Raw genomic sequence first — 51,196 nt, 5'->3', positions numbered from 1 at the left:
CGAGAGCCAAATGGAGCCCAGGGCCAGCATGGCAAGGGCCTTGCCAGTCAGGGCCAATCCCACAATATCCAAGCAGAACAGACCCAGAGATGGTAGCTAGGCACTACCAAGACTCCAGATCACAAAGCAACATCACAGTGATGAGGCAGGGTCAGGGTCAACGTCACGGTCAAGTCAGTCCATGGGTTGAGGTCCTCAGAGTTAGCCTTCAGAGGCACATTTACTCTACAGTTGTGTTTTACAGTACAATGTCTTGGCTCTCTGGGATTGCAGCCCAGACTGACTTTGCCTTGTCATAGCTGAAGAGAGAAGCACAATTTTTCCCAGAACTAATTTTTAAATGTTTCCACATCAAGAAGCACAAAATTCTTATAGGACTTCAACACTGTAAGGAGAGACAACTGATTTTGCATGTCTCAGTTCAGAGGTGCACAACCTCGGAATGGTGCAGCATTCAAAACTCACTAAAACCTCCTGAAAACACCCTCCTTTGAGGAAATGAAAGTCAGAACAAAAAAAAAAATGCTGTGCAAATGAAGCATTAGGTCAATATTGCCTTAAAGAACCTGATTTAAGCCATCCCAGCATATCTTCAGTTTCAAGAATGCTTGGATATTATATTTCAACCACTGAAACACTTCCCAGGAACTTATGTTTTTTTACAATAATTATGACATGGTGGATGCTATGTTAATTCTCTTCTTCCTTAGAGGACTATAATTAGCTTTGGTTTTTATTTAAAGATATATTATCACCCATATCCCAGGACGTACTTTTGATTCATTTTTTATGTCTCTCTAATTTATCCAAAACTGTATGTAAGCATTTCGTAATTGTTTTTAATTTCATTTTAAGCTCTGACAGTTCAAATTGTCTCCAAGCACTTAATTAAATTTCATTCTCAGGAGACAGTTATTCCATCTAGATTTTGTAATAGTTTATCATAAAGTTTATAATAGATTTGATAATAGTTATTTAAATGCATGGAGCTGTGCAATTTCCCCTAGAAATATGACTCACATACTTTTATCCGCCATAGTTCTCAAAATAAGTTGTTTCTAGCTGTCATAAAAATAGGTTGACTATATTTTAAATACATGGGGGGGGGGGGGCGTGAAGTTAAGCGGGGAGTACCAAAACCAGACTTAAGCTCAATTTCTTTTCAAAACCCACCAAGAACCTTGCTCAGAAGAGGCAAACAATGGCAAACTGCATTTTTCTGATGTTCCATGCTCATGCAAGATGCTTTGTTGGAGTGTTTCTCTCATCCTGGGGTGGGGATAAGCTAAGCACCATGCTACAGCCCACGTCGGGTTGGGCTTTCTCCTCTCCCTGCGGGTGGGATGTCCCACTGCCAGGGCAGTCACTTAGCAGGACGGAGGGCTGTACATCTCACGTGGTTTCCCAAGGGACAGGTAAGTGTGTTTATAGCATTGAAGTGCTTTGATGGTGGTGATTAGAAAGACCTGTTCTTTCATATCCTGTGATTTATGGATGAGGATACATTTCTTTGGTACAGGATCCAGTTGTTTCAGGGAAGGAATAGGGTTCTACCCAAGTGTCTAGAAAACCTACGGGACACTCTAATGATCAGTTTACTGGCTAAAGGACACTTTTCTTTCAGATTAAGTTCTGTGGAGAGGAAACATGGAAGAGGTGTTGTGATCAGCTTGGGTACTGGGATCAGAGAGCCCAGGGTTGGGTATTTGTTAGCTGGAAGCCATTCGGTGTTCATAGATAACAGCGAGAACTAAATTCCTTCCATGGGCTTGAAAACTGAACTAAATAGAAAAGCAATTGGATGCAATTTCATGCTGCAATTGAACAGATAATCCCATCTCAGCTCCCTTTTGGACCAGATTATTTTTGGAGGTCCCTTCCAACTTGGTCTGTTCTATGGTTCTACGAAGGTTCAACTTAGCCTTCTTTGTAAGAATAACATACAATCTTTGACCTCAGGAGACTAATTAAAAATGCTTAATTACAGAGGTACTTATCTCCTCATATTGTATGACTTGTTTTATTAAAAAAAAAAACAACTTAATCATATGCTAGAAATAAAAGTCAAAATAACGGATCAAGGAAAAATATATTTTAGCTCATCTGCAATGTTATGAAAACTAGAAAATTTCTTCCTCTAGCAATAGTTTTTGTAATGTAGAAAGAAAAGGGCGCTGTGTTAGAGTTTTTCAGTTGTAGTATAAATTTTATGTCCTATTTGAAATAACATCTTTTTTTCAGCTCTGCTTGGGTCATTTATGCTTTCTCAGAAACCGATTCTCCACGCAAATTCTGGTTTATGGAAAAAAAAAAAAAAGACCTAAGACCTGACACAAAAAAATTACGTTATGGAATTCAAAGGTTCCCTGATGCCCAAGTGAGTGGTATAAATCCATCTTGTTGACTTGCTTATATTGGCATTGCATCTTGTGTCTGGAAGCGAATGTCCTTAACCCGGAATCACAATGCCAAGGGCAGAAATTGCCCTTCTGTTAACCTCTCCTTCACAGTCAGGTTTCTCTGCCCTCTTCTTTGCTTTCAGCTACTATAAGACAGAATAAAATCAGTAACAGTTTGAAGAATTTTTTTTAAGAACTAAAAAGTTATATTTCTCTAAACTCCCCAGTTTTGTTTGGGGCAGAAGGAAGGAAACACCAATAAATTAGGTAAAATGTTATAGAAAGAATCTCTCACTTCACTAAATGAAGAAAAGTTAGGGATGATTTCCAGAAGGCATTTCATTTCAGCTATGTAATTTCCAAGTGTATTAGCCCTAGGCGATAATTAGTTAAATTGCTACTTTAGTAAGAAATATTAACCATTTTCCTTCTTACCATTTGCCTTTATTTCAGTTTTGCTTTTAGCTACTCAGCTCCAAACACTGTTTATTAATAGTGTTTGCAGTGGAGGTACGTGCAACAGGTAACACTTCTACAGCTTTTCTCTTTTTTTCCTCTGAGTGCTTTAGCAAAAAGCACTATTTGATGCACGCCTCTAGTAGCATCCTGAAAGCCAGAAGATGGCTTCTGCTAATAGTGATTTACTCTTATGTGTAAATAAGAAAATTTTGACAACTGAAAGCATGTTTTAACAACTTACATTTGAATATTGCAAGATTCTCTACAAGTTACTGACAAAAAAAAGAAAAAAAGTAAGTACTGGGCCTACCTTGGAGTGGCACATTGCTATACATCTCCTGCTTGCTTTCTTTCTTTCCTCTGGAGAGCAACTGCTACAAAATCCATCTACTTTATTCTGTACTTTAAATAAGTGAGATCAAACACAAATGTGTTAGCTAATTATTAAAACCAACTTTAAAAATCCTCTCCAATTACTACACATTTCTAGCATTTTGTCCAGAAAAAAAATAATTGATTTTTGATGAGAAAGGTAAGACCACATCAATAGCACTCACCATGGACAGTGAGAAGCAATACAACCACAAGGATACTAGAGGATACTAAGGAAACAGCATTTATCTCACTGAATGTTAACTGATATAGAACATAACCTGTGAGCTAACTTTTCCAGAACTTCTGGCATCCTTTGAGACAGTCGTCCATCTAGTTACACATTTCTGGGACAGGGCAGCACTGGATAAAATCATACCAAGTAGGTTCCCCTTCATTTCTGCAGAACCACTGTGTTCTGAAAGTATTTCAACAACTGTGCAGTGAGTTCTGAATGCAGAGCAGTAGTTAATAAAAGATGATACTTCTGCTGCATTCTGTTACATTGGTGCATGCGGCTTGGTTGAAATTCAGGAGTCTTGTACCCAGTTTCACAACACACAGACTAGCCAAGGAGAGCCTGGTCACCCCCGAGACAGACATACAATCTCTGACCATCCAGAAAATTCACAGACACCAGAGGAAACATATGGGGCTGCAGGACACCAGCAGGATGTCTCTATGGTTGTCCACGGTCTTTTAGAAATATGGACACCTTCAAGATTTAATTCTGAGAAGCACTTAGCCCAAGTTTGAAGCCGCAAGCGCCATCTAATCTACTAAGGGATGGTGTTGTTTTTTTTTTCCTTCAGCAGTGATGAAGATTAAGGAAAACGTCTGGAGAATTATTTCTTTATTCATGTCATTTGAGAAGAAAAAATATAAAGTCATGTGGCATCACTGTACATATCATGGATATATAGGCGTCTGCACTGATTAAATAACATCAATGGTGTTTATAGCTTCACTAACTTTCAGTGCATTTGTGATAGCCAGCCTCATTGAAATAGCAATGACACATCACAGGGTAAAGCTGGGCCATACGCAGTAGTTTATTCAAATAGTACTCTAATCCATGACCGTACTCCATACGTTCTGTAAGAATAACAATAATGTTAATGATAATGTATTTGACTTGTATTATTTTCTTAAGTAAATCATAAAACTAAGTTGGATTTGTAGGGGCTTTCCATTTAGGTAAAATTACACTCATTGAACCAAATCAAGACTGAATGCATATTTTAAAATGAAAAATTAGTAAACTAAAATTTACCACAAATTAACAACAAGATTTCTGAATGTTTACATTATTTCAATTGTAAATACTGATTAGTGCAATTCAAATATGCAGTGGTGTATAATACAGTATTTTCTTGGCAATAGCCAAGTTCTTCTGCTCAGGTACAGCTGGCAGCTGTTCAGCAGTCTCAGGAACATTAAAGAGAATAAAACATCCCTAGCACAAGCTACTTAATTTATTTAAACACAGAAGACCCTTCACATGCAAAACACAAAAGTTATTACTTTCTTTATAATTAATATGAGGATATGAACAGTGATAAATTTACTATTATCATAGAATACCATGGAATTGTCTAGGTTGGAAGGGACCTTTCAGATCATCAAGTCCAATCATCAACCTAACACTGACAAAAACCATCACTAAACCATGTTGCTAAGCACCACGTCTACACGTCTTTTAAATACCTCCAGGGACGGTGACTCAACCACTTCCCTGGGAAGCCTGTACCAATGCTTAATAACCCTTTTGGTGAAGAAATTTTTCCTAATATCCAACATAAACCTCCCCTAGCACAACTCGAGGACATCTCTTCTTGTCCTATTATTGCTTACTTGGGAGAAGAGACTGACACCCACCTCTCTACACCCTCCTTTCAGGTAGTTGTAGGGAGCGATAAGGTCTCCCATCAGCCTCCTTTTCTCCAGACTAAACAGCCCCAGCTCCCTCAGCCGCTCCTCATAAGACTTGTGCTCTAGACCCCTCACCAGCTTTGTTGCCCTTCTGTGGACTCACTCCAGAATCCCTTCCAACCTAGACAATTCTATGATTCTATAACAGGTTGGAAGGGACCTCAAGGATCATCTGGTCCGACCTTTAAACCATTAGCATGAATCTTCACATCTTTCTAGAACCACAGCTACATATTCAGCTCATTCTGGCCAAGTATAATAGTCACAACACCAGGTTTTCAGCTGGATCAGCTGACATAATTCCACTGAGATAAACACTGCTTCTCCAGCTGGCATCAGGTAAGGATGAACAGTGGCTTCTCCTTAGTGCACAGGTAGAGAGGCAATGGTAACTCACAGTGCAGCTTTTGTGTGAAAACCACGGTGAGGCAGTTAGTAATTGATAAAAAGTTAGTATCTGTTGAAGATGATCCCATGTGGGTGTCAAAACAGTCAGCAGTGCTTGCTCTGCAAGACAGTCCCAAGGGAGGGCAGATGTGAAGACTGATATTAAGGTCCTTACAGGATGGCAAAGAGCACCCAGCTTCTGCATGTGGGAGCTCTCTGCTGTAACTGGAGCACCTCTGTCTTAGGGTGGTCTGAGCTAGTAAGGAGCCAGTAACAAACTGTGAAGAAGCTGTGATTGCTAGGTTCTCCTAAGCTTTAGCTTGCACGTAGCTTTAGTAGCTTTATGATAGCTTTATCCTAATCTTATGATTAGGACACTCATAACCATCCTTTGTCCGCCACCCCAGGAACACGAGCAGGACATGGGGCTAGGGCCATCCAAAATAGGGAGCACACAGCAGGCTGGTGGGGTCTGTGAGGGCAAGGGGGAGCATGGCCAGGCAGAAAGTTTGGAGCCCTGTGCAGGGAGCACCATGGATGAGGCGGTGGAGCTGGGCATGTGACCGCCTCGCGGTCACAGGGCGAGGAAGGAGCAGACACAGTGCTCAAGCACCTGGCTCAGGATAAGGACCCTTTCAGCCATAGGAAACAGAGCTGGGCTGTTTGCAGGCTCCTGGGGAGTCTTTGAAACTACAGATTCGTGCTGGCAGCAGAGTCCCTTTCCTGTGTGCACACAAGAATGAATTGTCCCCAGCAAGGGCTCATTACAGCTGTACCTGTGTGCTCTGAAAGCTGCCTTGAAAGAGAGTCCTCTACAATCACAAAAACATATGCAGCTACTGTTATTATTAGTAATAGAGGAGGGAAATTCTGGCAATGTTTATGGAAGAAAGCCCATTGACTTTAGCAGGTTTTCCAGTCTGGCCAAAAACTGTTTTTCCAATCAGTACTGATATTCCTGTAAAAGAGGAGAGGGTTCAGATCAGGCCCAAGGGAACTGGGGAGTGGATCCTCATATTAATCAGTATAAACAACTAGTCCTTTTTTTTGGTGGAATGAAGATGTCAGTGAACATGAGAGCAGAGATGAGATGTCTTTATGAAAATAGGGTCCCCATTTTGAAAAGTGCTAGGGACTTTGGCTTTAATAAAATTTTTTTGTATTTCGGATTACAGTTGCATGCAAAGGATGCTACAGTCCAACAGGAAAATCCTACTTCTGATCTTCTTAGTACACCTAATAGAATATTAATATAGTTTATCTGTGTATTAGGATCAAATTGGTTATTCATATTCATTCACTAGGGCATGTATCTTTAACAACTTTATCATACTGTGAGGCAACGACAGTGAGTCAGACTGATGGATCCAGTTTGTGAGAAATGACCTTTTTGTGCATTTTGCAAAAAAAATTCCCTCCCTCTCTCATTCTAACAACAGTTTTCATACTTCCCTTATGTATAGGTATATTGATTTTCCAATCATAATAAAAGTCATGTTTTTCAAAATACAAGAGGTACAAAAAATAATTAAAAAAATAACTGATTTATCAAAGAAATAACTGGGATACGTGGTTTTTTTAATTGACTTGTCAATACTTTAAAGACAGCTCTAATCGCAAGTATCTACGGTATAATAATAATTGTTTTCTTGTAAAACACAGTGTATGACTATTTAATATTTAACACTGATATTTTATCTTCAATGATACTAGTCTGCATATTGGTAGATACAAATATTACTTCATTCCTTAAAATGTAAAAATAATATTAGAAAGAATTTGTCGTTGTACTCCCTTAAATCCAATTGAATTACAAGTTGGAATACTTTGCATATGTTTTGGGATAAACATGGAAAGATTTTACAATGTTATGTACAATAACTTACAGTAATAATTAGCTCTTGTATAGGTTTTAATTTAGGAATTTTGCATGAGTTTTTCTGTTGATATGGCTATTGTCTTCAAAAAGGATTTAAATATTCCTCCTTCTATTATGTTAACCTTTTAAATTATTTAATTTGCTATACCATAGTATAGCCATATAGAAAATTGTGAGCATTTTGTCTGCATACCTTTAATGAATTGTATCTTTTTGTAATTTTTAACTCTGATTAAACATTCACATGCTTATTTGGTCTCTGAAGACTGTTATCCTTTTCTAGGAGTCTGCAAAAGAAAAATCGCTTTTCCCATCATCCTAAAAGTTTTCACTGCTGTATTATTTCTATTTATCACCAAACCAATGAAGTATCACAAATACATATATAGACAGATTTTGAATTAGAGCAAAACTCAGCGTGAATATCTTTCTCAGTGCAGCACCTGGCTTTTATTTTCAGGTATTTATTCCCAAAATGGAAACATTTCTACTCTTTCTTTTTTTTTAAGGTGAAATAGTATTTCTTATAAAAATATTTGTAGCTGAAAGCCTTTAACCATTCTTTCTTTGTTATATGTTCTTTTTTGTGCTGACAGTCTTTAAACTCTTGGTTAAAGCTATGCTGGGCCACATAAAAAAAAGTATTCAGGTACATAAAGTAGATTCCAGTAGCAAAACTGTGATCCGTAAAACCAGACGTTAAATATATGCCACACTGTTGAGGTGCCTAAAATCAATACGTGCACATGAAAGGCTTCCCAGGCCATAAAACACAGGGAGCAAAATGCCTTCCTGAAACACGGATTAGTGCTCAACTTCTGGAGACCAACAGGGTTTCAGATGTTCCCCTGTAGTCAGCGTTTCCGACCAGCTGCTCCCTGCTCGGCACACGGGCTGCTGAAATGCTCGTCTGTCCCCAGGCAGCGGGGTGCCCACCAGGGAGGCAAAATCACTGTGTTTCAGCCAGATCCTTCTGCCAGCCCCGGCAGCTGTGCTGACAGAAAGCAGGCGGCAGCATGGGAAAAGGGAGGGAGATCTTAGAGTGAGGGCTGCCACAAATCTCTTGAAATCCCGGAATATTTTATATATGTATCTATACTCTTATAGAGGTATCTATATTTTATAGATACCTAAAATTTAATTGCCTGATAGGATCTTTATGCGACTCTGCCACAAAAAAGCGCTGTAAAGCAGGTACCAATTATTTTCTCCTTTTTTGTTTTTTTTTTTTTCCCCAATATAAGGGATTTGCTTATGAAAGAACTTCATTCACATTACTATAATAAAAAAGTATGCCAAGGGTGGCTGAAGCAAGTTTTGGTAGAGCACTCCTTCCATAGAAATACCTAGAGCTATAAGGCATCTCAAAGCAGCAAGAGGGGTTTGGGTTCACTGAAAGGCAGGGGACAATAAAGCAATAAGAAATACTAAGCCAACGGACAGAAAGTATGGTGGGAAATCACAGAAATCTCTCCTTAATAAAATAGATGAAAATCTGATCTACCTAAAGGACAAATGTGGTGTTTCAGGCAGTCCTTACACTGGGTTTGTTAGAAATACTCAAATCAAAAGTAAACCTCAGGGCATCTAACCTGGGCAGACCAAGAGGAAGCAACAAGGTTCATACAGTCCCTTGGGGGACAAACAACCGACCCATGCACAAAATCCATGTGGAAAATCAAGCCATTTTTTCTTACTCATCAGGTTTTTATCTCAAGACTAGGCTGCCTGTGTGAAATTGCATGAGTTGCAGGTTTAAAGCAATAAAGCTTAGGTCAAGCTGTATTAATATTTCAGAAGGTCACCTGGCAACATTCACTAGGCTGCTCTTTATGCCTCATTTTAATTTAATTCTGGACCTTATGGTGGACCAATTTTATAACATGGCTGAGGAGCTGGAATAGCTGAACTATAATTTCTGCCAGCTAAAAGCAGTGTCAAAGCCATTCCATTTTTAATAACAGTGGTATATTTAATAAATCATCAACCAGTATAGGAACAAGGATATTGTAAAACGTAGAGCTACATGTATTGTCTATCCATGTAGGCACTGCTTTGCTTAATGTATTCTATTTAGGACTTCCTTGTACATTTTAAAAGAACAGAATGATGGTTTTTATCCAAGTACAAGAATGTTTTATTGGAGGTACCAAACAACCTTGACTCTGCCCTGTAGTGACATCTAGATGAAATAAAGATGAACAAAATATAATTTCTCCTTTAAAATCCATGTCAGAAGGGAAACCTTCTTTTAGGTCCTTGCCCCAGGGACTGCTAATGCATATTGCATGAAACAACCAGAGAATAAAAAAAAAAAATATATCAAGAAGTGGAATTCTAGGCAGCCCCATTCCTCTTCTAAAAGGAAATATATATCACCAGCTCCAGAACCGTGCTTCTTCCCACCAGCTTCAAAATGCTGAATGTGGATGCTGCCCAGCTCCATGACCCCCAGTTTCTGCTTTACCCAAATGATGAAGTTGTTACGTCAGACAAGAAAAACCCTTTGAAGCAGAGAGGAATCCATCTTTTCAACTTTGTAAGGACACTCATACTTTCTGAGAAAAAGATAGATATCATCACAACAATATTTGTTTCTTCTTTGCAGTTACTGGTTTTGGAAACCAGAATTGGTTTAGAGTTAACTGAAGTGGTTGTCAGTTTTGAGCCTTGAAAGGCTTAGAAAGAGCCCAAGGGCTGGAAGGGAGATGTCCTGGAACAGGGACAGAGCGGGGAAGGGTGCGCTGTAGCTATAGATATTCTCTGAACACCCCCTTACACCTCCTCCTCTTTACTGGCTGTTATTACAGCTTAGAGTGCAACAGAACACAGCCAAGAGACAGTCAAATGCCTATTCCCAAATGATGACTTTTTTCTCCCCAGACACACCGCTCAGCCTAGAGAGCAGCCGTGGGTTCCTCTATCTTCATCCACAGCAATGAGAACTGCAGAAGACGCCTGTGTCCTCTCCATCACAGACTCTGGGGGCTGTGAACCTCATTTCAGTTGCCTAATTCTTTGCTTTCACTGTATGGAAGTGCCTAAATTGTGTTTCTGAATCGCAGTCCCCATCCCAGCTTATCAAAGAAGGCAAGCTCAGTCTTTCAGAGTGTGAGAAGACTGAAGTTTGGGGAGAGATTGATTAATCTAAAGGTGGTCGAAAGTCTGTGTTTTCCATTCCTTGGGAAATTCTAGAAAAAAGTTTTCCTGGTTTAGAATGAAAAAATACCCTGCATTTTATAAGCAACCATGAAGGAAAAATCCCCTCCCAATCAGACCCAGATTTGCATCTCTCATCCTGAGGAGCATGTAAAACAAAATACAGATTCTGCATCCATCAATTGCAGTGGCGCATTGTTTTTTTTTTTGCAAGACTAATATATCATTGGACTAGAGAAGGATGCAAGACACAGGAGTTAAACCCAGTGATTATGACTCTTAAAGGTGATAGTGAAGCAATGAAAAGCTGCTTACTGTAGAGATTGCAGGAAAAAGTTGTTTTGTTTTGGGGTTTTTTTTTCCCTGTACTCTATTTAGCCTCCTTCCATTTTGCTTGAAATCTTGGTTAAGAAAGTGGTTTAGCAAGGCTGGCTCAGTATCTTGTTCATAGTATCTTTTTGGAGACCTTCTCTTCTCTTCTCTTCTCTTCTCTTCTCTTCTCTTCTCTTCTCTTCTCTTCTCTTCTCTTCTCTTCTCTTCTCTTCTCTTCTCTTCTCTTCTCTTCTCTTCTCTTCTCTTCTCTTCTCTTCTCTTCTCTTCCTCTCCTCTCCTCTTCCTCTCCTCTCCTCTTCCTCTCCTCTCCTCCCCTCTTCTTCCTCTCCTCTCCTCTCCTCTCCTCTCCTCTCCTCTCCTCTCCTCTCCTCTCCTCTCCTCTCCTCTCCTCTCCTCTCCTCTCCTCTCCTCTCCTCTCCTCTCCTCTCCTCTCCTCTCCTCTCCCCTCCTCTCCTCTCCTCTCCTCTCCTCTCCTCTCCCCTCCCCTCCCCTTCCCTTCCCTTCCCTTCCCTTCCCTTCTCTTCTCTTCTCTTCTCTTCTCTTCTCTTCTCTTCTCTTCTCTTCTCTTCTCTTCTCTTCTCTTCTCTTCTCTTCTCTTCTCTTCTCTTCTCTTCTGCCCTGCCCTTTGCCTCTTGTTTCTATGTCCCATCAAAAGAACCACATGTAAGCATTTAACTTTAAATTTCCCTACAGAATCATAGATTTGAAGAGAACTTCTTGTGAAATCTTTTTTGCAGTAGAAGTGTAAGCTTTTTAAAGGTTTGGGGTTTTTTTTTGTTATTCTGTACATGCTGAGTCACATCTGTTGCTTTACATGTTTGCCTTAAAGGGAAAACAGCTGCTCTTTCCAATTGGATTACTCTGCTGACACTTAAATCCAGTTTTGCATATTCACAAGACCATTCATCCCATATTTCATCTCTCCAATGTTAAAAAATACATTGTGTATTAGTGTACCATGTCATATTTTATAATTGAAAAGTAATCAAATATTATTAAAATAAATATTATTAAAATATAATTATTAAAATATAATATTATTATTATATTTTAAATATTATTAAAATATAATTATTAAATATTATTAAAAGCAAACAAATTATTTTCAGGCTATGGTATGTATGTTCTCTCTAATAGCACTGTTCTGAAACCTCCCACTTTGCAATTGTGAAAATGGAAATTCAGATCAGAAAAGTGCCAATTTATGAGCTATTAGATTCAACTCCAAAAGGACAGTGTTGGGGGAGGTGCTTCCTTCAGAAATGGCATTTCAGAGCTCTTCAACCTCATACCAGAGCAGGTCACATCTAGGAATTTTATTATTAATACATTCATACTTTTTAAAAAATGCTGTATGTTTTATGCTGCTTTTGACCTTTGGTGTTTTGCTAAAAGCATAACAGAAATAGTATCAGCAGATAAATTTTCTGCAATGTGACCGGCCTCTTCATATCAAAGAAAGGTTTGGAGTTCTGACTAAAGGATTCCTTAGCTGATGACAGATCTGAAGGGCTTTTCTCATAAAGTCCTGTACCGGCTATAGTGAAAAAGCAATGGATGTCCCTAAATTAGATTTGAATAGTAAAAAGTGTTGGTAAACATAGGAATAACTATCTTGTGATAGAGGAAAAAACATCTTGGCTGTTTCCTATTTCCTTCAGAGGCAAGAGGGAGAACTTTTATGCAATAATATCTAATTTCCTGTTAAAGAACCAGGCCTAATTTTGTAATTGAGTGATCCAGAGCAGCACTCTGGAGCTATATGAGATTAGTTCTGTAATAGGACTATATCTATCTATTTAATTGCACAGCAGTAAGGGAAGGGTTAATTTTTAAATCCCCAGATTTGCTTGGTTGAATAGGTACACTGGTGGAAACGTCTAAAATTTATACTAGAGATTACAAGTTGCAATGAAGGTTAGGGCTACTGTAACTATAGCTGCTTCATCACAGACAGACCTTTTCTCATCTTAAAATCTGAACACAAGAGCGGTTTATGCTACTAAACTTGATAGATAACTGAGAGGTAATTTGATTAAACTAGAACCATGCTTTCACGGAGAGAGAACACCAGTGGGCTCTCTAAGTATGGAAAGACAATGAATGAGCCAGGAGATTGATGACAAAGTGATGGGAATTCAGATGAAACATGAATGTGTAGATGTCCACTGGAACGCACCGGCAAGGAAAACAGCAAACCTCCAAGTTAGCATTAGAAGCCCTCCTACCGGTTACAGTTAAGTGAAAGGCAACGTATAAGTTACTACCCTGAGCGATCTACAGTTTTGTGGCCTGAGATAAGCAATTCAAATCTCTTCTTTTTTAGAGGCTGCCAGTCCCACCCCGCAATAACCTCTGGAGGGAACCAGCACCAGTGAAAGTCTGCATGCTGAAGGAACTGATGCGCTGAGGTGGTCCCTGGGCACCTCCTTTGGGCAGCATGCCAGCCCCCATCATGCCATTTCCTTGGGGACCATTCTTTGCTAAACCAGATTAAATAGCCTGGCATTTCTAGGTCATGCCATTTTGCAGCTGAGTTTAGTCAGAGACGAGGGGTCAATTCATCTCAAAGTTTCATCTCTCTTAAATGTCTCTTTCAATACAAATCAAAACTCCTACATCTTTTTATTTCACCAGCATGAAAGTTCAGGTGTGACTCAAAAGTGTACATTCCACTAACTTTCCCATCTTTACCTTGTAATCTGTGGTTCTAAAATAGGCTTAAAATTAAAAGTTAACTTCAAACATAAACATAAGTCCTTCCATGATTACAGCTGTTTCAATCTTTTTGTTGCATTAATATTTCATAGTTAGTATGGCGTCCTTTGAATATCCACTTGGTTGCTTCATTTAGCAAGTTTATTTTAAAATTCAAATTTACAAACATTGTTCAGAAGGAAAAAAATATTTTTGTGCCTCCAAAATGTAATTTAGTGCATTTTACTTGCCCACTAGCTTATGAGAATTATTAGCTATTACCAACAAAATCAGCTTTCAGTAACTTGCATCTCAAATTAATTTCTGCAGAAGCTCATAATTTAATAAGTGTATGTGTCCTGCTGCTGACAAGAATACATTATTCATTTATCAAGTGTTTATCAACATAGGGTTCTTCAAAAGTAATTTGTTGTTCTGAAGAGAATTGCCAAAGGATTTCTGGTTAGCAACATAAACTGGTGTCTGAAAAAATCAAATATGAAATTTCTTCTCGTTTTCATACATATTATCTACTCTGTTGTGCATACACTTGTGTATGGGTGTGTGTTTGTATACATACTAATGTATATTAACTTCTTCTCCATCAGTGACAGTCATTTTACCATTTCTGTTATGCTATTGGATATTTATATCTGAAGATATTTATAGGAGCATAACTATGTGAAGCACATAGAGACTTCATATCCATCTGTCTTCCTCGCCAAAAACAGGACAAAAAAACTGATTTATACCCACAAAATTATTACAAATGCAGAAGAAACCACCCTATCTGATTCAACTCTTTATCAAGAACTGTCTGGATATTTTTTTCAAAGACTTAAGAGCAAAACTGTGACTGTTCAAAAATATTTCCCTCAATTTTTTTATAGCCTCTGAAAGGGTTTAAGATGAACTTTAGTATATTGAGCTTCAGAGCTTTCTCCTAGGTTAAGCGAGTAATGGTATTTAACATATATTTGGTTTAGGGACTGGTACGGCCAGTGTGTCAGCTCTTGGATGATTCACTCCTAGACTTGAGCAGAACTGTACGTGTGAGGCTCATGTACGTGCGAGGCTCTGGTCCCAAACCTTTAAACTTGAAGCCTGGAGTTAGAAGTGGAGGCACTAGCACTTCGCAAGAGGCCAGATAGCAGATAACGCTGGGGACCTGTCACTCTGTGTCACTTGTTCATCGGCCCTGTCTTTGAAACTAGACACTTTAAGGTCCAATTGTTACCAAATATAGAATCATAGAATCATAGAATCATAGAATCATAGAATCATAGGGTTGGAAGGGACCTCTGGAGATCATCTAGTCCAACCCCCCTGCCAGAGCAGGGTCACCTAGAGCAGGTTACACAGGAACATGTCCAGGTGGGTTTTGAATGTCTCCAGAGTTGGAGACTCCACCACCTCTCTGGGCAGCCTGTTCCAGTGCTCTGCCACCCTCAGGGTAAAGAAGTTCCTCCTCATGTTTAGGTGGAACTTCCTATGTTCAAGTTTGTGCCCATTGCCTCTTGTCCTGTCCCCGGGCACCACTGAAAAGAGCCTGGCCCCATCCTCCTGACACCCACCCTTTAAGTATTTATAAGTGTTGATAAGGTCACCCCTCAGACGTCTTTTTTCCAGACTGAAGAGACCCAAATCCCTCAGCCTTTCCTCATAAGAGAGGTGTTCCAGTCCCCTAATCATCTTGGTAGCCCTCTGCTGCACCCTTTCCAGCAGTTCCCTGTCCTTCTTGAGCCGGGGAGCCCAGAACTGGACACAGTACTCCAGGTGCAGCCTCACCAAGGCAGAGTAGAGGGGGAGGATGACCTCCCTTGACCTGCTGGCCACGCTCTTCTTGATGCACCCCAGGATGCCATTGGCCTTCTTGGCCACAAGGGCACATTGCTGGCTCATGGTCATCCTGTTGTCCACCAGGACTCCCAGGTCTTATAGTCATATAGTTTCAGATCCCAGGTCATATAGTTTCAGATCACAAACTTTCAGCCCCAAATCCTCTCTTTAAGACCTTTGTGTCGGTTGCGTGGGAAATAATTGTCAAGAAAAATGAGACTGAAATCCACCCTCTACGTGGCTGCTTGCAAAAGGCTGCAGCTTTCATTGAATCCAAAATGCAGGGGCTTCAGAGCTCTGGGCACTTGCACTGTGACTACAGGGAAAGTACGGTTTTCACATACACGGATAAAATTCTCTACAACAAGCCCAGAAGACCTAACAGGTTGTATTCAGTTCTGTGTGGCACCAGCCTACCCACCACTTGTGCCGTGTTTGAGGGCTTGACTGGAATACATGAATTGCATAGATCTTGTAGCGATCCTGTGGTCACCAGCAAAAACTAAAGTTTCTCATCATTGTGGATGCTCTTTAATACTCCCTTGTTTGGTCAGACTCTGCAGGCAGTGGTTTCATCACTTTGTGTCAGGACACTCGTCACAGACAGAAGAGGCTGAAAGGGGAACTGATCTATTAACAAAAAAAAAAAAAAAGAAAAAAGAAATTGAAATAAAGAAATGGATGAACCTGCCAATTGCAGGATGTCTTCACTAGGGAGAAAAGGAGACGCAAGACGAAAAGCTACAAATGGGGAATGTGCACATTTGCACTGAGCAGCTTGTGCCTCTAGCAGGTACCAAGCCATGTCTGCTTCTTGTTTATTCTTCCTGTGCATATGCACATCTGTATTAACCTCTTTATTTTCTTCTGATTGAAAGATGAATTATGAGCCTTTGTGAGCACTTCAGATTTTATATTCCAGCTGGTTTTCCATGTCCTAGTTGTAGTTTTCCTATAACCAGATGTCAGTGGTTCAGCTGATTAATCTCACTGGCGTCCAGTCATGGGCACAGCTGCAGCCACTTTTCTAATGATGGCCAGATAGAACAACCTTCCCCTGCTCTAAAATTTTGTCTGTACAGTCCTTCATTTAGCAACATGAAGAACACTGTCATACAAATACAGTAAAGTTCTTACTATTGTGCCAAAGAAACCAAATTTTATGTCCTACGCTGAGCCACTAGTACTCATTTGGGTATAGTCTTGTATTTGATTTTTTCTGAAGACTTTGGCAGGCAGAACTCTCAAATTCTGTCACTTGGATGAAGATCTCAGATATAAGATAGAGATACGACCCTGTCTTTTTTTCCAGATAGTAGTTGTCATCTGAAAAAAGGCCAGTTGGATGTTTTCCAATGGAAAGCTTTTCTGATAGGCAAATGTTGATTTGTCTAAAGCATAATATCCTGTGGAAATATATTGATTTCAAAGAACCTGTGTTGGAAATGTTCCTTACTGCCCTGACACTGGAGAGTCAGGTAGCCTGAGCAGCCAGCTGGCCCAGAAACAGGACAGGTCCAGCTCAGCCAGGGACGAGTGGCTTCCAGGTCCTCAGACCCATCTGGGAGAACTTTTGAGTCAAAACTAATTTACTCAAAGTCTTTCAAAAAAAGATTTTGCTTGTTTCCTCTTTTCTGAGGTTGATTTTAATTTGGTTTATTTTAAACGTAAGGGCTTTACTACAAACTGGAACAAAGAACATCTTAAAATCTTAGGCTACTCTGTGAAATCAAGTTACTCAAAAGTTTTTTAATTTTAACTCTTTTACAGCCATTCTACTCCAGCAATGCTGGAAAACACCTTACTGACTTAAACTATCCAGAATAAAGTTCTTAGTTTGTAATAAGTCACTATTACTGATTTCAAACAAGAGAAAGTGTATTTTTTACTTTGACATTATTGCATATTTCCCTGATAAAATACAAACTATAGCATCTTACAGATAAAAATATCTATTTACTTCTCATAGGCCTTGTGAGATGATTAAGGAAAACTTTTAGAGCTCCCTTTGGAGTCATTGGCTAAAAAGTCTAGTGCTGGGCCTTCCTCCCACTGCACTACAGATATGAGTAATCAAGATAAATTGACCTCAGGCACATATGTAGTTAATCAAGCAGAGGGAGCTTAGAAGACCTGAGAGAACGTAGGAGCTGAGGATACAGAGAATCAAAATATCAATCAGAAAGCTGAAGAGAAATCAAAACGTTGAAGAGAAAAGGCAAGCAGTCTTGCTTGGTTGTGCAGAGGTGGGTGACAAGAGTGTCAGTGTCTTAGGCTAGGACAGACGTGTGATGCTCAGGTTGCACTCCATGTGATGTGTGTGTGACTGTGGAAGGAAGTGTCAGTCAAACACTGGCTTATTTTCATATGAGTTTTTTAAGAACTTTTCAAACCCAATCACATCTACAGGCAGATGGATTTTATTTTCCTCTTAAAATTAATACACTTCGTTTAACTATCCATGTGTATTGTATGTTCTTAGACACACTGCACAAAACGTGGGATTTGTACCCCAGAATTGTCATGCCTACAACGTTTACAACAGAATGACTAAGGAGTTTTTCACAGACAAGAAATATCTCTCGAATTGTCTGATCTTGTAGTTTTATTTTCTAAAAGTCAATTCAATTCCCTGCTAGGTACCCAGGTATTGGAATAGATTAGTGGATTGCAGTTGAATACTATTGATTGCTTGTTTCTATTATTAGGTGATCCCTATGATAATTTTTATAGCAAACTAAAAAGCATTAGGATCTATGACTCTACCAGTTACATTTCAGAGTCATATTTGACCATTCAAGGCAAGAGAAACAGTTCTTTCCTTAATTGTTTGTATACGGTCTATCAAAGAAATAGAACACTTAAAGAACTAATGCTTATGAATAAGTTTTGTAAAATTACTCTAATATTTGCAGGAATACCAGGAACTTTAAACTTCAAAATTAACAGCTTTCATTAGAATATTTCATCAGAAAATTAATTCAGGAAGTAATTTATCCCCCTGTCCTGCCAGGGCATATAATCTTTTTAATACCTTTAATAAAAAAACAATCTAAACACACTGCGAGTCTGATTTTTGACACTTTCAGTCTCCTTAACTGTCATTTGGCATAAATTGTGCTCAAAGCGATTGTGATAATCTACTGATTATTTTCAAGATTGGATACTAAACAATAACAGCATATTGCAGCAGCAGTATATTAAAATAGTTTTTTGTATTAGATTTTTATCAGCTTTCATTGTGACGTACAATCTGTTAAAGTGGTAATTTTGATAACACCACTTCTATACTTGCTTTAGAGAGGAGGAAAATTAATTGGTCTCCTAATCTTTATAGAGCTGATAGCTTTGGGATGCTTGTCTGTGTCGCATACAAATACTGATTCTTTGTTGTAGTGCTAAAAACAAGTAGCAATTAAAAGAGAGCTAATTTAGGAGATAGTTTGCAGTCTTTGGATAATTTCCCCTAAGTGTATTTCTTTCAGCACTGCACCATATTTCTTGTGTTAGTCTTTTTTCCCCCTTTGTGTCAGTGACAAAGCTCGGGCTGATCCTGGACTCTGCAGGATTTCTCCAGTTGCACAGCACCAACGGAGAAACTGACCTCCGTGACTTCTGGCCAGTTCAGTCCATAAACACAGTGCTGCATGCAGACACACACGGGGTGGGTAGCTTCGGACATCCACACTGTAGGTTTCAAAAGCTGATTTTGATTCATTAAATTCTTTTCATGAGCAGGAAAAGAGTAGGCCCTTGGGCACAGCTCAGTTCTCCTCAGGCAAAAAACTAAAGCAGGCAAAATGCAACGCATGCTAGACGTGAAAGGGTGTCTCTAACATGCATGAAATAAGTATTTGTCCTTAAAGATGTCTATAACTGCAAATTTTTTATAATAGTACCTAAAATGAGATTCCGCCTCAGGCTATAGGCACCTGAATGTGTTTGACTTCGGTAGTATCTAAACTGTGTGTTAGTCATTAAAGACAATACGTTCCAATTCAATTGCCTAAATGTAGACATCTGAGGCACCCTGGCCTGCCTAGCACATCCTAGGTCAGGCAGATACAACACAGGACAAGAGGGAGACCTGTGATCTTCCAAAGGAGGAGGTGGGGGCCAGAGAGAATGCCCTGTCACATGACAGATATTAGATGCATTTATTTGGACAAATTAACTGCACCCTCAGCCCATACAGTCAGTAGAGCTTGCAAGACTATTTAGTCGCATATAGGTGTCTGTTTTAGGGTGAGCTGACTAGTTCTGTTGACTCTACTGAACATGCTGCTTAGAGCTCCTTTTACTGTAACAGGAGTTTAGACACAGACCTAATGTGAAGAGAGACATGTTTCACTGCCTACAGTCCATCAAGGAAAGGCAAAGACAGGTTTGCACATAGAAATCTCTCAGAAAGTCTTCATCCTCCATATGGTTAACTTCATACGTAAGAGGTGTCCCCATGGGACTGACCAGCCTGGGCATAGGACCAGCACAATGATGAAGTGAAGACCATGTGCATTTCAGGATTAGAAATGCTCTTCTTCATTCTGTGTAATTCTGTTGAGGTACTGCTCCAATAGGGTCAGAGATGAGAACCAAACTTCTCCATCTCACATGTAGATTTCTCTCCCCATTGTCCCAAGGCAAAGTACATAGCTTTACACGTTATTTTATCTCATAACTCCGACGCTTCTGAGTTCCAGGTAGCAAATATAAATCCTTTATCCTTTAGAATTGATACTTCTTTAAGTACTTCTTTTAGTTTGATTTCATCAGAACTTGCTGCCTTTGAAGAGCCCCTTCATGGGCAGGGGCTCACAGTATTGACTGCTTGGTTACTTGTGTATGAGCAATTATTTATATGGATGAGCATAAAGCCAATGGAAATATATTATTAAAGCAGATGTGTTTTCTAAAGATAGTAAACCAGTAAGCTCTCAGGAAAATTCACATCAAAAGCTTTTCCTCCTATTGGATTTTATTATGCAAATTTTAAGTTTCCTTCAAAACAAGTTACAAAAAATATAGTTATCATAAGACTAATTTTAATTAAATTTTACAGAACATGTCTGCTGAATATAACAATGTTAGTTCATTGCATCGATCTGCTATATGGTATTTTGTAGTATTGTATAGTAGCTGTTTATTCTAAATGAGCTACTGTACGTAGCTGTGACACTAAGTCAAGTACAAGTTATACAAAGCATCCCTTCAGCACTTGTTCACCTGGATTTTACCGTTTATTAACATGATCACAAATGGTATGTTACATATACCTTTGTAATGTTATTCTTGTGTAAATAGGAACCTAACACAGTATTTGTGTTTGGATGTGTTACCAACAATCCCCTCCTCAGCCTTGTGTGAGAAATGTCCACAAACAATGATTTGATTATATTTTTTTTTAATTCATAATGACCTGTAAAAGCAATTCTCACACTGCTTTTCAGTCCCAGGTTGAAATGTGTATTGCAGCAGCACCTGCAGTGGAATGTTCTGCTTTGAAATCTGTCTTACGGACATTGCTTAGTTTCCTGAAAGCTGTTTCCTGAAAAAGTCCTGTCTGACCCTTTTTTTCAAGAGTATCTGCACATAATAGAACATGATTAACACTTTTTGACATTTTTCCAGCATGAATTCAGCGCTTGGGAGTTTGAACAGCCACGCACTCTAACCACAGTGAAATACCGCACGTTTGATGTATCCAAGAGCTCAAGCTTACAGCGCATGGTGAAACACCTTTCTCCAATAAGGCACAAGCATAGAGACCAGGTGCACAAGCTCTGCGAGGTACTTGCTGTCTCCCACACCTCTGCACCATGCCTCCGGAGCAGGGAGCACGGTGGAGTACAGTGCAGAGACACCTGCAAGGCTCAGGCAAACCCAGAGGGTTGTGCCAGTCCTATCAGCCCTGGACCAGAGCCATGGCTGAGGTGGACGTGGGAAGGAGTAGGGTCCAAAACAGCATCAGCTCTGCCAGCTTCTGCAGGCAAGGTAGGCTGTGCTCAGGGAACCACTGCTGAACAGTGCTGGGGTCAAGTGCCAGGCAGTGTGACAGCAAGGGAAGCAGGCAGAATCAAATGAGTAGCTTTGCTGCTTTGCTGTGCGGAGAGGTTAAAACATAGAGTTCTGTTCAATGGGTTGTTTTTAAGTTACTGTCATAGTTAGGGATGATTCCTGTGGTATAAGACTTACAGCTTTCTTGACTCTCAAAACTTTGTAGCGAGACTCTAGTTACAGAATCAAGAGAGAAGATTTTTTAGTTTTCCAAGAGATTCCTTCTAAAGAAGAAAGAAGGAAGATGTCTCAGGCTAGGAAATTGTACAGAGTGCACAAGCCACAGCAATCATGCCTCCTCTGACATTTTGAGCACGTCGTCTCCCTCCTACCTTCTTGAATTCATAGACCATCAGGTAAAGAGCCATTCAAATGCCAGTTGAAGGAAGTTCAGACTATACTAACCAAAGGAATTTTTTTTTCTAATTATTCACCCAAAAGAAGTGTAATGAAAGGCTTGATGCTGTTCAAAATTGTGTACTGATCCAATCAGATATTTCTGTACCCCAGCAGTAGAGGCTTCACAAAACAGCTCTCACCTCATTTTTTCCCATCCCGGGAGCATGTCAAAATGGAGCTGCCCTCATCTGTGGAACTGAGAAATAAAGTAGCTGTTTTGAATCAGGACATTTTGGTGTGATCTTCCATGGCCAAATAGAGGAGAAAACCCAACAGTTTGACAGCTTTCATTAACGTTTTGCCTTCATTGTTTTTTCTTCATGTTTTTCTAAATGTTTCAGAAAGTCCAAATATGGCCACTTTAACATCCTTTTTCCACAAGATGTCTGTGCCAATTCAGCTCATAGTTATACTGACCTCTGAACCTAACAGCATTCATTTCAAATCACTCTAATTTGAACAGAATCAGTAAGCATTAACTCTGATCCTACCATGGGGAAAAAAAAATATCCCTTCAGGATTCCACTTAAAATTGCTCTAGACTGATAGCAGCAAATCCCCATGGCCACCAGCAGGACAGAACTTACTTGGGAGTAACAAAAAGAACCATTTTAATCCACTGTGTCTACCTCAGCCTCCTCACAGAAGTTGATCAGCGGTGACCCAAAGCAGCCCTCCGAGTGAGGAGGTTGGCTCAATCACTTACTTTCTCTCTAAAGCATACAACTTGCTATCTGCAATAGAGTGGTATTGCTATTAAAAGAAAATATTGTTTGGCTCAATAAAGCTTCACCATCTGTGGGAGTTTAGAAAGGAGGCTCCTGGTTTCATTTAAAATGAAGGCTTGGATACCAGAATAATTTCCATTCAGGTACACAGCCATCAGACCAACAATTAAATTAAATGTATGCTTTTCTATATTTCTTCTTTACTACTTGTTATTCTTTACTACTGCTGTTTTGTACTCCTACTTGGAAAGAGGTCAATAAACTGAGATGGAAGCGGGGATAGTTTTATTACAGCACAGTAGGCATTAAGGTTGACATTGTTTTGCTGAGACCAGAAAGCACACTTTACTAGATCTTGAGTTTCTGTAAGACGTGACAGATTGATATCTGTCAGAGATGGTGTAAAAAAATAATTTTAAGACTCTTTAGTGTTTAAAAAAAGTGCCCGACACACTGGCAAGTGCTCCAGACATTGACAGCATACCACCATTTATCCATGTGAACTGAAAGTGTAGGCTCCAATGGCAAAGAATAAGACTCTGCAAATTCAGTGGAAGGATTAGCCATTTTGCTGTGAGACAGTAAGCTTATTCATATCCTTGTAGATAGAAAGGAAAACATGACCATATGCACTCAGCTGGTGTGAATAGTGGTTTACTTCTCACAGAAGCAGTTAATTCCATGTACCTAAACATTAACGCCTGTGAGGTTATAAAGCAGTGAAACTGGACACTAGCATGCAATCTTAGACAGGGATTGAGGCTGGACTGTGAGAACCATAAGTACAAATATGAGATAAAAAATGAACAGTTATACCTATGAAGTCAAATATAGATATGCCAATAGCCTATCAATATAGTCTATATACTAACAGTCAAATATAGGTAGACTAGCCCAGCCAAGGGTTCAATACTAAGTGTCAGTAAAATAGATTTTTAGATTACTAGAAGGGCTTCATAATGTATTTAGAAACACCGTGGTCACAGGATGCCACTGGAATCTATGGGAATTAGTTGCTGGAAATTCTCTGCGGGTGCCTTTCTGTGGCTTTGGCCATCTCAATACCTGAGATACCTTTAGTGATAGATTCTCAGCAATGTTCAGACACTTAAAGACAGAATAGGGAAAAATACACCAGTTTAGGAAACTGCTGATGAAATACCAGAGACCCACAAGGAAAGACGTTTAGAGCAGCCCTGATGCTTCACAATAAAAAAGTTATTGCTCTCTGATGTTTTATTGAAAAGAAATGATCCCAAAAAAGCTGAAAGGAAGGAAGTATATACAGACTGAAAGAAGAAAAACATGAGGAAGGGGAAAAAAGAAACAACTTCAATTCCCAAGCTTTCCAGAAACCACAGAAGTCAAAGACAGGGCGCAGATGAAGGTGGAATTGCCATGTGCCTCTTGGTATAGCTCCAAAGGATTTTAGTAACCAAACAGGCCAGCATTTGGAAGCATACAGGATGTTTACTCTGTAACTATGCAGTGTCTCAGGCTATCAGAGGAGAATTATATTTTTATTTAAGCCATAAAAAGCAAGTGATGATTTCTCATGGCAAAACTGTCACTTAATGCAGTCATGGTTGGCAAAATGAGTAATATTTTATCTCTGAAGCAGTAGGAAGAGCAGGTGCACATGTCCCTATTTTCTTGCTTCCATCAGCAGTGTTGCTTGTTATTTTGTTGCCATCTGGCAAAGACAGCAGGATCTACTAAAAAATACAGCTATTAGTTTTTCTTTAATAAAACATGGTTACCCAGTTACCATTGGCCCACAACCTCACATGAAATGCATGAAGTGCGATTTTTGGTTAGGTTTTTCTAACTTATTGATTTTGCATCCTGTCAGTTTTCTCCTCTGATAAACCTTTTCTCCAAGAAAAGTGGTTGACTGACTTACTCTCACGCTATTGTCTGCCTTACAACTCATAGAATCACTGAGGTTGGGAAATACCTTTAAAATCATCGAGTCCAATCATAACACTTTCAAGTCTACCACAAGTCAAACTGGTTTGGCTTTTTTTTTTTTCCTAAACCTAGGAAGAAAATACTACCCTGCTACAGGAATTTTCTAAATTGCAATCACTTTCTCTGAATGACAACAAAATCTGTCTGCGGACTTTACAGCATGGAAATTTCCAGGATAGACACCTCTAAGATGTAGTTTCACTATTCATGGCAGGACTAATAGTCGCTGTAAGAGGATATAACAGTAGAAGAGTTTGCCTTGCCTTAGGTCTAAATACTCCCTTGTAAGGAAAGACAGTGGGCAGTGCTTGATGTTGCTCCACATGAATGCTCCTTTGTTGTCCTGTCCCTGTCCAAAGTGACCACAGGTGTCCCACTGTCCCATCAGTTACCCCATGAGTTCTTGCCATCTTCCTCCTCTCACCACGATATTCCAGATCCTGGTGTCAGTGTCTTTCGGTGTGTTTGCCCTGAAAGAGCCTTTTCCTCTCCCAGTAGCCAGAGGTCCTCCATTTTCCACAGCTACACCAAAATGGAAATTTCCTTACAGGTTTTAAGCCTGGAAATCTGGTCTTATTGTTGCTTTTTGGTGCATTTGATCTCCATTACTGCCACATAGAATCATAGAATAGAATCATAGAATCTTCATGGTTGGAAAGGACCTTTGAGATCATCGAGTCCAACTATACACACAAAAAAAACGCACAAAACCCCATAAACAAACAACCTACAATCTCTGCCACTAGAGCATGCCCTGAAGGGCCACATCTAGGCATTTCTTAAATACCTCTAGGGATGGTGACTTGACCACCTTCCTGGGCAGGCTGTTCCAGTGCCTGACCACTCTTTCAGTAAAGTAATTCTTCCTAATGTCTAATCTAAACCTCCCCTGCCGCAACTTCAGACCATTTCCTCTGGTCCTGTCGTTATTCACCTGGGAGAAGAGGCCAACACCCACCTTTCTACAGCCTCCTTTCAGGTAGTTGTAGAGGGCAATGAGGTCTCCCCTCAGCCTCCTCTTCTCCAAGCTAAACATGCCCAGCTCCCTCAGCCTCTCCTCATGTGACCTGGTCTCCAGACCCCTCACCAGCTTGGTGGCTCTCCTCTAGACACGCTCCAGCACTTCCACGTCCCTCTTGTACAGAGGGGCCCAGAACTGAACACAGCACTCGAGGTGCGGCCTCACCAGTGCCGAGTACAGAGGCACGATCACTTCCCTGCTCCTGCTGGCCACGCTATTCCTGATACAAGCCAGAATGCTGTTGGCCTTCTTGGCCACCTGGGCACACTGCTGGCTCATGTTAAGCTGGCCGTCCACCAGCACCCCCAGGTCCTTTTCTGCTGGGCAGCTTTCCAGCCACTCTTCCCCAAGCCTGTAGCGTTGCTTGAGGTTGTTGTGACCAAAATGCAGGACCCGGCACTTGGCCTTATTAAACCTCATACAGTTGGCCTTGGCCCATCGATCCAGCCTGTCCAGGGCCCTCTGTAGAGCCTTCCTACCCTCAAGCAGATCAACACTCCCACCTAGCTTTGTGTCATCTGCAAACTTACTGAGGGTGCACTCAATCCCCTCATCTAGATCATCGATAAAGATATTAAACAAAACTGGCTCCAAAACTGAGCCCTGAGGGACACCACTGGTGACCGGCCGCCAAGAGGATTTCACCCCATTAATCATAACTCTCTGGGCATGGCCATCCAGCCAGTTTTTAACCCAGTGAATAGTACACTTGTCTATGCCATGATTTGCCAGGTTCTCCAGGAGAATGCTATGGGGGACGGTGTCAAAGGCCCTACCAAAGTCCAGATAGACAACGTCCACAGCCTTCATAAAATCATAGAATCATTTAGGTTGGAAAAGACCCTTGGGATCATCAAGTCCAACCATCAACCCCGCTCTACGAAGTTCTCCCTTACACCATATCCCTTAACACCACATCTAAACAACTCTTAAACACATTCAGGGATGGTGACTCCACCACCTCCCTGGGCAGCCTATTCCAGTGTCTGACCACTCTTTCTGTGAAGAATTTTTTCCTAATGTCCACCCTAACCTTACACTGCTGCAGCTTGAACCCATTCCCTCTTGTTCTATCGCTAATTACCTGTGAGAAGAGACCAGCACCAACCTCTCTACAATGGCCTTTCAAGTAGTTGTAGAGAGTGATGAGGTCTGCCCTCAGCCTCCTCTTCCTCAAACTAAACAGTCCCAGCTCCTTCAATCGCTCCTCATAAGATTTATTCTCCAGGCCCTTCACCAGCTTCGTTGCCCTCCTCTGCACTCGCTCCAGCACCTCGATATCTCTCTCAGATTGGGGTGCCCAGAACTGGACACAATACTCAAGGTGTGGCCTCACCAGTGCTGAGTACAGGGGGACAATCACCTCCCTCCTTCTGCTGGTCACACTATTTCTAATACAAGCCAGGGTGCCATTGGCCCTCTTGGCCACCTGGGCACACTGCTGGCTCATGTTCAGCCGCTTGTCAATTAGAACCCCCAGGTCCTTTTCTGCCAGGCAGCTCTCCAGCCACACTTCCCCAAGCCTGGAGCGATGCATGGGGTTGTTGTGGCCCAAGTGCAGGACCCGGCACTTGGCCTTGTTGAAGCTCATTCCATTAGCATTGGCCCATCGGTCCAATCTATCCAAGTCTCTCTGTAGAGCCTCCTTATCCTCATCTAGATCAACACTCCCACTTAACTTGGTGTCATCTGCAAACTTGCTGATGATATACGCTATGTCCTTATCAAGGTCACCAATAAAGATGTTAAACAGAAATGGTCCCAACACCAAGCCCTGAGGAACACCACTTGTGACCGGCCGCCAGCTGGATTTAACTCCATTGACCACCACTCTTTGGGACCGCCCATCCAGCCAGTGCTTGATCCAGCAGATCGTATGCTCATCCAGGCCATGAGCCACTAGTTTTTTCCATGAGAATTCTATGGGGGACAGTGTCAAATGCTTTTCGAAAGTCTAGGTAGACAATGTGCACAGCCTTTCCCTTATCCAATAATCGGGTCATCTTGTCATAGAAGGAGATCAGGTTCGTCAGGCAGGACCTGCCTTTCATAAGCCCATGCTGACTAAGCCTGGTCCCCTGCTTGTCCATTATATGAGTTGCAATGGCACTCAAGATGATCAGCTCCATGACCTTCCCTGCTACCAAGGTCAGACTGACAGGCCCATAGTTTCCCGGATCCTCCTTTCTGCCGTTCGTGTAGATGGGCACTACATTTGCTACCCTCCAGTCCATTGGGACCTCCCCAGTTAGCCATGACTTCAGGTAAATAATGGAAAGTGGCTTGGCGAGCACATCTGCCAACTCTTTCAGTACTCTTGGATGTAACCCATCTGGTCCCATAGACTTGTGCGCATCCAAGCGGCGTAGCAGGTCACTGATCACTTCCTCTTTAATTGTGATGACCTCGTTTAGCTTGCCTTCCCTGTCTCCCAGCTCATGAGGCTGGGTGCCCTGGGAACAGCTAGTTCCACTGCTAAAGACTGAGGCAAAGTAGGCGTTGAGCACCTCAGCCTTTTCCTCATCCTTTGTGACTGTGTTTCCTTCTGCATCCAGTGAGGGAGGGAGATTTTCCCTAATCCTCCTTTTGTTGTTAATGAATTTATAGAAACATTTTTTGTTACCCTTAACAGCTGTAGCTAGGTTGAGCTCTAGCTGCACTTTGGCTCTCCTAATTTTATCCCTGCATAGCTTCGCTATATCCTTATAGTCTTCATGAGAGACCTGCCCCCTCTTCCAGAGGTCATAGACTCTCCTTTTGTTCTTGAGGTCCAGCCAAAGGTCCCTATTTAGCCAGGCTGGTCTTCTTCCCCGCCTACTTTTTTTATGGCACATGGGGACAGCCTCCTCCTGTGCCTTTAAGACTTCTCTCTTGAAGTATGTCCAGCCTTCCTGGGCTCCTATATCCTTCAGGGCAGCCTCCCAAGGGATTTTGTCCAGCAGTCTTCTGAATAAGTCAAAATTTGGCCTCCGTAAGTCTAAGATGGCAGTTTTACTAACCCCTCTCCTTGTTTCCCCAAGAATCAGAAATTTGATCCTCTCATGATCACCGTGCCCTAGATGGCCACCAACCTTTACTTCCCCCACAAGTTCTTCCCTGTTCACAAGAAGCAGGTCCAGGAGGGCACCTTCCCTGGTCGGCTCACTTACCAGCTGTGTGAGGAAGTTATGTTCCACACATTCCAAGAACCTCCTGGATTGTTCCCTCTCTGCTGTGTTGTATTCCCAGCAGATATCCGGGAGGTTAAAGTCCCCCACAAGAACAACGGCAAGTGACCGTGAGATTTCCCCCAGCTGCTTATAGAAAGCTTCATCCACCTCACTGCTTTGGTTGGGAGGTCTATAGCAGACTCCCACAGCGATATCAGCTTTATTGGCCTTTAACCTAATCCAAACACTCTCCACCCCTTCATCAGTATACTTGATTTCGGAGCTCTCATAGCATTCTCTAACATACAGGGCCACTCCACCACCTCTTCTTTCCTGTCTATCCTTCCTGAAGAGCTTGTAGCCATCGATTGTGGCACTCCAGTCGTGTGAGGCATCCCACCACGTTTCTGTGATAGCCACTATGTCATAGTTTTCCTGGTGCATCATGGCTTCAAGCACCCCGTTTGTTGCGCATACTGCGTGCATTGGTATAGATGCACTTCAAATGTGCTAATGATTCCAACACCTTTCCCACCAGACCCCTCTCAGGTGCTTCCATGATTTCTAAATGTCTGTCCCTTCTCTCAAATGAAATGGCAGAGTGAGAGTCCTCGCTAGTCCACCATCCTTCAAGCCCTGGCATGCCTCCCTTGGGTTTATTCCTGACAGGCCCAGTTATCTCCCCTTCCCCCTCATATCTAGTTTAAAGCCACTCTTCCTCAAGCCTGTCGTGTTGCTTGGGGTTGTTGTGACCAAAATACAGGACCCAGTACTTGGCCTTATTAAACTGCATCCAGAAGGCAGGTCACATGGTCGTAGAAAGAGATCAGGTTGGTTAAGCAGGACTTCCCTTTCCTAAACCCAGGCTGTCTGGCCCCGAAAAAAATAAATTTTTCAATATCTTTAAAATAGGTTTTCAGAGTATCACTGAAACTTTTGGAGTATTTTACAAACTCTTTCTTTTGGTGCTCAAGCACCCGCCTGTTCTGGTATTGGTATTTCTTGAAGACATTATTTATTGTGTCAAGAAGTTCCTTTATTGCACTCGCGATGTCCTTGATTGTCTGAAGAAACCTCACTCTGTCATTGATCTCATCAGGAATCTTACTAAGAATTTGTTTAAATGCTCATGCCTTTTCATTAAGATCTTGGAATTCTGGTTCTGTTCTTTCAATCATATACTCTTCTACATTATCAGCTGCCATGTGCAGAAGAGACTCCATGAAGTTCACATCCACACTTTTTTTCTCCAGAATTTTCATAATGATGTCCTGTGTAAGACCTGGATTTTCTTTTTCAGCCTTAATAAAAGCTGCTCTCAGTGTCTGAGCTGCAGATAGATTTACTCTTTCTAGCTCATTAAAAACAGCGTACATGACAGCATAGAGAGGCATGGAAACCATAGAAGTGGTCTCCGCTTCATTCTTCATCTCTTCCATTGTCATCCTCATTCAAAGACCCACTTCTCAAGGAAAACACTATAGAACCAAAAAACTCTTCATTCACTGAAATGTTTCTTCTTTTTCCTCGTTGTGCAAGAATACTTGAAGAGCTTGGAAAATATATTGTCCTCCCCCCCAACCCGCGGAGCTCTCGAGTGGGCTTCACCGCCCCACTGGAAGCGCCCGCGAGGAGGAAGCATCCGCCGCTGCTACCACACACCAGGCATTGTCCGGACTTGTTGAGTTGTTGAGGCGTTGTCTCATTCTTGTGGTATGAGAAATAAAAACAGGCATCAAAAAGTGCGAAAACAGAGTCCCCATCAGACTGGAAGGAAGAGGAGCTCCTCCCCTGAGCATGCAAAGACCCCTTCCACAGCAAGACCCCTTCCACAGCATTCAGGCGTCTGGGCTCAGGTAGCTGCCCAGAGAGCATGTAATGCCCAACGAAAGGGATGGACACCTCTGGGTCATATTAGGGAGGATGTGTGCCACCCTTTTTAAAGAGACAGATAAAACCCACTTTCATTAAATTTACACTGCTGAGAAGTTAGATGATACTTTTGCATTGCACAGTATATATTTGCCTGAGAGAACTGAAATTAAACTATCATATAAAACAGAAAAGAGCCATTCATAGTTTCTCGGAATACACAAAGTATTATGAGCTCTAAAAGTTCTTTTCCAGAGTAACCCTTAATACCATCTTAAAAAAAAGCACTCAAATCAGAATGTCATTTATTTGATATGCATAGATTGATTGCCCAAAAACAAATGAACACACAGAACACTAAATAATATATTGTGGCTTAAATAATTGAAATAGGGCAGGAATTCACGTGGCTTTCTAAAATACATTTGGTTCAGCTGACTCAATAAAATATGATTTTATAAAGACTATCTTGAAAGTTACTCTAGGAAGAAAAGGAAAAGGAGTTTGAGAAACAGAGCACAACAGACTTGCACGTGGGTGTACAATAGACGATGTCCTTGGCACCAGCCCTGGTCTTACTGTACCACTGCCTCCCCTTCTGTTTCCTACTAGTCTTATTTCTAGTTTCACCTGGTTTTGCCCTTCTCCTTTACTGTTGCCTGGTAGTTTTCATATTACCAATAGATCTCTTACCTTTCTAAGGTAAAATTATTCTGTTACCAAGGGAAATCTAGAGTTTAATTTTCCCCAGGAGTCATATTTATCTTTTATTTCCAGACATACATCTTCTTTCACAGATGGTAAAAGCCGTATGAACTGAGCTTATGACTGGCAGTGTTTCTGGATAAGGAGTTTTTACCACACGTTAATTCAGATGAGACATACTGGACAAACTTTTGTAATAAGTGATAAACGCAAATGTTTAAGTAAGATAATTATTTTATCTTGCAGTGAGTGGGAGTGTAAATAGCGTTTAGGGAAACATTAGAAGCTAAGAAATTAACTTGTTGGCTGTTATTTTATCCAGACTGTCTTGATCTCCAGGGTCTGAAAAAGGGTGGTTAGAAATATACTACTTCAGCTTTCCTAAGAGCTTTCAGATAAAAGACTATGTTTCTGACTAGTATATCAACATCTTTGTGTCTGCACCAACCAAAACTAGTAAGAAAGCATCTAAGTACACAACAAACTATTCTGGATGAAAGTTTTTCCCAGTGAAAAGTGGTTCTATTTTGGAAAAGAGTCTGTGGCATCATTTTCTGTTGAAGAACCTTCTTTTGTCCCACAAAAATTTGGATTTAAATAGAACATGAGCATGGAAAAGACCACACAGGTAACTGGATCCAGACCCCTTAGTCACCAGTTGCCACACCACCACATAGGTTTTCTCTCACCTCCCTTATTGTAATTCCAGCAGTCCACTTTGGTCCCACACATATATTTCAGTAGCATCTTGTCACTGGCTCTTTCTAAACTGCTGCTTTTATTAGTGCAAGGAGCACTTCTAGGTGCTCAAACACAATCCTCTACATTGCTAAATTGTTACAAAGATCCTTGGCAGACATTTAGTGCAGCCCGACTAGCACTCTCCCTTAAAGTTTCTTCATGTGTGTAGGGATTAATGACAATCATCAGTTCTTTTAGCATTTGGCAGCATTTTAGACTGAAAATAAATTCAATAGTAAGAATACCAACCACTTTACACCAGCTGACCTCAGTGTCAGAGAACATCCTTGGTACTTTTAATGTACTGGTACTGAGAAATCCTTGTGCTAGACTGAAATTTCATCTGGTGACAGTGGCTGACTAGCACTGAACTACTTACTTAAGGTCCCACTGCAGCCAAAGAAGAGAGGTAGGCATCTGTAAAGGCTAACCCACTCCATCTTTCCTACCCACTCACTTTAGGAAATGATGAATTTAGCTTTAGAATTGTCTAATCTTTTTCCATTGACAAATGAATAGGTGACTAATTGCATATATCTAATGAACAAATCCTGCCTTTCAGTGGTACACAGAATATCTACTCTATATGCCTTGTAATATTGACTTGCAGACTTGATTTTCAAAATCCCAGACTTCCAGAGACATTTACAGTTTACTTTTTAATTTGTGCTTGAATGCATGCCTGATATATATATTAAAGAAGGCAAATGCTTAGTTACGAAACTGAATCACCTAGCTACTTTGGCATATGTCTAGTTTTGGGCACAGAAATACTTCCTTAGATTTCCTCATGAAGGTTAACTCATCAAAACACATGTGAAAATGACTAAACTTAAACTTGCAGAAGTTTAAAATAAGACACAAGCCAAAAGAGTTATTCAAATATTTGAAGTGAAATGCCAGAAGCTGGACCCACAGACATCTGATTTAACTCCTGCCTAGGTACCAAACTCTCCACAGCATGTCTGAAAATGTTCTGCCAGGCAAAGTGTGTGCAAGTGAAAGCCATCACAGAACTGGGTAACTGGGTGATGGCAGAAGGACTATTGCATTCTCCAGTGAACGGTCACATGCAAAGCAATCACTGGATAACACAGAAATATGATGGCTTTAAAACCGTAAATTTAGTAGTTCATTAATCATTCTGAGGGCTCAATGAGATATTCAAAGTTATTCCATTCATATTTCTTGCCCAGGTGGCCAAGAAGGCCAACAGCATCCTAGCCTGTATCAGGAATAGTGTGGTGAGCCGGACTAGGGAAGTGATCATCCCCCTGTACTTGGCACTGGTGAGGCCCCACCTCAAGTACTGCATTCAGTTTTGGGCCCCTCACTACAAGAGGGACATTGAGGTGTTGGAGCGTGTCCAGAGAAGGGCTACAAAGCTGGTGAGGGGTCTGGAGGACAAACCTTATGAAGAACGACTGAGGGAGCTGGGGTTGTTTAGCCTGGAGAAGAGGAGGCTGAGGGGAAACCTTATCACCCTCTACAACTACCTGAAAGGAGGTTGTAGAGAGATGGGGGCTGACCTTTTCTCCCTGGTGACAAGTGATAGGACGAGGGGAAACGGGTTCAAGTTATGTCAGGGGAGGTTTAGATTGGATATTAGGAAACATTTTTTCACTGAAAGGGTTATTAAACATTGGAATAGGCTGCCCAGGGAGGTGGTGGATTCACCATCCCTGGAGGTGTTTAAAAAAAGGGTAGATGGGGCACTTAGGGACATGGTTTAGAAGTGGCTTTTGTCAGGGTAGGTTAAAGGTTGGACTTGATGATCTTAAAGGTCCCTTCCAACCTCAGCAATTCTATGATTCTATGATTCTATGATTCTAGGCTTTTTCCCCAGAATAGCAGCAACTAGATTCAATGAAAGTAGACCTTTTCAGGTACTCACCTCTCTTTGGAAGCAGCTGTGCAAAAGGCAAAAAAAAACCACCATAGTGGATTTTTGATCAAGTTATTTGAAACACCAATACTGATCTCTAGAAAAGGGATAATGCAGTTAGGGATAGGAAATGGTAAAATTTATAGGTATTGCATTATTCTAAGGTAGTAAAAGCCAGATATATAAAAACAGGCTTAGTTACATTAATGGATCCATTAAGTGGAGCTCACACTCATTCCATGTATCACATGTGCTGTTTTGTTACTCTGCTTTATTTAGTCTGGCAATAAATCTCTGCATCCCATATGGCTGGAATAATCTGAAGTCTTACATATCAGTATTGTCTGTCCACCTGCAATTATTGATGTAACAGTATGAACTTGAAACAGTTCTAATTGCTAAGAATAAGTCATCAACCTCTTTTCATTTCTAGACATTAAATCTTGCCTCCCCTGTTTCCCAGGAATGCAATGAAATTATTCATGCCAATAAAACGAGTAGGACACACCCTGAGAGCCTAAAATCAGTTAAACTGTGTTTTGAAAACATATAGGACTGAGAGTAAGGAAATGTTGTGGTTTTGGCCAAATTGGCCAATGGCAGGTGACAGATGCTCTCCCCCCACCTCTCTCACACGGAGAGGAGGAGGAGAGGAAAAGAGATTTATGAGTTTAGAAGAAACTAAACTACTTTAATGAAATATTAATAGTAAAATAAAAAGGAAATAATAAAATAGATCCAGTATATACAAAACCATATTAAGCTCCCAGGATGACATCACCAGCAGGCACTGGAGAAGTCCCAGACTGGATTCAGTGGTGGGTGGGAACTGGATTCCAGAGATGGAGTCAGGAACCCATGGATCGGGATCAAAGGCAGATGAAAAGACAGGGTCCTCCTTGGACATCGGCCATTGAAGAAAACGAGCTGACCCTTTGATCCCTCAGCTTTTATACTGAGCATGGGACAGATGGGATGGAATACCCCTGTTGGTCAATTTTGGGTCACCTGTCCTGTCTGCTTCTCCCTGCAGGTGGAATGGCTCTACATTTTTCTGTTTCTGATCCTCCAACAAGGCAAGTAAGAAAATTAGCTGACCATGGTTGTTATAGCAATGAGTATAAGCAAGAGCCTCTCTGCGTACCATTCCTTGGCACTAATTGTAAACATTGGTCTTATCACTCTGAGAATGAACCATTTTTGGCACAACATGCTGTTAATTTCAGAGAGTTAGAAGAGGCCTAGCTAAGAAGTAAAATCAACAGAAAGTTGGTTCTATTTTACCTCAAACCAGGACAGGAACAAGATATTCTGCTTTTTGCAAAGTAAACGCATTTTATTTGGCATTGAGAGAGGGCTGCAAAAAATTAAAGATTCAAGGTGTAAAAATTTAATTCTGATTTGCAAATCAAGTTTGATATAGCTCAGTTAATGTGGTTTCAAATCTTCCAAGAAAAAAAAAGTTACACAGGTATCTAAAGCACTAAAAGTGCTCAGAGAACCACATCTATACTGGTTTGTCCAGTGCTGCCAATCACTGAATTGCAAGAAACTGAAATTTGTTAATTTTCACCATTTATGAGAACTTCTCCCCTCAAAAAGTTAAAAAACTTAAATTTCTTAAAGGTTCTTATCAATTTTATTTTCAGAACATAAAAATTGATATATCAAAGAGAACATTTGGTGTCATGAATGTTTGATTAGAAGCCTTTGGATGTTAACCTTGGAGATGGGGACTCTCAACAACAGTCATAAAATATACATCAAAAGACCTAAAAGCCTTGAAAGACATAAAATGTATTTTTAGTACGTGGGACCAAATGAATCATGGCTTTACATTCTATCCAGCCATCAGTAAGTGGCATGGGGAGGTAGCCACGTATGGGTGAATGAGAAACACATGGGGAAAAGTATGAGGAGAGGAAGAGCAAAGAAGGGGATACAGATGAGAAGTGGTAGAATCTTCCTTAGGGAAGATTTTCTTAAATCCTATTTTTTGTCTCTCTATCCTTATAGAAAAAAGACCGAGGTCACTAGTTCTCCTAAACTTGCATTACTGTCCTTTTTGTAAAAATTGTTGCAGTCAGGTACTATTTATCTAGAGTAGTCTTTGCTGGTCAGAAGCAATTGTTTTACACTGCCCCGAGAAGGCACGTGTGGGAATGCACTGCACATTTCCACAGTGCCCAAGTCAGAGTGCTCCCCTGAGCAGTGTTCTTTTTAGCTGGGAAATTCACTTGTGTAAATGGATAGTGCTTTACCTATGCCAAAAGTAAATGGAAAGAGCTTTACATTTTCAGACACTCCATTCTGTATTGCTCATAAATTATCATACTTATTCCAGTGAATCAAAGTGAACTTTTCATGAATGCTAATGACTAAATTTTCAAATGGTACAGTCAGCAACCTATCCTCCTTCCCTGTGGACCTAAGTCCCAGCATGAGGGACACAGGAAAATTATTAAAGCCAGTTGACCAAGTATTCCAAGTTGTCCCTGTAACATTTGCTTTCTGAACTGGGGTGATGCTCTTTTCTATGGAGTGGTTTTATAATATTATTATTATTATTATTGTTATTATTATTATTATTATTGTTATTATTATTGTTGTTGTTGTTGTTGTTATTGTTATATTGTTGGTTTATCTCTTCTTTCATTTATTTTCATTACTTCTGATGTACTTAAAATACAAAAAGTACTCTTACAGGAAGCAGTGCAGAGAGTGATGCTACATGCTTGTCTGTAAATGCAAACCTGTCAGTCCTGTAAATGTTAAGGATCATGTCTGAGAATACAAACATAATTTGCCCTTTTCAAACCCAAAGCGCATGTGTGAGCTCTCAGAATCTTCAGGTGCAATGGAGGGGATTCATCTGCTTTCAGCTGTCTGAGGGTTAGAAACAGTCGGAGTTAATTGTTTATGTTCTTTCAATAACCAAAGAAAAGAGAGAAAATGTTAGGTCAGGATGAATGGCCCTCTGTAGTCTGAGAAATGCCTCTCAAAAATTACATAGAAGACCTAAGTGATGAAAACTGATAGCTAGCTCGATTAATTTTGGCAGGGATATTTAAAATATACACTTGTTAAAAATGAGTCTTGCAGAACCCTTGTCACAGTTTAGACACATGAGTTCAGAATAAGTACCTCAAAACTTAATTATAGTTGTCTGTAGATAGCGGAACTATAAACAATAGTTTAGGATTTTCCGTGAGCTCTTCATTCTGAATCACCAGATAAAGACTGAACTAAAAAACTCTGAAATAAATGACAGTTTTGCTACTGATTGGGATGCTCAGACTGATGGTGTATTATCTGCATACTTGAGAAGAACTGAGACACTAAATACCTCTTAAAATATTTGTCTCGGTTTAGAAAAAAATCATCAATGTACTACCTGAACAAGTATCTCATGGAGCAAAGCACAATACGACATTTCAAGTGTTCATCACTTGGCTGGATGTCACTTCACAAATCTTTCTAACCCAAAGAAGATTGATGACTGTGACAGTAGTCAGGCATGCCATCTCCCTCACGTCTACCACAGCCTTCTTCCTCAAACTCCTCAGCATCCCCAAGTTCACTGTCCACCTTACCAAATTAGGGGCGAGTTCACACTTCCACCTATATCCATTAGCTTCTTCACAGCCTGAATGTCCCCTTCCAGCAGGCACCCCAATCCCAAACTGCTAGCACAGTCAGCAGTCTCCTCATGAGCTTAGATATTATATGAAGCATGTTGCTGTTCGCTGAGGGAACAGTGGTTTTCCTAGCAATGTGAACATTCAGCCTGTGCTAAGTTCACCTCCACCTCTGCAATCTGCCATGGTCTGTGGACCTTGAGGAGCAGGAGAGCGAGTTGTGCCATGAGTCTGGGTGCAGCTGTGACATTACAGTGCAAACACAGCTGTTGATGCTGTACTTGCTCAGGTGGGAGACGAAAAGGACACATCATTCCCTCTGTGCTGAAAGGCAGAAGGCAGCCTGCCTTTATCTGACATTGAATATTTATTGTGTCTGGTTCCTGGGTGGTGGCTGCTTTGGGAAGCAGATTGCCCACCCCTACACACCACTTCCGCCTTCATAGACCTGCCCAAAACATCCCAAAGTACAAACCAGCTGGTGTTCCTCAGTCCCTAGACCAGAAAGGGACTGGGTAGACATATGCAGTCTGCTATAGATGGCAGCATGATTGAGGCGTTACTGAGGCATCTTGATAGTCCTAGAATGCACGTTTGAACTGTGATTGTGTAACCATGCGTAGATTGGCTCGTATTTGTCCTGTCAATTGATTTGGCAGTGCACAGATCTGGGGTTAATGGTGGTCAAACGATGTCAAACTACAAGACGTGCAATAAAGCATCACTGAAAGAGAACAATACATGTTCACAGCTGACCTTCGTATGAACTTTCTCTTTTGCTATTATTCCCTTGGTTCTGTCTCAGCAATCACTTGACAGAAATGTTGCCAGGGGAAGAAAAAAAGAAAAAAAAAAAAAAAGAAAAAGTCTTTCAATCAATACCAGAGAAAGCAATCTTCATAAATAATAGTATAATAATCAATGGATTACTCTGAACACATGCAAAATTGAATAAAAAAATAAGTTTTAGAAAGCATGCAGTTAGAAAGTTTGCAGTTGGTAATTTTCACTTTCTCACACGTTGTTTTTTTTATGCATAATTTTGAGTGACTGACAATAACTCATTCATGTCTACAAATCATACTCTCTGTTCTTTTCTATAATTGCAATAGGCAACAGTCTGCTATTTTTCATGTTAATCTCAGAGGGAGCTAATTTACTATATGGGTTAGTTAATTAATCAGGTTGGAAACATTACTCATTTAACCTTAGCAAATGTGATGTAGATTTTGGATGTGAAAAATATAACAATAATATTTTACTGTTGTGTAGTTCTGCACATCTGTAGTTCACAAAACAAGTATAATGTTCATTCAATGATATTCCCTTTTCTTAATCATGTGCCTTGGAGCTCACAGTTTCTGCGGAAGAGCACTGGGATTCCTTATTCAAGTAGGGCTTTTGTTCTATGCTTACAGAAAGCAAAACCTCCTCTACTGCAAGGAGAAAGACTTGATAATACTACCAAGTCTTACATGAGCCATCCAGCACAGATTTTGGATAATGTCTCTTAACCTGAAGCATTAACTGCAGGAGTTCTGTTATTCTGTTATTAAATCACATCCTAGGGAAAAAACATAAATTAAGGGAACATTTTTACATCATACGGGAACTAGGATGGTATCCAAGCTGGAAATCTGGAGGAACTTTACACTGCAAATTCATACTCTCGCGGTTTTGGATTTTTTTTCGTTTTTGTGTTCCTGTTGTTTGTTTTAAATCATTCTTTTACAAACTAATATACACTTTTCACCTAACTTCCTTTATAGCTTAGGTCTAATAAGACCTCTGTCTCAGATGCATGCAGAAGAACCCCCTGAAATATTGCTATTGCTGGATTGGATCTCTGTCAGCTTGCTTGTTTGGCTCAGCTTTTCTCAGTAATTATCTCCGCTTTTGCATACGGTCTGTGTGGATACTTGGACTTTCCAGACATTAAATCTATATTTTTACTGGTCTACCAAAAGGACCAGGGCACAAGTTCTCACATCGGCACAGAGTCATCCACACCAACCCTTGCATGCTTTTGGTCTGATCCCTTAGCACTCTCGCAGACAACACCTGGGGTAGCTTAGGAGTTTGAAAAAAAAGAGAAACCATTCACAGGAGGCACCAAGGACTAGTCATCCTGTTCTGGAGGGAGAGAGTATTTGGCCGTATGAACACAAATTATGTGATCCCACTTTTCATGAGAAGCAGAGAATGACATTATCCCTCTGGTTTCATTAGTACACACATTGCATAAGTGCCAGAGTCCTTCCTCATGGCCCGACGCTGGATTTGAGCTTGTATCAGTTCCTCTACATTCCTATTTTTTCTCTGAAGTCTGTTAGTTAACTCATGTTTGTTAGTTAACACATGTTTGTTAGTTAATGCATGCTTCTTTTTCATTTTGCTATGGTCTCTTGTGTCAAAGGGGAGCTTTTGTTAAAATCTCCAATTAGATGTATATACATAGACGAGACATCCAAGCCCTGAAGTACATTAAACAGTATGAACATTGTCATCCAAGTCATTAATCATTGAACTAACAAATGAACTTCTATAAGAAAAGGTACATGACATTAGTTGCCATATCAAAGTCAATTTACCTTCACTCAAAAAGTCTATAGGTGCATCTTAGAACGTTTGCAGTGTTACTTTTAATGAATAAGAGTAGTGCCCCAATTTTTTCTCTACTTTCAGATTAATTAAGCTCAGCCTTGATCTCTCCAGCTATCTATTATTTTCTACAGCATCCATTTGGACACGTAGTTTTCAACTGTCACTGCAACCTTTCCCAATATCATATTAAATGCAACGCACTCAATTGATATTTTATGCATATTATCAGGATTATTTGATGAGGAGAAGTATAGTTCTCACTCTTGATAAAACAAAGATTTCTTTTCAAATTAATGACCTTTTTGTTGTTTTAAATTACACTGGCCAAATTCAACCCTGATATTCTTGTCTTTTATGGGAAGGTTTTAACAGTTGCTATTTGCACTGGGGTGAAGACTGGTATTTGATTATATCTGAGTTAGTCAGCACTACTGAAAGCTTTGCCTACAATATGTCACTATCTAATGGGATTGCCACTTTTATTCCAAATTGCTAAAGAAGTCTTTCATTTCTGGTACATTTCTTGCAAGGGGAATCCTAATCTGATAGCTTGCTTATAGCCTTCTCCCTGATTAATCTGCACAGTTCAATAAAACCAACACAGCTACACATAATACATCAAAATCACTCTAATGAATTTTAAGACAGTCCTTTCTTGCTGGACAGTGGGGTAGAAAATTGCTATTAATGCTCTATGTAGTATCATGGCATGTTTTGAATGTTCAATTCCACATCTACACGTGCGCTTAGAAGTTTAAGTGTACTGCTTAATCAGGCTTTCTTTGCTTTTCAAGTTTATCGTCTTTACACATTCAGTTCTGACCGTTATCTGCCTGCTCTCTAAAGTAAGCACTCATTTGCTTGGTTATTTCTGTACCCTACTAAGTACAAAGCCTCAACAGAAGTGCTCTCTCTGGAATTTGAGCCTTTTCTTTTTCTGCATGAAAGCTTTTCTTCTTTTACATTTCCCATGGAAATGAACTCCATAAATTCTTTTAGTCTCTACCATACCATAGTTATATCAATTTTATTTCATGCACAGGGGCACACATTTTTTTTTCCTTATTTCAGGTGAAGACCTTTTATGGGGGTCTGGACTCGTGAGTGTTCGTGTCTGTACTGTGAATAAAAATATTTTTACTCTTGCTTTTTTGTTTCTTATTATTTCTTCTGACATGTAGTCAGCTTCTAATTTACATTTAAGATAATGAGAACACCAGCTTAAAAAATTTAGGAAAGGTCTATGAAAGGCCCCAGCGCATGCCCCAGTCAGGAATCCACCATCCTCAGTAAGGTAAGGTCTCAAGTTAGGTATGATCTCTACATCATGTTTGGGGAGAAAACCTCTCAGTGTACAATTTTCAGTAGTCAGTGCAATCAGTCAGCAAAATCAGACAGTAGGATAGCTGAGGACTAATCTTATTTCCAACACCTCTTCAAGGTTTGAGCATGTCTATCGCAGACTATGATTCATGGCCCACACGCCTCTCTAGAACAGGGGAAGTACATTTTGGGTGCAAATAATGGCTTGACAGTAGTGGAGCTGTGACCTACACTTTGAGTAACAACTACATATCAGAGCTCTTCACAAGAAAATAAGAGGGGAGAATTCAGTTTATACCTTGCCTACAAACCATCCTCTTAAACCACTCAGCAATGGTTAAATTTATTTTCCATTGGCATTGGTAAGAAGACTGTACCTTATAACAGCTCCTTTTTCACCATGGGAAAGAAATCCAGCTCTCGTTTTTATAGTTACTGAAGACTTCAGAGAGCGCATTAAAAAACACCACACCAGCCACTGAACAAAAAGATGCCAGAACAGCTCAGAGATGTTTAAAATAAACATTCCTGTTTCATGTAGCTATTCAGAAATACAATTCAGAAATTGAAGGAAATCAAAGATCCATATCAAAGTATCCTTGCTATAGAAAAGCAGAATAGGACAATAACCTGCAGGAGCTCCTACCTTACAACACAGTATTTATTTTCCTTCTAGATGAAAGGTAATAAAATAGTATTAACAAAACACCACAAGTGTGAACTGGTAAAATCTAGTGTTTTTGAATGACTCTTCATAAGTAATTTTCTTATTGATTTAAATGTATTTCCTTTTAAGATTTTTCTCATAAGAAAGGGTTCACAGTCAGAAAAACATCAGCTTTCACCATCTCATTTTTATTTCAATGAAGGTACAAGAGCCCCTTATAAACTGAATCAATGTAAAAATCAAGTACTTTGCACTGCTTTATATAGACAACTTTTATAACTGTTTTTACAAGCTAAGCTAAATGTAAGCATATTGCCCATGCTTTTTTTCTTTTAGGTCATCTGGAATAGGATTTTGGAGTGGAAAGTCCCAAGTCCTTGTATGAAGATGAGCACAATACTGGCAGTGTGGGTTTTCTAATTTATGCTCTGAGCTCTGTGCTGTCCAGGCAGAGGTCCAGATATCTGGCAGCTCTTCCACTAAACCAGGTGCATCAGAGGAGAGTGGGACTTCAGGCAGACTTGGGCTATACTGCACATCACCTACAGACTGACTGATTTCAGGAAGCTCCCTGATCAACACAGTTGTTCTTTCAGACCCTCTGACAGATTGTTATTTCTCCCCATTTGCCGTAAGCAGACTATGAGCACCTAATACAGGGACCTGCACTGTATGACAGGGGCACACAACTGCAACATCTGATATTTCACTCCCAAAGTCCTCTGCGGATCTAGCCCTCAAAGAGTAGTGCCCACCTTGGACCAACAGCTGTAAACACATGCTCATTTATCCTGAGGATTACAGCCAAGCGGCTGAGAGAGAAAGGAATTAAGTTGCAGAGCGTGTTTCACTATTATTTAGTGAGCTGGCCACTAAGACAGTTTCCTTTTGACAAAGATTTTGTTGTTGTTGTTCCAGATTTCCAGTGTCATTTGCAGTTCCCTGGCTGGGCCTTTTATCTTAAAGGAAAGACAGGAACTATTCACCCCATATTGGTTTCAGCAAGTCAGAATATGAAATGAGCCTGTTGATTTCAGCTTTCAATTAAATGGCTAATTAGACAAAACTTCTTTATCAACAGGGAATATCCCAAATTCATACAGGCAGCAGATGCAGCACTTACTCACATGAATAATATTCCTCAAACTGACAACCATGAGAGAAAAGCTTAGGAGAAACACTCCATCCCTGGAGATGTTGAAAAGGACAACATCTGACAAGGCATCAGAAACAAACTGAGCATATGCAATTTTAACACCTTCACCCTTATAACCAAAAAAATGGTATCATGCTGCATGCTTTTCTCTGGATTATACCCTTTTTTTTTTTTTTCTGAGAGAGTTAAATGCTAGGATTTTCAGAGCTGTGACAATAAGCTACATATACAGCTTTGACCTTTAGAGAACTTCCTGCTGTAATTGGCTGATTATGTCTTTGGCAGTAGGGAGAACAGTACTACAGCCATTTCAGGCAGAAAAAATCTAGTCATTTGCAACAATTTTTCACACATTTATAGAAAAAATAAATCAAAGACAATTATTTACCAAAGGTGGTGATATGAGTAACTGTGATACAAGGATAGAGCTGGAAAACTTTTATCTGATTAAAAACAAAAAGTACAGGTAACCTTAAATTCTTTGTGAATTTACCATATTTTTTTTTCTACTGGAAAACTGGAAGAGTGATAAGAAAACTGTACCAGGTTTTTTCCTTAATGACATTTAATTTAAAATAAAAATAAAAGCCAAACTTATTATCTAATTAAAAAAAAAGGCAGCTCAAATACCAGCAAAATATTTCCATTTTGTTTGAGCAAAATATGTCCAATTCAGAGCCCGCTATTTGTTTATTTTATGAAGGGGAAAAAAAAATACAAATATCTTATGTAAAAAGATTTTCTCCCCACCTAGACCTGCATAATTATCCACCCATTTCTGACTAGAATTCCTCAAGAACATTCTTAATGAGACAGTTGCTCTATGTAGTGGTTTAGCCTCAGATGGCAACAAAGAACCACGTGCCGCTCGCACGTGCCTTCCTAATACAGGAAGGATCGTAAGAAAAGGCAAGACTCTTGGGTTGGGACAAAGGCAGTTTAACAGGACAGCAAAGGGAACAGGCAAACAACAACAATAACAACAACAACACGGATAGGGGAATATACAAACGCGATTACGGAACCGCCACTCCCCACCGCTCGCCGACTGGCCGGACCCGGGACGCCCCAGCCCGCTTTTAAGCAGCAACTTCCTGCCCCCTCCCCCGGCAGCTCAGGATGGGCGTGGCTCACATGGCATGGAATACCAGGAAAAGTTAACCCTATCCCCACCGGAACCAGGACACTCTAACAAAAGACTTGAAGATTTTAAATGGCAGTGTTCAAAACACTTCATCAGTTGCAGCTGGATATGTTCAGCTCTCAGTACAAGAAAGACATGGACCTGTTACAACAGGTCCAGAGGAGGGACACAAAAAAGATCAGGGGGATAGGGCACCTCTCCTATGAGGAAAGGCTGAGAAAGTTGGTGATGTTCAGCCTGGAAAAGAGAAGGCTCCAGGGAGACCTTATTGTGGCCTTCCAGTACCTAAAGGTGTCCTACAGGAAAGGTGGGGAAAAACGTTCTAGCATTGTCTGTTGCAATGGACAAAGGGCAATAGTTTTAAACTAAAAGAGGGTAGATTCAGACTAGATATAAGGAAACAATTTTTTACAATAAGGGTGGTGAAACACTGGAACAGGTTGCCCAGAGAGGTGGCAGATGCCCCATCCCTTGAAACTTTCAAGGTCAGGTCGGACAGGGCTCTGAGCAATCTGGTCTAGTTGAAGATGTCCCTGCTCAGTGCAGGGGGCGTTGGACTAGATGATCTTTAAATGTCCCTTCGAACCCAAACTATTCTATGATTCTATGATTCTATGTTTAGGGAAAACACAGGAAACTAGACTTTGCTCACTGAGTGGATAACGAGCATCTTCTCAGCAAAATAACTTGATTATTCTGTTGTTTGCTGCTCTGATTCACTTAGTAGCTGAATTAAATGGCATCAGTAGATTGAATTTGAGGAGACATGAGGAGATGCTATGTGCCCCCTTGAAGGTTGACAACACTGAGGGCTAGAGCAAAAGTAGCTCATCTACTTCCACAGAGATTTTTTGCATGCTATTTAGCTCCTTAGAAATAGCCTACTCTCAGTAGCCCACTTCTGAACCCAGTCAAGTAACACACAATAATATTTACTATCTGATCAATGATATTACATGTTTATGCTTTTTTTTGTTTTTAATTATCAACTTACAGTTTTTAAGGTTACACTACAGCAAGGTTCCTCATGATGGATTACAGTCCAGATATGGAAAAGGAGCATACAATGCATTTTCTTAAACTTCACCAAGATTATCCTCAATTCTAGACTCTTTATTCTAGTGGGACCCTCTGTATTTATTAGTGTTTTCCCTGTCCTTCAGGGAGCAGCTGCTGTATGCTCTCAGTTTTCAATTCAGAAGGGATGTGCAGCATCTGGCAGGCCCAGAAGAAGAAGAGCTGGGATTCTGCTTCCTACTGAACAGACTTCAGCAATGTTACCCAGCAGATCTGGATAAAAATTAACCACTTTGCTCCAAGCAAGGGTTTATGGAAAGAGTCACAAATAGTGCTGATGAGACTGCAATGAGGTATGGCACTCTCTGCAGAACATCAACGTTTATTATCTCCAAAGTAAACGTTAAAGTCTACTTGATCTCTTCAGAAGTTCACTTTAATCCGACATAACTCTATTCTTAAATTCTGAGGTAAAGACTTGATCTTGACCTCAGCAGAAATCACCTTATTTATAAAATTCATTTGTATAAAGGTCTCAGCATCAAAGCAATACAAATAATAATGCCATTAGTTCATAGCAGGAATCTTGTGGAGAAAAATACTTAAAAGAGTCAGCCTAAGACCTTGCAAACCTTAATTGCACTGTTCCTTAGAGTGAAAAAATCACAGCTACAGTGGGCTGAGCAGTACATGAGTTCTCTCCCACAGAAGTTTTGAGTGACATTCTCCACTTTCGTATTCTGGCAGGCCTTTGTTTCCCACTATCCAGCACAGAGCAGAAATATTTTTTTAAGTACCACTATACCAATGTCTAGAGTTAATGCGTAGAAACCATAGAATCATAGAATCTTAGGGTTGGAAGGGACCTCTGGAGATCATCTAGTCCAACCCCCCTGCCAGAGCAGGGTCACCCAGAGCAGGTGGCACAGGAACACGTCCAGGCGGGTTTTGAATGTCTCCAGAGTTGGAGACTCCACCACCTCTCTGGGCAGCCTGTGCCAGTGCTCTGCCACCCTCAAAGTAAAGAAGTTCCTCCTCATGTTTAGGTGGAACTTCCTATGCTCAAGTTTGTGCCCATTACCTCTTGTCCTGTTGCCGGGCACCACTGAAAAGAGCCTGGCCCCATCCTCCTGACATCCACCCTTTAAGTATTTATAAGTGTTGATAAGATCCCCCCTCAGTCATCTTTTTTCCAGACTGAAGAGACCCAAATCCCTCAGTCTTTCTTCATAAGAGAGGTGTTCCAGTCCCCTAATCATCTTGGTAGCTCTCTGCTGCACCTTCTCCAGCAGTTCCCTGTCCTTCTTGAGCCGGGGAGCCCAGAACTGGACACAGTACTCCAGGTGCGGCCTCACCAAGGCAGAGTAGAGGGGGAGGATGACCTCCCTCCACCTGCTGGCCACACTCTTCTTGATGCACCCCAGGATGCCATTGGCCTTCTTGGCCACAAGGGCACATTGCTGGCTCATGGTCATCCTGTTGTCCACCAGGACTCCCAGGTCTCTTTCAGATGAGCTGCTCTTCAGCAGGTCGGCCCCCAACCTGTACTGGTGCATGGGGTTATTCCTCCCCAGGTGCAGCACCCTACACTTGCCCTTATGGAATTTCATAAGGTTCCTCTTTGCCCAACTCTCCAGCCTGTCCAGCTCTCTCTGTATGGCGGCACAGCCTTCCAGTGTGTCAGCCACCCCCCCAGCTTTGTGTCATCAGCAAACTTGCTGAGGGTGCACTCTATCCCTTCTTCCAGGTCATTGATGAACATATTGAAGAGGACTGGACCCAGTACTGACCCCTGGGGAACACCACTCGTCACTGACCTCCAACTAGACTCTGTGCCCCTAATCACTACCCTCTGAGCTCTATCTTTCAACCAGTTATCCATCCACCTTATTATCCATTCATCAAGCCCACTCTTCCTAAGCTTCCCTATGAGGATGCTGTGGGAGACCATGTCAAACACCTTGCCTAAGTCAAGGTAGACCACATCTACTGCCCTCCCCTCATCTATCCATCCAGTCCTGCCATCATAGAAGGCTATCAGATTAGTCAGACATGATTTCCCCTTGGTGAATCCATGTTGAGTACTTCTGATAGCTTTCTTTCCATCCACATGCCTTGAGATGATGCCCAGAATGAGTTGTTCCATCATCTTTCCAGGGATGGAGGTGAGGCTGACCAGCCTGTAGTTCCCCAGCTCCTCCTTCTTGCCCTTTTTGAAGACTGGAGTGACATTGGCTTTCCTCCACTCCTCAGGCACCTCACCTGTTCTCCATGACCTTTCAAAGAGGATGGAGAGCGGCCCAGCAATGACTTCCGCCAGCTCCTTCAACACCCTTGGGTGCATCCCATCAGGGCCCATGGACTTGTGAATATCTAATTGATCTAATTGATCCTTCACTCGATCCTCCTCAACCCAAGGAAAGTCTTCTTCTTTCCCCGTTAGTTCCCCCCAATGCCTAGGACTCCTGAAGGCTGGGCCGAGCAGTAAAGACAGAAGCAAAGAAGGCATTCAGTAACTCCGCCTTCTCTGCATCTTCCGTCACCATGGCTCCCATTTCATTCAACAGTGGGCCCACAACTTCTCTGGTCTTCCTTTTGCTTCCAATATACTTGTAGAAGCCCCTCCTGTTGAGCTTGACATCCCTGGCCAGATTTAATTCCAAGGCGGCCTTGGCTTTCCTTGTTTCATCCCTGCACACTCTGGCAGCATTCTTGTAATCCTCCCAAGGGGTCAGTCCCTTCTTCCACTTATTGTAGACTTCCTTCTTCCTCTTGAGCTTTTTCAGAAGCTCCTTGCTCAACCATGCAGGTCTCCTGCGTCCCTTGGCTGATTTCTTTCTCTTAGGGATGCACCGATCCTGAGCTTGGAGGAAGTGGTCTTTGAATATCAACCAGCTTTCTTGAGCCCCTTTGCCTTCCAGAGCCCTAGCCCACGGGATCTCTCCAAGCAGTTTCTTGAAGAGGTTGAAGTTAACCCTCCTGAAATCCAAGGTTGTAGTTTTACTTCTTGTTGTTTTGTGCGTAGTACCCGTGATCCTGAACTCTATCATTTCATGATCACTACAACCTAGGGTGCCCCCAACCTTAATGTCCTCCACCAGTCCCTCTGTGTTTGTCAGTAACAGGTCCAGGAGTGCTCCTCACCTTGTTGGCTCCTGTACCACCTGTGTCAAGAAGTTGTCATCAATGCACTGGAGGAGCCTCCTGGACTGTGCATGCCTGGCTGTGTGATCTTCCCAGCAGATATCAGGGTGACTGAAGTCCCCCATGAGAACCAAGGCCTGCAATTGCGAGGCTACCTTCAGTTGTCTGTAGAAAGCCTCATCAGCTTCCCCATCCTGATCAAGTGGCCTGTAATAAACACCCACAACAATGTCCCTCATATTTGCCTGCCCCTTAATCCTTACCCATAAGCTCTCGACCCCCTCTTCATCCACCCCTAGTGAGAGCTCAATGCATTCCAAATGCTCTCTCACATAGAGTGCAATTCTACCACTACGCCTCCCTGGTCTGTCTTTCCTGAAAAGGTCATAGCCATCCATGACAGCATTCCAGTCATGCGAGCTGTCCCACCATGTCTCCACATCTCCACGTCACCAGAAACACAGAACAACAGTTATTTTCTCTGTTCCTGTGGTTCAGAAGTCCAGAAGTCATTTGAGCTTAGCTTTCTGCTGCTTTCTTTTTACGTGTGCATCCCTCCAGTTGTCAGCCAAGTGTCGGTTGAGGATAAAGCCAATACAATGATCCTGCTGGAAATAAGAGACAATAGCATGCTACCTCTGTGTCTCAGCTGGGGAAAACCACAAAATGAGATGTAATTCAAAGAAAGCACTTATATTATTCACAGAATCACAGAATCATAGAATCTGTTGGGTTGGAAGGGACTTTTAAAGGTCATCTAGTCCAACCCCCTTGCAGTAAGCAGGGACATCTTCAAGTAGATCATGACTCAACTAGATCAACTCTTCATCAGGCAGATGTCACTGGTTTAATATGAAGTTGCCATTAGTGTGACTGTTAGGTGTGCAAAGGATGTCATGCAAAGAACCCCAACTACCTTTCAAGGAAAATATGTAGGGCTAGAAATATTCAAATATTCTTACCAGTTTTCAGTAGAAAAGTCCTGTAAACCCTTGCCTTGTGATGCTTTGTCTCTTTCCTACAGTAATAGAAATAGCAATAATGATATGGGAATGCATAGCCTCACTATAACAGGCATTTTTTTCCACATGTTTCATTGTTCAACATAAAACCTGCTAAAATTTCTCATGATAATACCTTTCTGATCCAGCTTCATCCTGTATTTGTGGAACAGTCTCTCAATAATTAAGCTTTAAGACACTTTTAGGACCTGAAATATTTTTAGTATGCAAATTAATTACACATTTACAATAGAAATGTTCCGGAGTTCTGATGCATGTAATTAGAGATAGTTCTTGACTGATAAGATGTTAAATACTTTTATACAGGATGTGGCTTCATCTCTGAGCTCCTGCAAGGCTGGTTACTAAAAAAATACTGTACATATTATTAATGAGTCTCATACTGGGCTAAACTGAAATGTGTACTAAGAATGGCGTTAATATTTTGAACTTTATCCTTCTGAATCCTTCATCCTTGAAAAATACCTGCTAGCGGTAAATGTACTCCACTTAGAGAAACTAGATGTGACCTTGCAGTAATCCCCAAATGTACCAGAGGTGCCTTCCTCCTCTTGCTCAATTAAGCAAGGCTCCAAGCACTTGCTGTCACCTCTGTATTTGTGTGTTACCAGTTAAAGTGTTCTTGCTGCATGAAGATTCACATCTGTGACAGCAGCCGAGAAAATGTTTTATTTTTATCTGTCTGTGCTCCGAACTTCTTCAATTAATACTATGAATTAAACAGGCCACTCAAACCACCTTTCTCATTGCAGTTGTTTTCCCCTCAGAGCACAGCTGCCTCATGCCTTTCAGAGAGCATTTTTTCTTGACTCCAGGGTCACACCAAACCTTTCACAGCCTTTAAATAAACTTGTCTTTTGTCCGTTTGCCTGAAACCTAGCGAATGGTATTCACAATGTATTAACTAGATTTTTCTCCTAAAGAACTGGGTCAAAAGACGAAAGTCTCTCTATCTTGTTTCATTACCTCCTTATTTGTAATTACTGAAATACATAAAAGCTTTTTCTTGGATTAGCCCTTATTTTTTGTGTCAGGAATTGTGCAGCAACAGGCACTCCCTGTTCTGTATGAAGTCCAAATTGCCCAGATAAAATGGTGGTAGGAATCCTTCCCTTCGGTAAAACCTACAGACATTTTTGGAAGCACTTAAGGACTACATTTAATGGCAACCTCCTTGTCACACAATTTAACATATCCAACACAATGCCAATCTCTGATATGACTGAATTAATTTCAACCTTATAACATTATTAAGACACAATTCCATTTTGCAATCCTTTTGCACAAAGCTGTGCTAGCCCCTCCTCATGACCAGCCTACAAGCACGTGAACAGAAGAGCACTTGGCATGTCAGAAATGCAAACGTGATCCTGTGGTCCAGCAGCTACACACACGTGCTCGCTGCGTGACCAGGGACACACCTGTCATGCAACAAAGATGCCATATTTAAATGTGCTCTAGAAAGACAGTGAGTAATAGACTATTGACTTTATTGCTCTA

General features: G+C 40.9%; 1 pseudogene; it reads right to left on the bottom strand.

Moving 5' to 3' along the window:
* Positions 1-16,031: 16,031 nt before the first annotated feature.
* LOC134510878 (programmed cell death protein 10-like) lies at positions 16,032-30,386 on the bottom strand (annotated as a pseudogene).
* Positions 30,387-51,196: the final 20,810 nt, after the last annotated feature.

Source organism: Chroicocephalus ridibundus, chromosome 2 (assembly GCF_963924245.1).
Source record: "Chroicocephalus ridibundus chromosome 2, bChrRid1.1, whole genome shotgun sequence".
In the NCBI taxonomy this organism is placed as follows: domain Eukaryota; kingdom Metazoa; phylum Chordata; class Aves; order Charadriiformes; family Laridae; genus Chroicocephalus; species Chroicocephalus ridibundus.
This window is presented reverse-complemented; position numbering and strand designations above follow the sequence as displayed.